This window comes from Miniopterus natalensis, chromosome 2 (assembly GCF_054644295.1).
Source record: "Miniopterus natalensis isolate mMinNat1 chromosome 2, mMinNat1.hap1, whole genome shotgun sequence".
NCBI lineage: Eukaryota > Metazoa > Chordata > Mammalia > Chiroptera > Miniopteridae > Miniopterus > Miniopterus natalensis.
This window is the reverse complement of record NC_142082.1, coordinates 90,466,258-90,536,824: the sequence shown is the minus strand read 5'-3', so window position 1 is coordinate 90,536,824 and position 70,567 is coordinate 90,466,258.

Sequence of the window (70,567 nt, the reverse complement as noted above, 5' to 3'; positions counted from 1 at the left end):
TAAGGTTAGAGATCCGGTTAGGGTTACGTTTGGACCTAGGGTTAGGGTTATGTTGAGGGCTAGGGTTAGAGATCCGGTTAGGGTTACGATTGGACCTAGGGTTAGGGTTATGTTGAGAGCTAGGGTTAGAGATCCAATTAGGGTTACGATTGTACCTAGGGTTAGGGTTATGTTGAGGGCTATGGTTAGAGATCCGGTTAAGGTTACGATTGGACCTAGGGTTAGGGTTATGTTTAGGGCTAGGTTTAGAGAGACGGTTAGGGTTACGATTGGACCTAGGGTTTGGGTTATGTTGAGGACTAGGTTTAGAGAGACGGTTAGGGTACGATTGGACCTAGGGTTAGGGTTATGTAGTGGGCTAGGGTTAGAGATCTGGTTAGGATTACGATTGGACATAGGGTTAGGGATATGTTGAGGGCTAGGGTTAGAGATCCGGTTAGGGTTACGATTGGACCTAGGGTTAGGGTTATGTTGAGGGCTAGGGTTAGAGGAACGGTTAGGGTTACGATTGGACCTAGGGTTAGGGTTATGTTGAGGACTAGGGTTAGAGATCCGGTTAGGGTTACTATTGGACCTAGGGTTAGGGTTATGTGGAGGGCTAGGGTTAAAGATCCGGTATGGGTTACGATTGGACCTAGGGTTAGGGTTATGTTGAGGGCTAGGGTTAGAGATCTGGTTAGGGTTACGATTTGACCTAGGGTTAGGGTTATGTTGAGTCCTAGCGTTAGAGATCCGGTTAGGGTTACGATTGGACCTAGGGTTAGGGTTATGTTGAGGGCTAGGGTTAGAGATCCGGTTAGGGTTACGATTGGACCTAGGGTTAGGGTTATGTTGAGGGCTAGGGTTAGAGATCCGGGTAGGGTTACGATTGGACCTAAGGTTAGGTTTATGTTGAGGGCTACGGTTAGAGATCCGGTTAGGGTTACTATTGGACCTAGGGTTAGGGCTAGGTTGAGGGTTAGGGTTAGAAGTCCGGTTAGGGTTACGATTGGACCTAGGGTTAGGGTTATGTTGAGGGCTAGAGTTAGAGATCCGGTTAGGGTTACGATTGGACCTAGGGTTAGGGTTATGTTGAGGGCTAGGGTTAGAGATCCCATTAGGGTTACGATTGTACCTAGGGTTAGGGTTATGTTGGGGGCTAGGGTTAGAGATCCGGTTAGGGTTACGATTGGACCTAGGATTAGGGTTATGTTTAGGGCTAGGGTTAGAGAGACGGTTAGGGTTACGATTGGACCTAGGGTTAGGGTTATGTTGAGGGCTATGGTTAGAGATCCGGTTAGGGTTACGATTGGACCTAGGGTTAGGGTGATGTTTAGGGCTAGGGTTAGAGAGACGGTTAGGGTTACGTTTGGACCTAGGGTTAGGGTGATGTTTAGGGCTAGGGTTAGAGAGACGGTTAGGGTTACGATTGGACCTAGGGTTTGGGTTATGTTGAGGGCTAGGTTTAAATAGACGGTTAGGGTACGATTGGACCTAGGGTTAGGGTTATGTTGTGGGCTAGGGTTAGAGATCCGGGTAGGGTTAAGATTGGACCTAGGGTTAGGGTTATGTTGAGGGCTAGGTTTCGATTTCCGGTTAGGGTTACGATTGGACCTAGGGTTAGGGTTATGTTGAGGGCTAGGTTTAGAGTTCCGGTTAGTGTTACGATTGAACCTAGGGTTAGGGTTATGCTGAGGTCTATGGTTCGAGATCCGGTTAGGGTTAAGATTGGACCTATGGTTAGTGTTATGTTGAGGGCTAGGTTTAGAGATCCGGTTAGGGTTACGATTGGACCTAGGGTTAGGGTTATGTTGAGGGCTAGGTTTAGAGATCCGGTTAGGGTTACGATTGGACCTAGGGTTAGGGTTATGTTGAGGCCTAGCATTAGAGATCCGGTTAGGGTTACGATTGGACCTAGGGTTAGGGTTATGTTGAGGGCTAGGGTTAGAGATCCTGTTAGGGTTACGATTGGACCTAGGGTTAGGGTTATGTTGAGGGCTATGGTTAGAGATCCGGTTAGGGTTAAAGTTGGACCTATGGTTAGGGTTATGTTGAGGGCTAGGGTTAGAGATCCGGTTAGGGTTACGATTGGACCTAGAGTTAGGTTTATGTTGAGGGCTAGGGTTAGAGATCCGGTTAGGGTTACGATTGGACCTAGGGTTAGGGTAATGTTGAGGGCTAGGGTTAGAGATCCGGTTAGGGTTACGATTGAACCTAGGGTTAGGGTTATGTTGAGGGCTGGGGTTAGAGGTCCGGTTAGGGTTACGATTGGACCTAGGGTTAGGGTTATGTTGAGGACTAGGGTTAGGGATCCGGTTAGGGTTACGATTGGACCTAGGGTTAGGGTTATGTTGAGGACTAGGGTTAGAGATCCTGTTAGGGTTACGATTGGACCTAGGGTTAGGGTTATGTTGAGGGCTAGGGTTAGAGATCCGGTTAGGGTTACGATTGGACCTAGGGTTAGCGTTATGTTGAGGGCTAGGGTTAGAGATCCGGTTAGGGTTACGATTGGACCTAGAGGTAGGGTTATGTTGAGAGCTAGGGTTAGAGATCCAATTAGGGTTACGATTGTACCTAGGGTTAGGGTTATGTTTAGGGCTATGGTTAGAGATCCGGTTAAGGTTACGATTGGACCTAGGGTTAGGGTTATGTTTAGGGCTAGGGTTAGAGATCCGGTAAGGGTTACGATTGGACCTAGGGTTTGGGTTATGTTGAGGGCTAGGTTTAGAGAGACGGTTAGGGTACGATTGGACCTAGGGTTAGGGTTATGTTGTGGGCTAGGGTTAGAGATCCGGGTAGGGTTACGATTGGTCCTAGGGTTAGGGTTATGTTGAGGGCTAGGGTTAGACATTCGGTTAGGGCTACGATTGGACCTAGGTTTAGGGTTATGTTGATGGCTAGTTTTAGAGATCCGGTTAGGGTTAAGATTGGACCTATGGTTAGGGTTATGTTGAGGGCTAGAGTTAGAGATCCGGTTAGGGTTACGATTGGACCTAGGGTTAGGTTTATGTTGAGGGCTAGGATTAGAGATCTGGTTAGGGTTACGATTGGACCTAGGGTTAGGGTTATGTTGAGGGCTATGGTTCGAGATCCGTTTAGGGTTAAGATTGGACCTATGGTTAGGGTTATGTTGAGGGCTAGGGTTAGAGATCCGGTTAGGGTTACGTTTGGACCTAGGGTTAGGGTTATGTTGAGGGCTAGGGTTAGAGATCCGGTTAGGGTTACGATTGGACCGAGGGTTAGGGTTATGTTGAGAGCTAGGGTTAGAGATCCAATTAGGGTTACGATTGTACCTAGGGTAAGGGTTATGTTGAGGGCTATGGTTAGAGATCCGGTTAAGGTTACGATTGGACCTAGGGTTAGGGTTATGTTTAGGGCTAGGTTTAGAGAGACGGTTAGGGTTACGATTGGACCTAGGGTTTGGGTTATGTTGAGGACTAGGTTTAGAGAGACGGTTAGGGTACGATTGGACCTAGGGTTAGGGTTATGTAGTGGGCTAGGGTTAGAGATCTGGTTAGGATTACGATTGGACATAGGGTTAGGGATATGTTGAGGGCTAGGGTTAGAGATCCGGTTAGGGTTACGATTGGACCTAGCGTTAGGGTTATGTTGAGGGCTAGGGTTAGAGGTCCGGTTAGGGTTACGATTGGACCTAGGGTTAGGGTTATGTTGAGGACTAGGGTTAGAGATCCGGTTAGGGTTACTATTGGACCTAGGGTTAGGGTTATGTGGAGGGCTAGGGTTAAAGATCCGGTATGGGTTACGATTGGACCTAGGGTTAGGGTTATGTTGAGGGCTAGGGTTAGAGATCTGGTTAGGGTTACGATTTGACCTAGGGTTAGGGTTATGTTGAGTCCTAGCGTTAGAGATCCGGTTAGGGTTACGATTGGACCTAGGGTTAGGGTTATGTTGAGGGCTAGGGTTAGAGATCCGGTTAGGGTTACGATTGGACCTAGGGTTAGGGTTATGTTGAGGCCTAGCGTTAGAGATCCGGTGAGGGTTACGATTGGACCTAAGGTTAGGTTTATGTTGAGGGCTACGGTTAGAGATCCGGTTAGGGTTACTATTGGACCTAGGGTTAGGGCTAGATTGAGGGTTAGGGTTAGAAGTCCGGTTAGGGTTACGATTGGACCTAGGGTTAGGGTTATGTTGAGGGCTAGAGTTAGAGATCCGGTTAGGGTGACGATTGGACCTAGTGTTAGGGTTATGTTCAGGGCTAGGGTTAGAGATCCCATTAGGGTTACGATTGTATCTAGAGTTAGGGTTATGTTGGGGGCTAGGGTTAGAGATCCGGTTAGGGTTACGATTGGACCTAGGATTAGGGTTATGTTTAGGGCTAGGGTTAGAGAGACGGTTAGGGTTACGATTGGACCTAGGGTTAGGGTTATGTTGAGGGCTATGGTTAGAGATCCGGTTAAGGTTACGATTGGACCTAGGGTTAGGGTGATGTTTAGGGCTAGGGTTAGAGAGACGGTTAGGGTTACGATTGGACCTAGGGTTTGGGTTATGTTGAGGGCTAGGTTTAAATAGACGGTTAGGGTACGATTGGACCTAGGGTTAGGGTTATGTTGTGGGCTAGGGTTAGAGATCCGGGTAGGGTTAAGATTGGACCTAGGGTTAGGGTTATGTTGAGGGCTAGGTTTCGATTTCCGGTTAGGGTTACGATTGGACCTAGGGTTAGGGTTATGTTGAGGGCTAGGTTTAGAGTTCCGGTTAGTGTTACGATTGGACCTAGGGTTAGGGTTATGTTGAGGGCTATGGTTCGAGATCCGGTTAGGGTTAAGATTGGACCTATGGTTAGTGTTATGTTGAGGGCTAGGGTTAGAGATCCGGTTAGGGTTACGATTGGACCTAGGGTTAGGGTTATGTTGAGGGCTAGGTTTAGAGATCCGGTTAGGGTTACGATTGGACCTAGGGTTAGGGTTATGTTGAGGCCTAGCATTAGAGATCCGGTTAGGGTTACGATTGGACCTAGGGTTACGGTTATGTTGAGGGCTAGGGTTAGAGATCCTGTTAGGGTTACGATTGGACCTAGGGTTAGGGTTATGTTGAGGGCTATGGTTAGAGATCCGGTTAGGGTTAAGATTGGACCTATGGTTAGGGTTATGTTGAGGGCTAGGGTTAGAGATCCGGTTAGGGTTACGATTGGACCTAGGGTTAGGTTTATGTTGAGGGCTAGGGTTAGAGATCCGGTTAGGGTTACGATTGGACCTAGGGTTAGGGTAATGTTGAGGGCTAGGGTTAGAGATCCGGTTAGGGTTACGATTGAACCTAGGGTTAGGGTTATGTTGAGGGCTAGGGTTAGAGGTCCGGTTAGGGTTACGATTGGACCTAGGGTTAGGGTTATGTTGAGGACTAGGGTTAGGGATCCGGTTAGGGTTACTATTGGACCTAGGTTTAGGGTTATGTTGACGGCTAGGGTTAGAGATCCGGTTAGGGTTACGATTGGACCTAGGGTTAGGGTTATGTTGAGGGCTAGGGTTAGAGATCCGGTTAGGGTTACGATTGGACCTAGGGTTAGGGTTATGTTGAGGGCTATGGTTAGAGATCCGGTTAGGGTTAAGATTGGACCTATGGTTAGGGTTATGTTGAGGGCTAGGGTTAGAGATCCGGTTAGGTTTACGATTGGAACTAGGGTTAGGTTTATGTTGAGGGCTAGGGTTAGAGATCCGGTTAGGGTTACGATTGGACATAGGGTTAGGGTTATGTTGAGGGCTAGGGTTAGAGATCCGGTTAGGGTTATGATTGGACCTAGGATTAGGGTTATGTTGAGAGCTAGGGTTAGAGATCCAATTAGGGTTACGATTGTACCTAGGGTTAGGGTTATGTTTAGGGCTATGGTTAGAGATCCGGTTAAGGTTACGATTGGACCTAGGGTTAGGGTTATGTTCAGGGCTAGGTTTAGAGAGACCATTAGTGTTACACTGGGACCTAGGGTTAGGGTTATGTTGTGGGCTAGGGTTAGAGATCCGGTTAGGGTTACGATTGGACGAGGGTTAGGGTTATGCTGAGGGCTAGGTTTAGAGATCCGTTTAGGGTTACGATTGGACCTAGGATTAGGGTTATGTTGAGGACTAGATTTAGAGATTCGGTTAGTGTTACGATTGGACCTAGGGTTAGGGTTATGTTGAGGACTAGGGTTAGATATCCGGTTAGGGTTACTATTGGACCTAGGGTTAGGGTTATGTTGAGGGGTAGGGTTAGAGATCCGGTTAGGGTTACGATTGGACCTAGGGTTAGGGTTATGTTGAGGGCAGGGTTTAGAGATCTGGTTAGGGTTACGATTGGACCTAGGGTTAGGGTTATGTTGAGGCCTAGCGTTATAGATCCGGTTAGGGTTACGATTGGACCTAGCGTTAGGGTTATGTTGAGGCCTAGCGTTATAGATCCGGTTAGGGTTACTATTGGACCTAGGGTTAGGGTTATGTTGAGGGCTAGGGTTAGAGATCCGGTTAGGGTTACGATTGGACCTAGGGTTAGGGTTATGTTGAGGGCTAGGGTTAGACATCCGGTTTGGGCTACGATTGGACCTAGGGTTAGGGTCATGTTGAGGGCTAGGGTTAGAAATCCGGTTAGGGTTACGATTGGACCTAGGGTTAGGTTTATGTTGAGGGCTAGGGTTAGAGGTCTGGTTAGGGTTACGATTGGACCTAGGGTTAGGGTTGTGTTGAGGGCTAGGGTTAGAGATCCGATTAGGGTTACGATTGGACCTAAGGTTAGGTTTATGTTGAGGGCTAGGGTTAGAGATCCGGTTAGGGTTACGATTGGACCTAGGGTTAGGGTTATGTTGAGGGCTAGGGTTAGAGATCCGGTTAGGGTTACGATTGGACCTAGGGTTAGGGTTATGTTGCGGGCTAGGGTTAGAGGTCCGGTTAGGGTTAAGATTGGACCTAGGGTTAGGGTTATGTTGAGGGCTAGGGTTAGAGATCCGGTTACGGTTACGATTGGACCTAGGGTTAGGGTTATGTTGAGGGCTAAGGTTAGAGATCCGGTTAGGGTTACGATTTGACCTAGGGTTAGGGTTATGTTGAGGACTAGGGTTAGAGATCCGGTTAGGGTTACGATTGGACCTAGGGTTAGGGTTATGTTGAGGACTAGGGTTAGAGATCCGGTTCAGCTTACGATTATACCTAGGGTTAGGGTTATGTTGAGGGCTAGGGTTAGAGATCCGGTTAGGGTTACGATTGGACCTAGCGTTAGGGTTATGTTGAGGGCTAGGGTTAGAGGTCCGGTTAGGGTTACGATTGGACCTAGGGTTAGGGTTATGTTGAGGACTAGGTTAGAGATCCGGTTAGGGTTACGATTGGACCTAGGGTTAGGGTTATGTTGAGGGCTAGGGATAGAGGTCCGGTTAGGGTTACGATTGGACCTATGGTTAGGGTTATGTTGAGGGCTAGGGTTAGAGATCCGGTTAGGGTTACGACTGGACCTAGGATTAGGGTTATGTTGAGGGCTATGTTTAGAGATCCGGTTAGGGTTACGATTGGACCTAGGGTTAGGTTTATGTTGAGGGCTAGCGTTAGAGATCTGGTTAGGGTTACGATTGAACCTAGGGTTAGGGTTATGTTGAGAGCTAGGGTTAGAGATCCGTTTGGGGTTACTATTGGACCTAGGGTTAGGGTTATGTTGAGGGCTAGGGTTAGAGATCCGGTTAGTGTTACAATTGGACCTACGGTTAGGGTATGTTGAGGGCTAGAGTCAGAGATCCGGTTAGGGTTACGATTGGACCTAGGGTTAGGGTTATGTTCAGGGCTATGGTTAGAGATCCGGTTAGGGTTACGATTGGTCCTAGGGTTAGGTTTATGTTGAGGGCTAGGGTTAGAGATCCGGTTAGGTTTACGATTGGACCTAGGGTTAGGGTTATGCTGAGGGCTAGGTTTAGAGATCCGGTTAGGGTTACAATTCCACCTACGGTTAGGGTTATGTTGAGGGCTAGGTTTAGAGGTCCGATTAGGGTTACGATTGGACCTAGGGTTAGGGTTATGTTGAGGGCTAGGGTTAGAGGTCCGGTTAGGGTTACGATAGGACCTAGAGTTAGGGTTATGTTGAGGGCTAGGGTTAGAGATCCGGTTAGGGTTACGATTGGACCTAGGGTTAGGGTTATGTTGAGGGCTAGAGTTAGAGATCCGGTTAGGGTTACGATTGGACCTACGGTTAGGGTATGTTGAGGGCTAGAGTCAGAGATCCGGTTAGGGTTACGATTGGACCTAGGGTTAGGGTTATGTTCAGGGCTATGGTTAGAGATCCGGTTAGGGTTACGATTGGACCTAGGGTTAGGTTTATGTTGAGGGCTAGGGTTAGAGATCCGGTTAGGGTTACGATTGGACCTAGGGTTAGGGTTATGTTGAGGGCTAGGGTTAGAGATCCAGTTAGGGTTACTATTGGACCTAAGGTTAGGGTTAGGTCGAGGGCTAGGGTTAGAGGTCTGGTTAGGGTTACGATTGGACCTAGGGTTAGGGTTATGTTGAGGGCTAGGGTTAGAGATCCAGTTAGGGTTACGATTGGACCTAGGGTTAGGGTTATGTTGACGGCTAGGGTAGGAGGTCCGATTAGGGTTACGATTGGACCTAGGGTTAGGTTTATGTTGAGGACTAGGGTTAGAGATCCGGTTAGGGTTACGATTGGACCTGGGTTAGGGTTATGTTGAGGGCTAGGGTTAGAGATCCGGTTAGGGTTACGATTGGACCTAGGGTTAGGGTTATGTTGAGGGCCAGGGTTAGAGATCCGGTTAGGGTTACGATTGGACCTAGGGTTAGGGTTATGTTGAGGGCTAGGGTTGGAGATCCGGTTAGGGTTACGATTGGACCTAGGGTTAGGGTTATGTTGAGGCCTAGCGTTAGAGATCCGGTTAGGGTTACGATTGGACCTAGGGTTAGGGTTATGTTGAGGGCTAGGGTTAGAGATCCGGTTAGGGTTACGATTGGACCCAGGGTTAGGGTTATGTTGAGGGCTAGGGTTAGACATCCGGTTAGGGCTACGATTGGAACTAGGGTTAGGGTTATGTTGAAGGCTAGGTTTAGAGATCCGGTTAGGGTTAAGATTGGACCTAGGGTTAGGGTTATGTTGTGGGCTAGGGTTAGAGATCCGGTTAGGGTTATGATTGGACCTAGGGTTAGGTTTATGTTGAGGGCTAGGGTTAGAGATGCGGTTAGGGTTACGATTGGACCTAGGGTTAGGGTTATGTTGAGGGCTATGGTTAGAGATCCGGTTAGGGTTACGATTGGACCTATGGTTAAGGTTATGTTGAGGGCTAGGTTTAGAGAGACGGTTAGAGTACGATTGGACCTAGGGTTAGGGTTATGTTGAGGGCTAGGGTTAGAGGTCCGGTTAGGGTTACGATTGGACCTAGGGTTAGGGTTATGTTGAGGACTAGGGTTAGAGATCCGGTTAGGGTTACGATTGGACCTAGTGTTAGGGTTATGTTGAGGACTAGGGTTAGAGATCCTGTTAGGGTTACGATTGTACCTAGGATTAGGGTTATGTTGAGGGCTAGGTTTAGAGATCCGGTTAGGGTTATTGGACCTAGGGTTAGGGTTATGTTGAGGGATAGGGTTAGCGGACCGGTTAGGGTTACGATTGGACCTAGTGTTAGGGTTATGTTGAGGACTAGGGTTAGAGATCCTGTTAGGGTTACGATTGGACCTAGGGTTAGGGTTATGTTGAGGGCTAGGGTTAGAGATCCGGTTAGGGTTACGATTAGACCTAGAGGTAGGGTTATGTTGAGAGCTAGGGTTAGAGATCCAATTAGGGTTATGATTGTACCTAGGGTTAGGGTTATGTTTAGGGCTAGGGTTAGAGATCCGGTTAGGGTTACGATTGGACCTAGTGTTTGGGTTATGTTGAGGGCTAGGTTTAGAGAGACGGTTAGGGTACGATTGGACCTAGGGTTAGGGTTATGTTGTGGGCTAGGGTTAGAGATCCGGGTAGGGTTACGATTGGACCTAGGGTTAGGTGTATGTTGAGGGCTAGGGTTAGAGATCTGGTTAGGGTTACGATTGGACCTAGGGTTAGGGTTATTTTGAGGGCTATGGTTCGAGATCCGTTTAGGGTTAAGATTGGACCTATGGTTAGGGTTATGTTGAGGGCTAGGGTTAGAGATCCGGTTAGTGTTACGATTGGACCTAGGGTTAGGGTTATGTTGAGAGCTAGGGTTAGAGATCCAATTAGGGTTACGATTGTACCTAGGGTTAGGGTTATGTTGAGGGTTATGGTTAGAGATCCGGTTAAGGTTACGATTGGACCTAGGGTTAGGGTTATGTTTAGGGCTAGGTTTAGAGAGACGGTTAGGGTTACGATTGGACCTAGGGTTTGGGTTATGTTGAGGACTAGGTTTAGAGAGACGGTTAGGGTACGATTGGACCTAGGGATAGGGTTATGTAGTGGGCTAGGGTTAGAGATCTGGTTAGGATTACGATTGGACATAGGGTTAGGGATATGTTGAGGGCTAGGGTTAGAGATCCGGTTAGGGTTACGATTGGACCTAGGGTTAGGGTTATGTTGAGGGCTAGGGTTAGAGATCCGGTTAGTGTTACGATTGGACCTAGGGTTAGGGTTATGTTGAGAGCTAGGGTTAGAGATTAGGTTAGAGTTACTATTGGACCTAGGGTTAGGGTTATGTGGAGGGCTAGGGTTAAAGATCCGGTATGGGGTACGATTGGACCTAGGGTTAGGGTTATGTTGAGGGCTAGGGTTAGAGACCCGGTTAAGGTTACGATTGGACCTAGGGTTAGGGTTATGTTGAGGGCTAGGGTTAGAGATCCGGTTAGTGTGACGATTGGACCTAGGGTTAGGGTTATGTTGAGAGCTAGGGTTAGAGATCCAATTAGGGTTACGATTGTACCTAGGGTTAGGGTTATGTTGAGGGTTATGGTTAGAGATCCGGTTAAGGTTACGATTGGACCTAGGGTTAGGGTTATGTTTAGGGCTAGGGTTAGAGATCCGGTTAGTGTTACGATTGGACCTAGGGTTAGGGTTATGTTGAGAGCTAGGGTTAGAGATCCAATTAGGGTTACGATTGTACCTAGGGTTAGGGTTATGTTGAGGGTTATGGTTAGAGATCCGGTTAAGGTTACGATTGGACCTAGGGTTAGGGTTATGTTTAGGGCTAGGTTTAGAGAGACGGTTAGGGTTACGATTGGACCTAGGGTTTGGGTTATGTTGAGGACTAGGTTTAGAGAGACGGTTAGGGTACGATTGGACCTAGGGATAGGGTTATGTAGTGGGCTAGGGTTAGAGATCTGGTTAGGATTACGATTGGACATAGGGTTAGGGATATGTTGAGGGCTAGGGTTAGAGATCCGGTTAGGGTTACGATTGGACCTAGGGTTAGGGTTATGTTGAGGGCTAGGGTTAGAGGTCCGGTTAGGGTTACGATTGGACCTAGGGTTAGGGTTATGTTGAGGACTAGGGTTAGAGATTAGGTTAGGGTTACTATTGGACCTAGGGTTAGGGTTATGTGGAGGGCTAGGGTTAAAGATCCGGTATGGGGTACGATTGGACCTAGGGTTAGGGTTATGTTGAGGGCTAGGGTTAGAGATCCGGTTAAGGTTACGATTGGACCTAGGGTTAGGGTTATGTTCAGGGCTAGGTTTAGAGAGACGGTTAGTGTTACAATGGGACCTAGGGTTTGGGTTATGTTGAGGGCTAGGTTTAGAGAGACGGTTAGGGTACGATTGGACCTAGGGTTAGGGTTATGTTGTGGGCTATGGTTAGAGATCCGGTTAGGGTTACGATTGGACCTAGGGTTAGGGTTATGCTGAGGGCTAGGTTTAGAGATCCGGTTAGGGTTACGATTGGACCTAGGATTAGGGTTATGTTGAGGGCTAGATTTAGAGATCCGGTTAGTGTTACGATTGGACCTAGGGTTAGGGTTATGTTGAGGACTAGGGTTAGATATCTGGTTAGGTTTACTATTGGACCTAGGGTTAGGGTTATGTTGAGGGCAGGGTTTAGAGATCTGGTTAGGGTTACGATTGGACCTAGGGTTAGGGTTATGTTGAGGCCTAGCGTTATAGATCCGGTTAGGGTTACGATTGGACCTAGCGTTATGGTTATGTTGAGGCCTAGCGTTATCGATCCAGTTAGGGTTACTATTGGACCTAGGGTTAGGGTTATGTTGAGAGCTAGGGTTAGAGATCCGGTTAGGGTTACGATTGGACCTAGGGTTAGGGTTATGTTGAGGGCTAGGGTTAGACATCCGGTTAGGGCTACGATTGGACCTAGGGTTAGGGTTATGTTGAGGGCTAGGTTTAGAGATCCGGTTAGGGTTAAGATTGGACCTAGGGTTAGGGTTATGTTGAGGGCTAGGGTTAGAGATCCGGTTAGGGTTACGATTGGACCTAGGGTTAGGTTTATGTTGAGGGCTAGGGTTAGAGATCTGGTTAGGGTTACTATTGGACCTAGGGTTAGGGTTATGTTGACGGCTATGGTTAGAGATCCGGTTAGGGTTAAGATTGGACCTATGGTTAGGGTTATGTTGAGGGCTAGCATTAGAGATCCGGTTAGGGTTACGATTGGACCTAGGGTTAGGGTTATGTTGAGGGCTAAGGTTAGAGATCCTGTTAGGGTTAAGATTGGACCTGGGTTAGGGTTATGTTGAGGGCTATGGTTAGAGATCCGTTTAGGGTTAAGATTGGACCTGGGTTAGGGTTATGTTGAGGGCTAGGGTTAGAGATCCGGTTAGGGTTACGATTGGACCTAGGGTTAGGGTTATGTTGAGGGCTAGGGTTAGAGATCCTGTTAGGGTTACGATTGGACCTAGGGTTAGGGTTATGTTGACGGCTATGCTTAGAGATCCGGTTAGGGTTAAGATTGTACCTATGGTTAGGGTTATGTTGAGGGCTAGCATTAGAGATCCGGTTAGGGTTACGATTGGACCTAGGGTTAGGGTTATGTTGAGGGCTAGGGTTAGAGATACTGTTAGGGTTACGATTGGACCTAGGGTTAGGGTTATGTTGAGGGCTATGGTTAGAGATCCGTTTAGGGTTAAGATTGGACCTGGGTTAGGGTTATGTTGAGGGCTAGGGTTAGAGATCCGGTTAGGGTTACGATTGGACCTAGGGTTAGGGTTATGTTGAGGGCTAGGGTTAGAGATCCTGTTAGGGTTACGATTGGACCTAGGGTTAGGTTTATGTTGAGGACTAGGGTTAGAGATCCGGTTAGGGTTACGATTGGACCTGGGTTAGGGTTATGTTGAGGGCCAGGGTTAGAGATCCGGTTAGGGTTACGATTGGACCTAGGGTTAGGGTTATGTTGAGGGCCAGGGTTAGAGATCCGGTTAGGGTTACGATTGGACCTAGGGTTAGGGTTATGTTGAGGGCTAGTGTTAGAGATCCAATTAGGGTTACGATTGTACCTAGGGTTAGGGTTATGTTGAGGGCTAGGGTTAGAGATCCGGTTAGGGTTACGATTGGACCTAGAGGTAGGGTTATGTTGAGAGCTAGGGTTAGACATCCGGTTAGGGTTACGATTGGACCTAGGGTTAGGGTTATGTTTAGGGCTAGGTTTAGAGAGACGGTTAGGGTTACGATTGGACCTAGGGTTGGGGTTATGTTGAGGGCTAGGTTTAGAGAGACGGTTAGGGTACGATTGGACCTAGGGTTAGGGTTAAGTTGTGGGCTAGGGTTAGAGATCCTGGTAGGGTTACGATTGGACCTAGGGTTAGGGTTATGTTGAGGGCTAGGGTTAGACATCCGGTTAGGGCTATGATTGGACCTAGGGTTAGGGTTATGTTGAGGGCTATGGTGAGAGATCCGTTTAGGGTTATGATTGGACCTGGGTTAGGGTTATGTTGAGGGCTAGGGTTAGAGATCCGGTTAGGGTTACGATTGGACCCAGGGTTAGGGTTATGTTGAGGGCTAGGGTTAGACATCCGGTTAGGGCTACGATTGGAACTAGGGTTAGGGTTATGTTGAAGGCTAGGTTTAGAGATCCGGTTAGGGTTAAGATTGGACCTAGGTTTAGGGTTATGTTGTGGGCTAGGGTTAGAGATCCGGTTAGGGTTATGATTGGACCTAGGGTTAGGTTTATGTTGAGGGCTAGGGTTAGAGATCCGGTAAGGGTTACGATTGGACCTAGGGTTAGGGTTATGTTGAGGGCTATGGTTAGAGATCCGGTTAGGGTTACGATTGGACCTATGGTTAAGGTTATGTTGAGGGCTAGGTTTAGAGAGACGGTTAGGGTACGATTGGACCTAGGGTTAGGGTTATGTTGAGGGCTAGGGTTAGAGGTCCGGTTAGGGTTACGATTGGACCTAGGGTTAGGGTTCTGTTGAGGACTAGTGTTAGAGATCCGGTTAGGGTTACGATTGGACCTAGTGTTAGGGTTATGTTGAGGACTAGGGTTAGAGATCCTGTTAGGGTTACGATTGTACCTAGGGTTAGGGTTATGTTGAGGGATAGGGTTAGCGGACCGGTTAGGGTTACGATTGGACCTAGTGTTAGGGTTATGTTGAGGACTAGGGTTAGAGATCCTGTTAGGGTTACGATTGGACCTAGGGTTAGGGTTATGTTGAGGGCTAGGGTTAGAGATCCGGTTAGGGTTACGATTAGACCTAGAGGTAGGGTTATGTTGAGAGCTAGGGTTAGAGATCCAATTAGGGTTATGATTGTACCTAGGGTTAGGGTTATGTTTAGGGCTAGGGTTAGAGATCCGGTTAGGGTTACGATTGGACCTAGGGTTAGGGTTATGTTCAGGGCTAGGTTTAGAGAGACGGTTAGTGTTACAATGGGACCTAGGGTTTGGGTTATGTTGAGGGCTAGGTTTAGAGAGACGGTTAGGGTACGATTGGACCTAGGGTTATGGTTATGTTGTGGGCTATGGTTAGAGATCCGGTTAGGGTTACGATTGGACCTAGGGTTAGGGTTATGCTGAGGGCTAGGTTTAGAGATCCGGTTAGGGTTACGATTGGACCTAGGATTAGGGTTATGTTGAGGGCTAGATTTAGAGATCCGGTTAGGGTTACGATTGGACCTAGGGTTAGGGTTATGTTGAGGGCAGGGTTTAGAGATCTGGTTAGGGTTACTATTGGACCTAGGGTTAGGGTTATGTTGAGGGGTAGGGTTAGAGATCCGGTTAGGGTTACGATTGGACCTAGGGTTAGGGTTATGTTGAGGGCAGGGTTTAGAGATCTGGTTAGGGTTACGATTGGACCTAGGGTTAGGGTTATGTTGAGGCCTAGCGTTATAGATCCGGTTAGGGTTACGATTGGACCTAGCGTTATGGTTATGTTGAGGCCTAGCGTTATAGATCCAGTTAGGGTTACTATTGGACCTAGGGTTAGGGTTATGTTGAGGGCTAGGGTTAGAGATCCGGTTAGGGTTACGATTGGACCTAGGGTTAGGGTTATGTTGAGGGCTAGGGTTAGACATCCGGTTAGGGCTACGATTGGACCTAGGGTTAGGGTTATGTTGAGGGCTAGGTTTAGAGATCTGGTTAGGGTTACGATTGGACCTAGGGTTAGGGTTATGTTGACGGCTATGGTTAGAGATCCGGTTAGGGTTAAGATTGGACCTATGGTTAGGGTTATGTTGAGGGCTAGGGTTAGAGATCCGGTTAGGGTTAAGATTGGACCTAGGGTTAGGGTTATGTTGAGGGCTAGGGTTAGAGATCCGGTTAGGGTTACGATTGGACCTAGGGTTAGGTTTATGTTGAGGGCTAGGGTTAGAGATCTGGTTAGGGTTACGATTGGACCTAGGGTTAGGGTTATGTTGACGGCTATGGTTAGAGATCCGGTTAGGGTTAAGATTGGACCTATGGTTAGGGTTATGTTGAGGGCTAGCATTAGAGATCCGGTTAGGGTTACGATTGGACCTATGGTTAGGGTTATGTTGAGGGCTAAGGTTAGAGATCCTGTTAGGGTTAAGATTGGACCTGGGTTAGGGTTATGTTGAGGGCTATGGTTAGAGATCCGTTTAGGGTTAAGATTGGACCTGGGTTAGGGTTATGTTGAGGGCTATGGTTAGAGATCCGGTTAGTGTTACGATTGGACCTAGGGTTAGGGTTATGTTGAGGGCTAGGTTTAGAGATCCTGTTAGGGTTACGATTGGACCTAGGGTTAGGGTTATGTTGACGGCTATGGTTAGAGATCCGGTTAGGGTTAAGATTGTACCTATGGTTAGGGTTATGTTGAGGGCTAGCATTAGAGATCCGGTTAGGGTTACGATTGGACCTAGGGTTAGGGTTATGTTGAGGGCTAGGGTTAGAGATACTGTTAGGGTTACGATTGGACCTAGGGTTAGGGTTATGTTGAGGGCTATGGTTAGAGATCCGTTTAGGGTTAAGATTGGACCTGGGTTAGGGTTATGTTGAGGGCTAGGGTTAGAGATCCGGTTAGGGTTACGATTGGACCTAGGGTTAGGGTTATGTTGAGGGCTAGGGTTAGAGATCTGGTTCGGGTTACGATTTGACCTAGGGTAAGGGTTATGTTGAGTCCTAGCGTTAGAGATCCGGTTAGGGTTACGATTGGACCTAGGGTTAGGGTTATGTTGAGGGCTAGGGTTAGAGATCCGGTTAGGGTTACGATTGGACCTAGAGTTAGGGTTATGTTGAGGCCTAGCGTTAGAGATCCGGTTAGGGTTACGATTGGACCTAAGGTTAGGTTTATGTTGAGGGCTACAGTTAGAGATCCGGTTAGGGTTACTATTGGACCTAGGGTTAGGGTTATGTTGAGGGCTAGGGTTAGAAGTCCGGTTTGGTTACGATTGGACCTAGGGTTAGGGTTATGTTGAGGGCTAGAGTTAGAGATCCGGTTAGGGTTACGATTGGACCTAGCGTTAGGGTTATGTTGAGGGCTAGGGTTAGAGATCCCATTAGGGTTACGATTGTACCTAGGGTTAGGGTTATGTTGGGGGCTAGGGTTAGAGATCCCATTAGGGTTACGATTGTACCTAGGGTTAGGGTGATGTTTAGGGCTAGGGTTAGAGAGACGGTTAGGGTTACGATTGGACCTAGGGTTTGGGTTATGTTGAGGGCTAGGTTTAAAGAGACGGTTAGGGTACGATTGGACCTAGGGTTAGGGTTATGTTGTGGGCTAGGGTTAGAGGTCCGGGTAGGGTTAAGATTGGACCTAGGGTTAGGGTTATGTTGAGGGCTAGGATTCGATTTCCGGTTAGGGTTACGATTGGACCTTGGGTTAGGGTTATGTTGAGGGCTAGGTTTAGAGTTCCGGTTAGTGTTACGATTGGACCTAGGGTTAGGGTTATGTTGAGGGCTATGCTTCGAGATCCGGTTAGGGTTAAGATTGGACCTATGGTTAGGGTTATGTTGAGGGCTAGGGTTAGAGATCCGGTTAGGGGTACGATTGGACCTAGGGTTAGGTTTATGTTGAGGGCTAGGGTTAGAGATCCGGTTAGGGTTACGATTGGACCTAGGGTTAGGGTTATGTTGAGGGCTAGGGTTAGAGGTCCGGTTAGGGTTACGATTGGACCTAGGGTTAGGGTTATGTTGAGGGCTAGGGTTAGGGATCCGGTTAGGGTTACTATTGGACCTAGGTTTAGGGTTATGTTGACGGCTAGGGTTAGAGATCCGGTTAGGGTTACGATTGGACCTAGGGTTAGGGTTATGTTGAGGGCTAGGGTTAGAGATCCGGTTAGGGTTACGATTGGACCTAGGGTTAGGGTTATGTTGAGGCCTAGCATTAGAGATCCGGTTAGGGTTACGATTGGCCCTAGGGTTAGGGTTATGTTGAGGGCTAGGGTTAGAGATCCGGTTAGGGTTACGATTGGACCTATGGTTAGGGTTATGTTGAGGGCTAGGGTTAGAGATCCGGTTAGGGTTACGATTGGACCTAGGGTTAGGGTTATGTTGAGGGCTAGAGTTAGAGATCCGGTTAGGGTTACGATTGGACCTACGGTTAGGGTATGTTGAGGGCTAGAGTCAGAGATCCGGTTAGGGTTACGATTGGACCTAGGGTTAGGGTTATGTTCAGGGCTATGGTTAGAGATCCGGTTAGGGTTACGATTGGACCTAGGTTTAGGTTTATGTTGAGGGCTAGGGTTAGAGATCCGGTTAGGGTTACGATTGGACCTAGGGTTAGGGTTATGTTGAGGGCTAGGGTTAGAGATCCAGTTAGGGTTACGATTCCACCTAGGGTAAGGGTTATGTTGAGGGCTAGGTTTACAGGTCCGGTTAGGGTTACGATTGGACCTAGGGTTAGGGATATGTTGAGGGCTAGGGTTAGAGATCCAGTTAGGGTTACTATTGGACCTAAGGTTAGGGTTATGTTGACGGCTAGGGTAGGAGGTCCGATTAGGGATACGATTGGACCTAGGGTTAGGTTTATGTTGAGGACTAGGGTTAGAGATCCGGTTAGGGTTAGGATTGGACCTGGGTTAGGGTTATGTTGAGGGCTAGGGTTAGAGATCCGGTTAGGGTTACGATTGGACCTAGGGTTAGGGTTATGTTGAGGGCCAGGGTTAGAGATCCGGTTAGGGTTACGATTGGACCTAGGGTTAGGGTTATGTTGAGGGCTAGGGTTAGAGATCCCGTTAGGGTTACGATTGGACCTAGCGTTAGGGTTATGTTGAGGCCTAGCGTTAGAGATCCGGTAAGGGTTACGATTGGACCTAGGGTTAGGGTTATGTTGAGGGCTAGGGTTAGAGATCCGGTTAGGGTTACGATTGGACCCAGGGTTAGGGTTATGTTGAGGGCTAGGGTTAGACATCCGGTTAGGGCTACAATTGGAACTAGGGTTAGGGTTATGTTGAAGGCTAGGTTTAGAGATCCGGTTAGGGTTAAGATTGGACCTAGGGTTAGGGTTATGTTGTGGGCTAGGGTTAGAGATCCGGTTAGCTTTACGATTGGACCTAGGGTGTGGTTTATGTTGAGGGCTAGGGTTAGAGATCCGGTTAGGGTTACGATTGGACCTAGGGTTAGGGTTACGTTGAGGGCTATGGTTAGAGATCCGGTTAGGGTTACGATTGGACCTATGGTTAAGGTTATGTTGAGGGCTAGGTTTAGAGAGACGGTTAGGGTACGATTGGACCTAGGGTTAGGGTTATGTTGAAGGCTAGGGTTAGAGGTCCGGTTAGGGTTACGATTGGACCTAGGGTTAGGGTTATGTTGAGGACTAGGGTTAGAAATCCGGTTAGGGTTACGATTGGACCTAGGGTTAGGGTTATGTTGAGGACTAGGGTTAGAGATCCTGTTAGGGTTACGATTGTACCTAGGGTTAGGGTTATGTTGAGGGCTAGGTTTAGAGATCCGGTTAGGGTTATTGGACCTAGGGTTAGGGTTATGTTGAGGGATAGGGTTAGCGGACCGGTTAGGGTTACGATTGGACCTAGTGTTAGGGTTATGTTGAGGACTAGGGTTAGAGATCCTGTTAGGGTTACGATTGGACCTAGGGTTAGGGTTATGTTGAGGGCTAGGGTTAGAGATCCGGTTAGGGTTACGATTGGACCTAGAGGTAGGGTTATGTTGAAAGCTAGGGTTAGAGATCCAATTAGGGTTTTGATTGTACCTAGGGTTAGGGTTATGTTTAGGGCTAGGTTTAGAGATCCGGTTAGGGTTACGATTGGACCTAGTGTTTGGGTTATGTTGAGGGCTAGGTTTAGAGAGACGGTTAGGGTACGATTGGACCTAGGGTTAGGGTAATGTTGTGGGCTAGGGTTAGAGATCTGGTTAGGATTACGATTGGACATAGGGTTAGGGATATGTTGAGGGCTAGGGTTAGAGATCCGGTTAGGGTTACGATTGGACCTAGGGTTAGGGTTATGTTGAGGGCTAGGGTTAGAGGCCCGGTTAGGGTTACGATTGGACCTAGGGTTAGGGTTATGTTGAGGACTAGGGTTAGAGATTAGGTTAGGGTTACTATTGGACCTAGGGTTAGGGTTATGTGGAGGGCTAGGGTTAAAGATCCGGTATGGGTTACGATTGGACCTAGGGTTAGGGTTATGTTGAGGCCTAGCGTTAGAGATCCGGTTAGGGTTACGATTGGACCTAAGGTTAGGTTTATGTTGAGGGCTACGGTTAGAGATCCGGTTAGGGTTACTATTGGACCTAGGGTTAGGGTTAGGTTGAGGGCTAGGGTTAGAAGTCCGGTTAGGGTTACGATTGGACCTAGGGTTAGGGTTATGTTGAGGGCTCGAGTTAGAGATCCGGTAGGGTTACGATTGGACGTAGGGTTAGGGTTATGTTCAGGGCTCGAGTTAGAGATCCGGTTAGGGTTACGATTGGACCTAGGGTTAGGGTTATGTTGAGGGCTCGAGTTAGAGATCCCATTAGGGTTACGATTGTACCTAGGGTTAGGGTTATGTTGGGGGCTAGGGTTAGAGATCCGGTTAGGGTTACGATTGGACCTAGGGTTAGGGTTATGTTGAGGGCTATGGTTAGAGATCCGGTTAAGGTTACGATTGGACCTAGGGTTAGGGTGATGTTTAGGGCTAGGGTTAGAGAGACGGTTAGGGTTACGATTGGACCTAGGGTTTGGGTTATGTTGAGGGCTAGGTTTAAAGAGACGGTTAGGGTACGATTGGACCTAGGGTTAGGGTTATGTTGTGGGCTAGGGTTAGAGATCCGGGTAGGGTTAAGATTGGACCTAGGGTTAGGGTTATGTTGAGAGCTAGGATTCGATTTCCGGTTAGGGTTACGATTGGACCTAGGGTTAGGGTTATGTTGAGGGCTAGGTTTAGAGTTCCGGTTAGTGTTACGATTGGACCTAGGGTTAGGGTTATGTTGAGGGCTATGGTTCGAGATCCGGTTAGGGTTAAGATTGGACTTATGGTTAGGGTTATGTTGAGGGCTAGGGTTAGAGATCCGGTTAGGGTTACGATTGGACCTAGGGTTAGGTTTATGTTGAGGGCTAAGGTTAGAGATCCGGTTAGGGTTACGATTGGACCTAGGGTTAGGGTTATGTTGAGGGCTAGGGTTAGAGATCCGGTTAGGGTTACGATTGGACCTAGGGTTAGGGTAATGTTGAGGGCTAGGGTTAGAGGTCCGGTTAGGGTTACGATTGGACCTAGGGTTAGGGTTATGTTGAGGACTAGGGTTAGGGATCCGGTTAGGGTTACTATTGGACCTAGGTTTAGGGTTATGTTGAGGGCTAGGGTTAGAGATCCTGTTAGGGTTACGATTAGACCTAGGGTTAGGGTTAGGTTGAGGGCTAGGGTTAGAGATCCTGTTAGGGTTACGATTGGACCTAGGGTTAGGGTTATGTTGAGGCCTAGCATTAGAGATCCGGTTAGGGTTACGATTGGACCTAGGGTTAGGGTTATGTTGAGGGCTAGGGTTAGAGATCCTGTTAGGGTTACGATTGGACCTAGGGTTAGGGTTATGTTGAGGGCTAGGGTTAGAGATCCTGTTAGGGTTACGATTGGACCTAGGGTTAGGGTTATGTTGAGGCCTAGCATTAGAGATCTGGTTAGGGTTACGATTGGACCTAGGGTTAGGGTTATGTTGTGGGCTAGGGTTAGAGATCCTGTTAGGGTTACGATTGGACCTAGGGTTAGGGTTATGTTGAGGGATATGGTTAGAGATCCGGTTAGGGTTAAGATTGGACCTATGGTTAGGGTTATGTTGAGGGCTAGGGTTAGAGATCCGGTTAGGTTTACGATTGGACCTAGGGTTAGGTTTATGTTGAGGGCTAGGGTTAGAGATCCGGTTAGGGTTACGATTGGACATAGGGTTAGGGTTATGTTGAGGGCTAGGGTTAGAGATCCGGTTAGGGTTATGATTGGACCTAGGATTAGGGTTATGTTGAGAGCTAGGGTTAGAGATCCAATTAGGGTTACGATTGTACCTAGGGTTAGGGTTATGTTTAGGGCTATGGTTAGAGATCCTGTTAGGGTTACGATTGGACCTAGGGTTAGGGTTATGTTGAGGGATATGGTTAGAGATCCGGTTAGGGTTAAGATTGGACCTATGGTTAGGGTTATGTTGAGGGCTAGCATTAGAGATCCGGTTAGGGTTACGATTGGACCTAGGGTTAGGGTTATGTTGAGGGCTAAGGTTAGAGATCCTGTTAGGGTTACGATTGGACCTAGGGTTAGGGTTATGTTGAGGGCTATGGTTAGAGATCCGTTTAGGGTTAAGATTGGACCTGGGTTAGGGTTATGTTGAGGGCTGGGGTTAGAGATCCGGTTAGGGTTACGATTGGGCCTAGGGTTAGGGTTATGTTGAGGGCTAGGGTTAGAGATCCTGTTAGGGTTACGATTGGACCTAGGGTTAGGGTTATGTTGACGGCTATGGTTAGAGATCCGGTTAGGGTTAAGATTGGACCTATGGTTAGGGTTATGTTGAGGGCTAGGGTTAGAGATCCTGTTAGGGTTACGATTGGACCTAGGGTTAGGGTTATGTTGAGGGCTATGGTTAGAGATCCGTTTAGGGTTAAGATTGGACCTGGGTTAGGGTTATGTTGAGGGCTAGGGTTAGAGATCCTGTTAGGGTTACAATTGGACCTAGGGTTAGGGTTATGTTGAGGGCCATGGTTAGAGATCCGGTTAGGGTTACGATCGGACCTAGGGTTAGGGTTATGTTGAGGGCTAGGGTTAGAGATCCGGTTAGGGTTACGATTGTACCTAGGGTTAGGGTTATGTTGAGGGCTAGGGTTAGAGATCCGGTTAGGGTTACGATTGGACCTAGAGGTAGGGTTATGTTGAGAGCTAGGGTTAGAGATCCGGTTAGGGTTACGATTGGACCTAGGGTTAGGGTTATGTTTAGGGCTAGGTTTAGAGAGACGGTTAGGGTTACGATTGGACCTAGGGTTGGGGTTATGTTGAGGGCTAGGGTTAGACATCCGGTTAGGGCTATGATTGGACCTAGGGTTAGGGTTATGTTGAGGGCTATGGTTAGAGATCCGTTTAGGGTTATGATTGGACCTGGGTTAGGGTTATGTTGAGGGCTAGGGTTAGAGATCCGGTTAGGGTTACGATTGGACCTAGGGTTAGGGTTATGTTGAGGGCTATGGTTAGAGATCCGTTTAGGGTTAAGATTGGACCTGGGTTAGGGTTATGTTGAGGGCTAGGGTTAGAGATCCGGTTAGGGTTACGATTGGACCTAGGGTTAGGGTTATGTTGAGGGCTAGGGTTAGAGATCCTGTTAGGGTTACGATTGGACCTAGGGTTAGGTTTATGTTGAGGACTAGGGTTAGAGATCCGGTTAGGGTTACGATTGGACCTGGGTTAGGGTTATGTTGAGGGCTAGGGTTAGAGATCCGGTTAGGGTTACGATTGGACCTAGGGTTAGGGTTATGTTGAGGGCCAGGGTTAGAGATCCGGTTAGGGTTACGATTGGACCTAGGGTTAGGGTTATGTTGAGGGCTAGTGTTAGAGATCCAATTAGGGTTACGATTGTACCTAGTGTTAGGGTTATGTTGAGGGCTAGGGTTAGAGATCCGGTTAGGGTTACGATTGAACCTAGAGGTAGGGTTATGTTGAGAGCTAGGGTTAGAGATCCGGTTAGGGTTACGATTGGACCTAGGGTTAGGGTTATGTTTAGGGCTAGGTTTAGAGAGACGGTTAGGGTTACGATTGGACCTAGGGTTGGGGTTATGTTGAGGGCTAGGTTTAGAGAGACGGTTAGGATACGATTGGACCTAGGGTTAGGGTTAAGTTGTGGGCTAGGGTTAGAGATCCTGGTAGGGTTACGATTGGACCTAGGGTTAGGGTTATGTTGAGGGCTAGGGTTAGACATCCGGTTAGGGCTATGATTGGACCTAGGGTTAGGGTTATGTTGAGGGCTAGGTTTAGAGATCCGGTCAGGGTTACTATTGGACCTAGGGTTAGGGTTATGTTGAGGGCTATGGTTAGAGATCCGGTTAGGGTTACGATTGGACCTAGGGTTAGGTTTATGTTGAGGTCTAGGGTTAGAGATCCAGTTAGGGATACGATTCCACCTAGGTTTAGGGTTATCTTGAGGGATAGGGTTAGAGATCCGGTTAGGGTTACGATTGGACCTAGGGTTAGGGTTATGTTGACGGCTAGGTTAGGAGGTCCGATTAGGGTTACGATTGGACCTAGGGTTAGGTTTATGTTGAGGGCTAGGGTTAGAGATCCGGTTAGGGTTACGATTGGACCTAGGGTTAGGGTTATGTTGACGGCTATGGTTAGAGGTCCGGTTAGGGTTAAGATTGGACCTATGGTTAGGGTTATGTTGAGGGCTAGCATTAGAGATCCGGTTAGGGTTACGATTGGACCTAGGGTTAGGGTTATGTTGAGGGCTAAGGTTAGAGATCCTGTTAGGGTTACGATTGGACCTAGGGTTAGGGTTATGTTGAGGGCTATGGTTAGAGATCCGTTTAGGGTTAAGATTGGACCTGGGTTAGGGTTATGTTGAGGGCTAGGTTTAGAGATCCGGTTAGGGTTACGATTGGACCTAGGGTTAGGGTTATGTTGAGGGCTAGGGTTAGAGATCCTGTTAGGGTTACGATTGGACCTAGGGTTAGGGTTATGTTGACGGCTGTGGTTAGAGATCCGGTTAGGGTTAAGATTGGACCTATGGTTAGGGTTATGTTGAGGGCTAGCATTAGAGATCCGGTTAGGGTTACGATTGGACCTAGGGTTAGGGTTATGTTGAGGGCTAGGGTTAGAGATCCTGTTAGGGTTACGATTGGAACTAGGGTTAGGGTTATGTTGAGGGCTATGGTTAGAGATCCGTTTAGGGTTAAGATTGGACCTGGGTTAGGGTTATGTTGAGGGCTAGGGTTAGAGATCCGGTTAGGGTTACGATTGGACCTAGGGTTAGGGTTATGTTGAGGGCTAGTGTTAGAGATCCTGTTAGGGTTACGATTGGACCTAGGGTTAGGTTTATGTTGAGGACTAGGGTTAGAGATCCGGTTAGGGTTACGATTGGACCTGGGTTAGGGTTATGTTGAGGGCTAGGGTTAGAGATCCGGTTAGGGTTACGATTGGACCTAGGGTTAGGGTTATGTTGAGGGCCAGGGTTAGAGATCCGGTTAGGGTTACGATCGGACCTAGGGTTAGGGTTATGTTGAGGGCTAGTGTTCGAGATCCAATTAGGGTTACGATTGTACCTAGGGTTAGGGTTATGTTGAGGGCTAGGGTTAGAGATCCGGTTAGGGTTACGATTGGACCTAGAGGTAGGGTTATGTTGAGAGCTAGGGTTAGAGATCCGGTTAGGGTTACGATTGGACCTAGGGTTAGGGTTATGTTTAGGGCTAGGTTTAGAGAGACGGTTAGGGTTACGATTGGACCTAGGGTTGGGGTTATGTTGAGGGCTAGGTTTAGAGAGACGGTTAGGGTACGATTGGACCTAGGGTTAGGGTTAAGTTGTGGGCTAGGGTTAGAGATCCTGTTAGGGTTACGATTGGACCTAGGGTTAGGGTTATGTTGAGGGCTAGGGTTAGACATCCGGTTAGGGCTATGATTGGACCTAGGGTTAGGGTTATGTTGAGGGCTATGGTTAGAGATCCGTTTAGGGTTATGATTGGACCTGGGTTAGGGTTATGTTGAGGGCTAGGGTTAGACATCCGGTTAGGGTTACGATTAGACCTAGGGTTAGTGTTATGTTGAGGGCTATGTTTAGAGATCCGGTTAGGGTTACGATTGGACCTATGGTTAGGGTTATGTTTAGGGCTAGGTTTAGAGAGACGGTTAGGGTTACGATTGGACCTAGGGTTTGGGTTATGTTGAGGACTAGGTTTAGAGAGACGGTTAGGGTACGATGGGACCTAGGGTTAGGGTTATGTAGTGGGCTAGGGTTAGAGATCTGGTTAGGATTACGATTGGACATAGGGTTAGGGATATGTTGAGGGCTAGGGTTAGAGATCCGGTTAGGGTTACGATTGGACCTAGGGTTAGGGTTATGTTGAGGGCTAGGGTTAGAGGTCCGGTTAGGGTTACGATTGAACCTAGGGTTAGGGTTATGTTGAGGACTAGGGTTAGAGATCCGGTTAGGGTTACTATTGGACCTAGGGTTAGGGTTATGTTGAGGGCTAGGGTTAAAGATCCGGTATGGGTTACGATTGGACCTAGGGTTAGGGTTATGTTGAGGGCTAGGGTTAGAGATCTGGTTAGGGTTACGATTTGACCTAGGGTAAGTGTTATGTTGAGTCCTAGCGTTAGAGATCCGGTTAGGGTTACGATTGGACCTAGGGTTAGGGTTATGTTGAGGGCTAGGGTTAGAGATCCGGTTAGGGTTACGATTGGACCTAGGGTTAGGGTTATGTTGAGGCCTAGCGTTAGAGATCCGGTTAGGGTTACGATTGGACCTAAGGTTAGGTTTATGTTGAGGGCTACGGTTAGAGATCCGGTTAGGGTTACTATTGGACCTAGGGTTAGGGTTAGGTTGAGGGCTAGGGTTAGAGATCCGGTTAGGGTTACGATTGGACCTAGGGTTAGGGTTATGTTGAGGGGTAGGGTTAGAGATCCCATTAGGGTTACGATTGTACCTAGGGTTAGGGTTATGTTGGGGGCTAGGGTTAGAGATCCGGTTAGGGTTACGATTGGACCTAGGATTAGGGTTATGTTTAGGGCTAGGGTTAGAGAGACGGTTAGGGTTACGATTGGACCTAGGGTTAGGGTTATGTTGAGGGCTAGGGTTAGAGATCCGGTTAGGGTTACGATTGGACCTAGGGTTAGGGTTATGTTGAGGGCTAGGTTTAGAGATCCGGTTAGGGTTACGATTGGACCCAGGGTTAGGGTTATGTTGAGGGCTAGGGTTAGACATCCGGTTAGGGCTACGATTGGAACTAGGGTTAGGGTTATGTTGAAGGCTAGGTTTAGAGATCCGGTTAGGGTTAAGATTGGACCTAGGGTTATGGTTATGTTGTGGGCTAGGGTTAGAGATCCGGTTAGGGTTACGATTGGACCTAGGGTTAGGTTTATGTTGAGGGCTAGGGTTAGAGATCCGGTTAGGGTTACCATTGGACCTAGGGTTAGGGTTATGTTGAGGGCTATGGTTAGAGATCCGGTTAGGGTTACGATTGGACCTATGGTTAGGGTTATGTTGAGGGCTAGGGTTAGAGATCCGGTTAGGGTTACAATTGGACCTAAGGTTAGGTTTATGTTGAGGGCTAGGGTTAGAGATTCGGTTAGGGTTACGATTGGACCTAGGGTTAGGGTTATGTTGAGGGCTAGGGTTAGAGATCCGGTTAGGGTTACGATTGGACCTAGGGTTAGGGTTATGTTGAGGGCTAGGGTTAGAGATCCGGTTAGGGTTACGATTTGACCTAGGGTAAGGGTTATGTTGAGTCCTAGCGTTAGAGATCCGGTTAGGGTTACGATTGGACCTAGGGTTAGGGTTATGTTGAGGGCTAGGGTTAGAGATCCGGTTAGGGTTACGATTGGACCTAGTGTTAGGGTTATGTTGAGGCCTAGCGTTAGAGATCCGGTTAGGGTTACGATTGGACCTAAGGTTAGGTTTATGTTGAGGGCTACGGTTAGAGATCCGGTTAGGGTTACTATTGGACCTAGGGATAGGGTTAGGTTGAGGGCTAGGGTTAGAAGTCCGGTTAGGGTTACGATTGGACCTAGGGTTAGGGTTATGTTGAGGGCTAGAGTTAGAGATCCGGTTAGGGTTACGATTGGACCTAGGGTTAGGGTTATGTTGAGGGCTAGGGTTAGAGATCCCATTAGGGTTACGATTGTACCTAGGGTTAGGGTTATGTTGGGGGCTAGGGTTAGAGATCCGATTAGGGTTACGATTGGACCTAGGATTAGGCTTATGTTTAGGGCTAGGGTTAGAGAGACGGTTAGGGTTACGATTGGACCTAGGGTTAGGGTTATGTTGAGGGCTATGGTTAGAGATCCGGTTAAGGTTACGATTGGACCTAGGGTTAGGGTGATGTTTAGGGCTAGGGTTAGAGAGACGGTTAGGGTTACGATTGGACCTAGGGTTTGGGTTATGTTGAGGGCTAGGTTTAAAGAGACGGTTAGGGTACGATTGGACCTAGGGTTAAGGTTATGTTGTGGGCTAGGGTTAGCGATCCGGGTAGGGTTAAGATTGGACCTAGGGTTAGGGTTATGTTGAGGGCTAGGATTCGATTTCCGGTTAGGGTTACGATTGGACCTAGGGTTAGGGTTATGTTGAGGGCTAGGTTTAGAGTTCCGGTTAGTGTTACGATTGGACCTAGGGTTAGGGTTATGTTGAGGGCTATGGTTCGAGATCCGGTTAGGGTTAAGATTGGACCTATGGTTAGGGTTATGTTGAGGGCTAGGGTTAGAGATCCGGTTAGGGTTACGATTGGACCTAGGGTTAGGGTTATGTTGAGGGCTAGGGTTAGAGATCCGGTTATGGTTACGATTGGACCTAGGGTTAGGGTTATGTTGAGGGCTAGGGTTAGAGGTCCGGTTAGGGTTACGATTGGACCTAGGGTTAGGGTTATGTTGAGGACTAGGGTTAGGGATCCGGTTAGGGTTACTATTGGACCTAGGTTTAGGGTTATGTTGACGGCTAGGGTTAGAGATCCGGTTAGGGTTACGATTGGACCTAGGGTTAGGGTTATGTTGAGGGCTAGGGTTAGAGATCCGGTTAGGGTTACGATTGGACCTAGGGTTAGGGTTATGTTGAGGCCTAGCATTAGAGATCCGGTTAGGGTTACGATTGGACCTAGGGTTAGGGTTATGTTGAGGGCTAGGGTTAGAGATCCTGTTAGGGTTACGATTGGACCTAGGGTTAGGGTTATGTTGAGGGCTATGGTTAGAGATCCGGTTAGGGTTAAGATTGGACCTATGGTTAGGGTTATGTTGAGGGCTAGGGTTAGAGATCCGGTTAGGTTTACGATTGGACCTAGGGTTAGGTTTATGTTGAGGGCTAGGGTTAGAGATCCGGTTAGGGTTACGATTGGACATAGGGTTAGGGTTATGTTGAGGGCTAGGGTTAGAGATCCGGCTAGGGTTATGATTGGACCTAGGATTAGGGTTATGTTGAGAGCTAGGGTTAGAGATCCAATTAGGGTTACGATTGTACCTAGGGTTAGGGTTATGTTTAGGGCTATGGTTAGAGATCCGGTTAAGGTTACGATTGGACCTAGGGTTAGGGTTATGTTCAGGGCTAGGTTTAGAGAGACGGTTAGTGTTACAATGGGACCTAGTATTTGGGTTATGTTGAGGGCTAGGTTTAGAGAGACGGTTAGGGTACGATTGGACCTAGGGTTAGGGTTATGTTGTGGGCTAGGGTTAGAGATCTGGTTAGGGTTACGATTGGACCTAGGGTTAGGGTTATGCTGAGGGCTAGATTTATAGATCCGGTTAGGGTTACGATTGGACCTAGGATTAGGGTTATGTTGAGGGCTAGATTTAGAGATCCGGTTAGTGTTACGATTGGACCTAGGGTTAGGGTTATGTTGAGGACTAGGGTTAGATATCCGGTTAGGGTTACTATTGGACCTAGGGTTAGGGTTATGTTGAGGGGTAGGGTTAGAGATCCGGTTAGTGTTACGATTGGACCTAGGGTTAGGGTTATGTTGAGGCCTAGCGTTATAGATCCGGTTAGGGTTACTATTGGACCTAGGGTTAGGGTTATGTTGAGGGCTATGGTTAGAGATCCGGTTAGGGTTACGATTGGACCTAGGGTTAGGGTTATGTTGAGGGCTAGGGTTAGAGATCCGGTTAGGGTTACGATTGGACCCAGGGTTAGGGTTATGTTGAGGGCTAGGGTTAGACATCCGGTTAGGGCTACGATTGGAACTAGGGTTAGGGTTATGTTGAAGGCTAGGTTTAGAGATCCGGTTAGGGTTAAGATTGGACCTAGGGTTATGGTTATGTTGTGGGCTAGGGTTAGAGATCCGGTTAGGGTTACGATTGGACCTAGGGTTAGGTTTATGTTGAGGGCTAGGGTTAGAGATTCGGTTAGGGTTACGATTGGACCTAGGGTTAGGGTTATGTTGAGGGCTAGGGTTAGAGATCCGGTTAGGGTTACGATTGGACCTAGGGTTAGGGTTATGTTGAGGGCTAGGGTTAGAGATCCGGTTAGGGTTACGATTTGACCTAGGGTAAGGGTTATGTTGAGTCCTAGCGTTAGAGATCCGGTTAGGGTTACGATTGGACCTAGGGTTAGGGTTATGTTGAGGGCTAGGGTTAGAGATCCGGTTAGGGTTACGATTGGACCTAAGGTTAGGGTTATGTTGAGGCCTAGCGTTAGAGATCCGGTTAGGGTTACTATTGGACCTAGGGATAGGGTTAGGTTGAGGGCTAGGGTTAGAAGTCCGGTTAGGGTTACGATTGGACCTAGGGTTAGGGTTATGTTGAGGGCTAGAGTTAGAGATCCGGTTAGGGTTACGATTGGACCTAGGGTTAGGGTTATGTTGAGGGCTAGGGTTAGAGATCCCATTAGGGTTACGATTGTACCTAGGGTTAGGGTTATGTTGGGGGCTAGGGTTAGAGATCCGATTAGGGTTACGATTGGACCTAGGATTAGGGTTATGTTTAGGGCTAGGGTTAGAGAGACGGTTAGGGTTACGATTGGACCTAGGGTTAGGGTTATGTTGAGGGCTATGGTTAGAGATCCGGTTAAGGTTACGATTGGACCTAGGGTTAGGGTGATGTTTAGGGCTAGGGTTAGAGAGACGGTTAGGGTTACGATTGGACCTAGGGTTTGGGTTATGTTGAGGGCTAGGTTTAAAGAGACGGTTAGGGTACGATTGGACCTAGGGTTAGGGTTATGTTGTGGGCTAGGGTTAGCGATCCGGGTAGGGTTAAGATTGGACCTAGGGTTAGGGTTATGTTGAGGGCTAGGATTCGATTTCCGGTTAGGGTTACGATTGGACCTAGGGTTAGGGTTATGTTGAGGGCTAGGTTTAGAGTTCCGGTTAGTGTTACGATTGGACCTAGGGTTAGGGTTATGTTGAGGGCTATGGTTCGAGATCCGGTTAGGGTTAAGATTGGACCTATGGTTAGGGTTATGTTGAGGGCTAGGGTTAGAGATCCGGTTAGGGTTACGATTGGACCTAGGGTTAAGGTTATGTTGAGGGCTAGGGTTAGAGATCCGGTTAGGGTTACGATTGGACCTAGGGTTAGGGTTATGTTTAGGGCTAGGGTTAGAGGTCCGGTTAGGGTTACGATTAGACCTAGGGTTAGGGTTATGTTGAGGACTAGGGTTAGGGATCCGGTTAGGGTTACTATTGGACCTAGGTTTAGGGTTATGTTGACGGCTAGGGTTAGAGATCCGGTTAGGGTTACGATTGGACCTAGGGTTAGGGTTATGTTGAGGGCTAGGGTTAGAGATCCGGTTAGGGTTACTATTGGACCTAGGTTTAGGGTTATGTTGACGGCTAGGGTTAGAGATCCGGTTAGGGTTACGATTGGACCTAGGGTTAGGGTTATGTTTAGGGCTAGGGTTAGAGGTCCGGTTAGGGTTACGATTGGACCTAGGGTTAGGGTTATGTTGAGGGCTAGGGTTAGAGATCCGGTTAGGTTTACGATTGGACCTAGGGTTAGGTTTATGTTGAGGGCTAGGGTTAGAGATCCGGTTAGGGTTACGATTGGACATAGGGTTAGGGTTATGTTGAGGGCTAAGGTTAGAGATCCGGTTAGGTTTACGATTGGACCTAGGGTTAGGTTTATGTTGAGGGCTAGGGTTAGAGATCCGGTTAGGGTTACGATTGGACATAGGGTTAGGGTTATGTTGAGGGCTTGGGTTAGAGATCCGGCTAGGGTTATGATTGGACCTAGGATTAGGGTTATGTTGAGAGCTAGGGTTAGAGATCCAATTAGGGTTACGATTGTACCTAGGGTTAGGGTTATGTTTAGGGCTATGGTTAGAGATCCGGTTAAGGTTACGATTGGACCTAGGGTTAGGGTTATGTTCAGGGCTAGGTTTAGAGAGACGGTTAGTGTTACAATGGGACCTAGTATTTGGGTTATGTTGAGGGCTAGGTTTAGAGAGACGGTTAGGGTACGATTGGACCTAGGATTAGGGTTATGTTGAGGGCTAGATTTAGAGATCCGGTTAGTGTTACGATTGGACCTAGGGTTAGGGTTATGTTGAGGACTAGGGTTAGATATCCGGTTAGGGTTACTATTGGACCTAGGGTTAGGGTTATGTTGAGGGGTAGGGTTAGAGATCCGGTTAGTGTTACGATTGGACCTAGGGTTAGGGTTATGTTGAGGGCTAGGGTTAGACATCCGGTTAGGGCTACGATTGGACCCAGGGTTAGGGTTATGTTGAGGGCTAGGTTTAGAGGTCCGGTTAGGGTTAAGATTGGACCTAGGGTTAGGGTTATGTTGAGGGCTAGGGTTAGAGATCCGGTTAGGGTTACGATTGGACCTAGGGTTAGGTTTATGTTGAGGGCTAGGGTTAGAGATCTGGGTAGGGTTACGATTGGACCGAGGGTTAGGGTTATGTTGACGGCTATGGTTAGAGATCCGGTTAGGGTTAAGATTGGACCTATGCTTAGGGTTATGTTGAGGGCTAGCATTAGAGATCCGGTTAGGGTTACGATTGGACCTAGGGTTAGGGTTATGTTGAGGGCTAGGGTTAGAGATCCTGTTAGGGTTACGATTGGACCTAGGGTTAGGGTTATGTTGAGGGCTATGGTTAGAGATCCGTTTAGGGTTAAGATTGGACCTGGGTTAGGGTTATGTTGAGGGCCAGGGTTAGAGATCCGGTTAGGGTTACGATTGGACCTAGGGTTAGGGTTATGTTGAGGGCTAGTGTTAGAGATCCAATTAGGGTTACGATTGTACCTAGGGTTAGGGTTATGTTGAGGGCTAGGGTTAGAGATCCGGTTAGGGTTACGATTGTACCTAGGGTTAGGGTTATGTTGAGGGCTAGGGTTAGAGATCCGGTTAGGGTTACGATTGGACCGAGAGGTAGGGTTATGTTGAGAGCTAGGGTTAGAGAGACGGTTAGGGTACGATTGGACCTAGGGTTAGGGTTAAGTTGTGGGCTAGGGTTAGAGATCCTGGTAGGGTTACGATTGGACCTAGGGTTAGGGTTATGTTGAGGGCTAGGGTTAGACATCCGGTTAGGGCTATGATTGGACCTAGGGTTAGGGTTATGTTGAGGGCTAGGTTTAGAGATCCGGTTAGGGTTAAGATTGGACTTATGTTTAGGGTTATGTTGAGGGCTAGAGTTAGAGATCTGGTTAGGGTTACGATTGGACCTAGGGTTAGGGTTATGTTGAGGGCTAGGTTTAGAGATCCGGTTAGGGTTACGATTGGACCTAGGGTTAGGGTTATGTTGAGGCCTAGCGTTAGAGATCCGGTTAGGGTTACGATTGGACCTAGGGTTAGGGTTATGTTGAGGGCTAGGGTTAGAGATCCGGTTAGGGTTACGATTGGACCTAGGGTTAGGGTTATGTTGAGGCCTAGCGTTAGAGACCGGGTTAGGGTTACGATTGGACCCAGGGTTAGGGTTATGTTGAGGGTTACGGTTAGAGATCCGGTTAGGGTTACGATTGGACCTAGGGTTAGGGTTATGTTGAGGGCTAGGGTTAGAGATCCGGTTAGGGCTACGATTGGACCTAGGGATACGGTTATGTTGAGGGCTAGGTTTAGAGATCCGGTTAGGGTTAAGATTGGACCTAGGGTTAGGGTTATGTTGAGGGCTAGGGTTAGAGATCCTGTTAGGGTTACGATTGGACCTAGGGTTAGGTTTATGTTGAGGGCTAGGGTTAGAGGTCTGGTTAGGGTTACGATTGGACCTAGGGTTAGGGTTATGTTGAGGGCTAGGGTTAGAGATCCGGTTAGGGTTACGATTGGACCTAGGGTTAGGTTTATGTTGAGGGCTAGGGTTAGAGGTCTGGTTAGGGTTACGATTGGACCTAGGGGTAGGGTTATGTTGAGGGCTAGGGTTAGAGATCCGATTAGGGTTACGATTGGACCTAAAGTTAGGTTTATGTTGAGGGCTAGGGTTAGAGATCCGGTTAGGGTTACGATTGGACCTAGGGTTAGGGTTATGTTGAGGGCTAGGGTTAGAGATCCGGTTAGGGTTACGATTGGACCTAGGGTTAGGGTTATGTTGAGGGCTAGGGTTAGAGATCCGGTTAGGGTTACGATTGGACCTATGGTTAGGGTTATGTAGAGGGCTAGGGTTAGAGGTCCGGTTAGGGTTAAGATTGGACCTAGGGTTAGGGTTATGTTGAGGGCTAGGGTTAGAGATCCGGTTACGGTTACGATTGGACCTAGGGTTAGGGTTATGTTGAGGGCTAAGGTTAGAGATCCGGTTAGGGTTACGATTGGACCTAGGGATAGGGTTATGTTGAGGACTAGGGTTAGAGATCCGGTTAGGGTTACGATTGGACCTAGGGTTAGGGTTATGTTGAGGACTAGGGTTAGAGATTCGGTTCAGCTTACGATTAGACATAGGGTTAGGGTTATGTTGAGGGCTAGGGTTAGAGATCCGGTTACGGTTACGATTTGACCTAGCGTTAGGGTTATGTTGAGGGCTAAGGTTAGAGGTCCGGTTAGGGTTACGATTGGACCTAGGGTTAGGGTTATGTTGAGGACTAGGTTAGAGATCCGGTTAGGGTTACGATTGGACCTAGGGTTAGGGTTATGTTGAGGGCTAGGGTTAGAGATCCGGTTAGGGTTACGATTGGACCTAGGGTTAGGTTTATGTTGAGGGCTAGCGTTAGAGATCTGATTAGGGTTACGATTGGACCTAGGGTTAGGGTTATGTTGAGAGCTAGGGTTAGAGATCCGTTTGGGGTTACTATTGGACCTAGGGTTAGGGTTATGTTGAGGGCTATGTTTAGAGATCCGGTTAGGGTTACGATTGGACCTAGGGTTTGGTTTATGTTGAGGGCTAGCGTTAGAGATCTGGTTAGGGTTACGATTGGACCTAGGGTTAGGGTTATGTTGAGAGCTAGGGTTAGAGATCCGTTTGGGGTTACTATTGGACCTAGGGTTAGGGTTATGTTGAGGCCTAGGGTTAGAGATCCGGTTAGGGTTACGATTGGACCTACGGTTAGGGTATGTTGAGGGCTAGAGTCAGAGATCCGGTTAGGGTTACGATTGGACCTAGGGTTAGGGTTATGTTCAGGGCTATGGTTAGAGATCCGGTTAGGGTTACGATTGGACCTAGGGTTAGGTTTATGTTGAGGGCTAGGGTTAGAGATCCGGTTAGGGTTACGATTGGACCTAGGGTTAGGGTTATGCTGAGGGCTAGGGTTAGAGATCCGGTTAGGGTTACAATTCCACCTAGGGTTAGGGTTATGTTGAGGGCTAGGTTTAGAGGTCCGGTTAGGGTTACGATTGGACCTAGGGTTAGGGTTATGTTGAGGGCTAGGGTTAGAGGTCCGGTTAGGGTTACGATAGGACCTAGAGTTAGGGTTATGTTGAGGGCTAGGGTTAGAGATCCGGTTAGGGTTACGATTGGACCTAGGGTTAGGGTTATGTTGAGGGCTAGAGTTAGAGATCCGGTTAGGGTTACGATTGGACCTACGGTTAGGGTATGTTGAGGGCTAGAGTCAGAGATCCGGTTAGGGTTACGATTGGACCTAGGGTTAGGGTTATGTTCAGGGCTATGGTTAGAGATCCGGTTAGGGTTACAATTGGACCTAGGGTTAGGGTTATGTTGAGGGCTAGGGTTAGAGATCCGGTTAGGGTTACGATTGGACCTAGGGTTAGGGTTATGTTGAGGGCTAGGTTTAGAGATCCGGTTAGGGTTACGATTGGACCTAGGGTTAGGGTTATGTTGAGGGCTAGGGTTAGAGGTCCGGTTAGGGTTACGATTGGACCTAGGGTTAGGGTTATGTTGAGGGCTAGGGTTAGAGATCTGGTTACGGTTACGATTGGACTTAGGGTTAGGGTTATGTTGAGGGCTATGTTTAGAGATCCGGTTAGGGTTACGATTGGACCTAGGGTTAGGGTTAGGTTGAGGGCTAGGGTTAGAAGTCCGGTTAGGGTTACGATTGGACCTAGGGTTAGGGTTATGTTGAGGACTAGAGTTAGAGATCCGGTTATGGTTACGATTAGACCTAAGGTTAGGGTTATGTTGAGGGCTAGGGTTAGAGATCCGGTTAGGGTTACGATTGGACCTAGGGTTAGGGTTATGTTGAGGGCTAGGATTAGAGGTCCGGTTAGGGTTACGATTGGACCTAGGCTTAGGGTTATGTTGAGGCCTAGGGTTAGAGATCCGGTTAGGGTTACGATTGGACCTAGGGTTAGGGTTATGTTGAGGGCTAGGGTTACAGATCCGGTTAGGGTTACGGTTGGACCTAGGGTTAGGGTTATGTTGAGGGCTAGGGTTAGAGATCCGGTTAGGGTTACGATTGGACCTAGGGTTAGGGTTATGTTGAGGGCTAGTGTTAGAGATCCGGTTAGGGTTACGACTGGACCTAGGGTTAGGGGTATGTTGAGGGCTATGTTTAGAGATCCGGTTAGGGTTACGATTGGACCTAGGGTTAGGGTTAGGTTGAGGGCTAGGGTTAGAGTTCCGGTTAGGGTTACGATTGTACCTAGTGTTAGGGTTATGTTGAGGGCTAGGGTTAGAGTTCCGGTTAGGGTTACGATTGGACCTACGGTTAGGATTATGTTGAGGGCTAGAGTTAGAGATCCGCTTACGGTTACGATTGGACCTAGGGTTAGGGTTATGTTGAGGGCTAGGGTTAGAGATCCAATTAGGGTTACGATTGTACCTAGGGTTAGGGTTATGTTGAGGGCTAGGGTTAGAGATCCGGTTAGGGTTACGATTGGACCTAGAGGTAGGGTTATGTTGAGAGCTAGGGTTAGAGATCCGGTTAGGGTTACGATTGGACCTAGGGTTAGGGTTATGTTTAGGGCTAGGGTTAGAGATCCGGTTAGGCTTACGATTGGACCTAGGGTTGGGGTTATGTTGAGGGCTAGGGTTACAGATCCGGTTAGGGTTACGGTTGGACCTAGGGTTAGGGTTATGTTGAGGGCTAGGGTTAGAGATCCGGTTAGGGTTACGATTGGACCTAGGGTTAGGGTTATGTTGAGGGCTAGTGTTAGAGATCCGGTTAGGGTTACGACTGGACCTAGGGTTAGGGGTATGTTGAGGGCTATGTTTAGAGATCCGGTTAGGGTTACGATTGGACCTAGGGTTAGGGTTAGGTTGAGGGCTAGGGTTAGAGGTCCAGTTAGGGTTACGATTGGACCTAGGGTTAGGGTTATGTTGAGGGCTAGGGTTAGAGATCCGGTTAGGGTTACGATTGGACCTAGGGTTAGGGTTATGTTGAGGGCTAGGGTTAGAGTTCCGGTTAGGGTTACGATTGGACCTAGGGTTAGGGTTATGTTGAGGGCTAGAGTTAGAGATCCGCTTAGGGTTACGATTGGACCTAGGGTTAGGGTTATGTTGAGGGCTAGGGTTAGAGATCCAATTAGGGTTACGATTGTACCTAGGGTTAGGGTTATGTTGAGGGCTAGGGTTAGAGATCCGGTTAGGGTTACGATTGGACCTAGAGGTAGGGTTATGTTGAGAGCTAGGGTTAGAGATCCGGTTAGGGTTACGATTGGACCTAGGGTTAGGGTTATGTTTAGGGCTAGGGTTAGAGATCCGGTTAGGCTTACGATTGGACCTAGGGTGGGGGTTATGTTGAGGGCTAGGTTTAGAGAGACGGTTAGGGTACGATTGGACCTAGGGTTAGGGTTAAGTTGTGGGCTAGGGTTAGAGATCCTGGTAGGGTTACGATTGGACCTAGGGTTAGGGTTATGTTGAGGGCTAGGGTTAGACATCCGGTTAGGGCTATGATTGGACCTAGGGTTAGGGTTATGTTGAGGGCTAGGTTTAGAGATCCCGTTAGGGTTAAGATTGGACTTATGTTTAGGGTTATGTTGAGGGCTAGAGTTAGAGATCCGGTTAGGGTTACGATTGGACCTAGGGTTAGGGTTATGTTGAGGGCTAGGTTTAGAGATCCGGTTAGGGTTACGATTGGACCTAGGGTTAGGGTTATGTTGAGGCCTAGCGTTAGAGATCTGGTTAGGGTTACGATTGGACCTAGGGTTAGGGTTATGTTGAGGGCTAGGGTTAGAGATCCGGTTAGGGTTACGATTGGACCTAGGGTTAGGGTTATGTTGAGGCCTAGCGTTAGAGATCCGGTTAGGGTTACGATTGGACCCAGGGTTAGGGTTATGTTGAGGGTTAAAGTTAGAGATCCGGTTAGGGTTACGATTGGACCTAGGGTTAGGGTTATGTTGAGGGCTAGGGTTAGACATCCGCTTAGGGCAACGATTGGACCTAGGGTTAGGGTTATGTTGAGGGCTAGGTTTAGAGATCCGGTTAGGGTTAATAATGGACCTAGGGTTAGGGTTATGTTGAGGGCTAGGGTTAGAGATCCGGTTAGGGTTACGATTGGACCTAGGGTTAGGTTTATGTTGAGGGCTAGGGTTAGAGGTCTGGTTAGGGTTACGATTGGACCTAGGGTTAGGGTTATGTTGAGGGCTAGGGTTAGAGATCCGATTAGGGTTACGATTGGACCTAGGGTTAGGGTTATGTTGAGGGCTAGGTTTAGAGATCCGGTTAGGGTTACGATTGGACCTAGGGTTAGGGTTATGTTGAGGGCTAGGGTTAGAGGTCCGGTTAGGGTTACGATTGGACCTAGGGTTAGGGTTATGTTGAGGGCTAGGGTTAGATATCTGGTTACGGTTACGATTGGACTTAGGGTTAGGGTTATGTTGAGGGCTATGTTTAGAGATCCGGTTAGGGTTACGATTGGACCTAGGGTTAGGGTTAGGTTGAGGGCTAGGGTTAGTAGTCCGGTTAGGGTTACGATTGGACCTAGGGTTAGTGTTATGTTGAGGACTAGAGTTAGAGATCCGGTTATGGTTACGATTAGACCTAAGGTTAGGGTTATGTTGAGGGCTAGGGTTAGAGATCCGGTTAGGGTTACGATTGGACCTAGGGTTAGGGTTATGTTGAGGGCTAGGGTTAGAGGTCCGGTTAGGGTTACGATTGGACCTAGGCTTAGGGTTATGTTGAGGCCTAGGGTTAGAGATCCGGTTAGGGTTACGATTGGACCTAGGGTTAGGGTTATGTTGAGGGCTAGGGTTACAGATCCGGTTAGGGTTACGGTTGGACCTAGGGTTAGGGTTATGTTGAGGGCTAGGGTTAGAGATCCGGTTAGGGTTACGATTGGACCTAGGGTTAGGGTTATATTGAGGGCTAGTGTTAGAGATCCGGTTAGGGTTACGACTGGACCTAGGGTTAGGGGTATGTTGAGGGCTATGTTTAGAGATCCGGTTAGGGTTACGATTGGACCTAGGGTTAGGGTTAGGTTGAGGGCTAGGGTTAGAGTTCCGGTTAGGGTTACGATTGGACCTAGGGTTAGGGTTATGTTGAGGGCTAGAGTTAGAGATCCGCTTACGGTTACGATTGGACCTAGGGTTAGGGTTATGTTGAGGGCTAGGGTTAGAGATCCAATTAGGGTTACGATTGTACCTAGGGTTAGGGTTATGTTGAGGGCTAGGGTTAGAGATCCGGTTAGGGTTACGATTGGACCTAGAGGTAGGGTTATGTTGAGAGCTAGGGTTAGAGATCCGGTTAGGGTTACGATTGGACCTAGGGTTAGGGTTATGTTTAGGGCTAGGGTTAGAGATCCGGTTAGGCTTACGATTGGACCTAGGGTTGGGGTTATGTTGAGGGCTAGGGTTACAGATCCGGTTAGGGTTACGGTTGGACCTAGGGTTAGGGTTATGTTGAGGGCTAGGGTTAGAGATCCGGTTAGGGTTACGATTGGACCTAGGGTTAGGGTTATGTTGAGGGCTAGTGTTAGAGATCCGGTTAGGGTTACGACTGGACCTAGGGTTAGGGGTATGTTGAGGGCTATGTTTAGAGATCCGGTTAGGGTTACGATTGGACCTAGGGTTAGGGTTAGGTTGAGGGCTAGGGTTAGAGTTCCGGTTAGGGTTACGATTGGACCTAGGGTTAGGGTTATGTTGAGGGCTAGAGTTAGAGATCCGCTTACGGTTACGATTGGACCTAGGGTTAGGGTTATGTTGAGGGCTAGGGTTAGAGATCCAATTAGGGTTACGATTGTACCTAGGGTTAGGGTTATGTTGAGGGCTAGGGTTAGAGATCCGGTTAGGGTTACGATTGGACCTAGAGGTAGGGTTATGTTGAGAGCTAGGGTTAGAGATCCGGTTAGGGTTACGATTGGACCTAGGGTTAGGGTTATGTTTAGGGCTAGGGTTAGAGATCCGGTTAGGCTTACGATTGGACCTAGGGTTGGGGTTATGTTGAGGGCTAGGGTTACAGATCCGGTTAGGGTTACGGTTGGACCTAGGGTGAGGGTTATGTTGAGGGCTAGGGTTAGAGATCCGGTTAGGGTTACGATTGGACCTAGGGTTAGGGTTATGTTGAGGGCTAGTGTTAGAGATCCGGTTAGGGTTACGACTGGACCTAGGGTTAGGGTTATGTTGAGGGCTATGTTTAGAGATCCGGTTAGGGTTACGATTGGACCTAGGGTTAGGGTTAGGTTGAGGGCTAGGGTTAGAGGTCCAGTTAGGGTTACGATTGGACCTAGGGTTAGGGTTATGTTGAGGGCTAGGGTTAGAGATCCGGTTAGGGTTACGATTGGACCTAGGGTTAGGGTTATGTTGAGGGCTAGGGTTAGAGTTCCGGTTAGGGTTACGATTGGACCTAGGGTTAGGGTTATGTTGAGGGCTAGAGTTAGAGATCCGCTTAGGGTTACGATTGGACCTAGGGTTAGGGTTATGTTGAGGGCTAGGGTTAGAGATCCAATTAGGGTTACGATTGTACCTAGGGTTAGGGTTATGTTGAGGGCTAGGGTTAGAGATCCGGTTAGGGTTACGATTGGACCTAGAGGTAGGGTTATGTTGAGAGCTAGGGTTAGAGATCCGGTTAGGGTTACGATTGGACCTAGGGTTAGGGTTATGTTTAGGGCTAGGGTTAGAGATCCGGTTAGGCTTACGATTGGACCTAGGGTGGGGGTTATGTTGAGGGCTAGGTTTAGAGAGACGGTTAGGGTACGATTGGACCTAGGGTTAGGGTTAAGTTGTGGGCTAGGGTTAGAGATCCTGGTAGGGTTACGATTGGACCTAGGGTTAGGGTTATGTTGAGGGCTAGGGTTAGACATCCGGTTAGGGCTATGATTGGACCTAGGGTTAGGGTTATGTTGAGGGCTAGGTTTAGAGATCCCGTTAGGGTTAAGATTGGACTTATGTTTAGGGTTATGTTGAGGGCTAGAGTTAGAGATCCGGTTAGGGTTACGATTGGACCTAGGGTTAGGGTTATGTTGAGGGCTAGGTTTGGAGATCCGGTTAGGGTTACGATTGGACCTAGGGTTAGGGTTATGTTGAGGCCTAGCGTTAGAGATCTGGTTAGGGTTACGATTGGACCTAGGGTTAGGGTTATGTTGAGGGCTAGGGTTAGAGATCCGGTTAGGGTTACGATTGGACCTAGGGTTAGGGTTATGTTGAGGCCTAGCGTTAGAGATCCGGTTAGGGTTACGATTGGACCCAGGGTTAGGGTTATGTTGAGGGTTAAGGTTAGAGATCCGGTTAGGGTTACGATTGGACCTAGGGTTAGGGTTATGTTGAGGGCTAGGGTTAGACATCCGCTTAGGGCAACGATTGGACCTAGGGTTAGGGTTATGTTGAGGGCTAGGTTTAGAGATCCGGTTAGGGTTAAGATTGGACCTAGGGTTAGGGTTATGTTGAGGGCTAGGGTTAGAGATCCTGTTAGGGTTACGATTGGACCTAGGGTTAGGGTTATGTTGAGGGCTAGGTTTAGAGATCCGGTTAGGGTTAAGAATGGACCTAGGGTTAGGGTTATGTTGAGGGCTAGGGTTAGAGATCCGGTTACGGTTACGATTGGACCTAGGGTTAGGTTTATGTTGAGGGCTAGGGTTAGAGGTCTGGTTAGGGTTACGATTGGACCTAGGGTTAGGGTTATGTTGAGGGCTAGGGTTAGAGATCCGATTAGGGTTACGATTGGACCTAAGGTTAGGTTTATGTTGAGGGCTAGGGTTAGAGATCCGGTTAGGGTTACGATTGGACCTAGGGTTAGGGTTATGTTGAGGGCTAGGGTTAGAGATCCGGTTAGGGTTACGATTGGACCTAGGGTTAGGGTTATGTTGAGGGCTAGGGTTAGAGATCCGGTTAGGGTTACGATTGGACCTAGGGTTAGGGTTATGTTGAGGGCTAGGGTTAGAGGTCCGTTTAGGGTTACGATTGGACCTAGGGTTAGGGTTATGTTGAGGGCTAGGGTTAGAGATCTGGTTACGGTTACGATTGGACTTAGGGTTAGGGTTATGTTGAGGGCTATGTTTAGAGATCCGGTTAGGGTTACGATTGGACCTAGGGTTAGGGTAGGGTTGAGGGCTAGGGTTAGAAGTCCGGTTAGGGTTACGATTGGACCTAGGGTTAGGGTTATGTTGAGGACTAGAGTTAGAGATCCGGTTAGGGTTACGATTAGACCTAAGGTTAGGGTTATGTTGAGGGCTAGGGTTAGAGATCCGGTTAGGGTTACGATTGGACCTAGGGTTAGGGTTATGTTGAGAGCTAGGGTTAGAGGTCCGGTTAGGGTTACTATTGGACCTAGGCTTAGGGTTATGTTGAGGCCTAGGGTTAGAGATCCGGTTAGGGTTACGATTGGACCTAGGGTTAGGGTTATGTTGAGGGCTAGGGTTAGAGAGACGGTTAGGGTACGATTGGACCTAGGGTTAGGGTTATGTTGTGGGCTAGGGCTAGAGATCCTGGTAGGGTTACGATTGGACCTAGGGTTAGGGTTATGTTGAGGGCTAGGGTTAGACATCCGGTTAGGGCTATGATTGGACCTAGGATTAGGGTTATGTTGAGGGCTAGGTTTAGAGATCCGGTTAGGGTTAAGATTGGACTTATGTTTAGGGTTATGTTGAGGGCTAGAGTTAGAGATCCGGTTAGGGTTACGATTGGACCTAGGGTTAGGGTTATGTTGAGGGCTAGGTTTAGAGATCCGGTTAGGGTTACGATTGGACCTAGGGTTAGGGTTATGTTGAGGGCTAGGGTTAGAGATCCGGTTAGGGTTACGATTGGACCTAGAGTTAGGGTTATGTTGAGGCCTAGCGTTAGAGATTCGGTTAGGGTTACGATTGGACCCAGGGTTAGGGTTATGTTGAGGGTTAGGGTTAGAGATCCGGTTAGGGTTACGATTGGACCTAGGGTTAGGGTTACGTTGAGGGCTAGGGTTAGACATCCGGTTAGGGCTACGATTGGACCTAGGGTTAGGGTTATGTTGAGGGCTAGGTTTAGAGATCCGGTTAGGGTTAAGATTGGACCTAGGGTTAGGGTTATGTTGAGGGCTAGGGCTAGAGATCCGGTTAGGGTTAAGATTGGACCTAGGGTTAGGTTTATGTTGAGGGCTAGGGTTAGAGGTCCGGTTAGGGTTAAGATTGGACCTAGGGTTAGGGTTATGTTGAGGGCTAGGGTTAGAGATCCGGTTAGGGTTACGATTGGACCTAAGGTTAGGTTTATGTTGAGGGCTAGGGTTAGAGATCCGGTTAGGTTTACGATTGGACCTAGGGTTAGGGTTATGTTGAGGGCTAGGGTTAGAGATCCGGTTAGGGTTACGATTGGACCTAGGATTAGGGTTATGTTGAGGGCTAGGTTTAGAGATCCGGTTAGGGTTACGATTGGACCTAGGGTTAGGGTCATGTTGAGGGCTAGGTTTAGAGGTCCGGTTAGGGTTACGATTGGACCTAGGGTTAGGGTTATGTTGAGGGCTAGGGTTAGAGATCCAGTTAGGGTTACGATTGGACCTAGGGTTAGGGTTATGTTGAGGCCTAGCGTTAGAGATCCGGTTAGGGTTACGGTTGGACCTAGGGTTAGGGTTATGTTGAGGGCTAGGGTTAGAGATCCGGTTAGGGTTACGATTGGACCCAGGGTTAGGGTTATGTTGAGGGCTAGGGTTAGACATCCGGTTAGGGCTACGATTGGAACTAGGGTTAGGGTTATGTTGAAGGCTAGGTTTAGAGATCCGGTTAGGGTTAAGATTGGACCTAGGGTTAGGGTTATGTAGTGGGCTAGGTTTAGAGATCCGGTTAGGGTTACGATTGGACCTAGGGTTAGGTTTATGTTGAGGGCTTGGGTTAGAGATCCGGTTAGGGTTACGATTGGACCTAGGGTTAGGGTTATGTTGAGGGCTATGGTTAGAGATCCGGTTAGGGTTACGATTGGACCTATGGTTAGGGTTATGTTGAGGGCTAGGGTTAGAGATCCGGTTAGGGTTACGATTGGACCTAAGGTTAGGTTTATGTTGAGGGCTAGGGTTAGAGATCCGGTTAGGGTTACGATTCGACCTAGGGTTAGGGTTATGTTGAGGGCTAGGGTTAGAGATCCGGTTAGGGTTACGATTGGACCTAGGGTTAGGGTTATGTTGAGGGCTAGGGTTAGAGATCCGGTTAGGGTTACGATTGGACTTAGGGTTAGGGTTATGTTGAGGGCTAGGGTTAGAGGTCCGGTTAGGGTTACGATTGGACCTAGGGTTAGGGTTATGTTGAGGGCTAGGGATAGAGGTCCGGTTAGGGTTACGATTGGACCTAGGGTTAGGGTTATGTTGAGGGCTAGTGTTAGAGATCCGGTTAGGGTTACGACTGGACCTAGGGTTAGGGGTATGTTGACGGCTATGTTTAGAGATCCGGTTAGGGTTACGATTGGACCTAGGGTTAGGGTTAGGTTGAGGGCTAGGTTTAGAGGTCCGGTTAGGGTTACGATTGGACCTAGGGTTAGGGTTATGTTGAGGGCTAGGGTTAGAGATCCGGTTAGGGTTACGATTGGACCTAGGGTTAGGGTTATGTTGAGGGCTAGGGTTAGAGTTCCGGTTAGGGTTACGATTGGACCTAGGGTTAGGGTTATGTTGAGGGCTAGAGTTAGAGATCCGCTTAGGGTACGATTGGACCTAGGGTTAGGGTTATGTTGAGGGCTAGGTTTAGAGATCCAATTAGGGTTACGATTGTACCTAGGGTTAGGGTTATGTTGAGGGCTACGGTTAGAGATCCGGTTAGGGTTACGATTGGACCTAGAGGTAGGGTTATGTTGAGAGCTAGGGTTAGAGATCCGGTTAGGGTTACGATTGGACCTAGGGTTAGGGTTATGTTTAGGGCTAGGGTTAGAGATCCGGTTAGGCTTACGATTGGACCTAGGGTTGGGGTTATGTTGAGGGCTAGGTTTAGAGAGACGGTTAGGGTACGATTGGACCTAGGGTTAGGGTTATGTTGTGGGCTAGGGTTAGAGATCCTGGTAGGGTTACGATTGGACCTAGGGTTAGGGTTATGTTGAGGGCTAGGGTTAGACATCCGGTTAGGGTTAAGACTGGACTTATGTTTAGGGTTATGTTGAGGGCTAGAGTTAGAGATCCGGTTAGGGTTACGATTGGACCTAGGGTTAGGGTTATGTTGAGGGCTATGGTTAGAGATCCGGTTAGGGTTACGATTGGACCTAGGGTTAGGGTTATGTTGAGGGCTAGGGTTAGAGATCCGGTTAGGGTTACGATTGGTCCTAGGGTTAGGGTTATGTTGAGGCCTAGCGTTAGAGATCCGGTTAGGGTTACGATTGGACCCAGGGTTAGGGTTATGTTGAGGGTTAGGGTTAGAGATCCGGTTAGGGTTACGATTGGACCTAGGGTTAGGGTTACGTTGAGGGCTAGGGTTAGACATCCGGTTAGGGCTACGATTGGACCTAGGGTTAGGGTTATGTTGAGGGCTAGGGTTAGAGATCCGGTTAGGGTTAAGATTGGACCTAGGGTTAGGTTTATGTTGAGGGCTAGGGTTAGAGGTCCGGTTAGGGTTAAGATTGGACCTAGGGTTAGGGTTATGTTGAGGGCTAGGGTTAGAGATCCGTTTAGGGTTACGATTGGACCTAAGGTTAGGTTTATGTTGAGGGCTAGGGTTAGAGATTCGGTTAGGGTTACGATTGGACCTAGGGTTAGGGTTATGTTGAGGGCTAGGGTTAGAGATCCGGTTAGGGTTACGATTGGACCTAGGGTTAGGGTTATGTTGAGGGCTAGGTTTAGAGATCCGGTTAGGGTTACGATTGGACCTAGGGTTAGGGTTATGTTGAGGGCTAGGGTTAGAGGTCCGGTTAGGGTTACGATTGGACCTAGGGTTAGGGTTATGTTGAGGGCTAGGGTTAGAGTTCCGGTTACGGTTACGATTGGACCTAGGGTTAGGGTTATGTTGAGGACTAAGGTTACAGGTCCGGTTAGGGTTACGATTGGACCTAGGGTTAGGGTTATGTTGAGGGCTAGGGTTAGAGGTCCGGTTAGGGTTACGATTGGACCTAGGGTTAGGGTTATGTTGAGGGCTAGGGTTAGAGGTCCGGTTAGGGTTACGATTGGACCTAGGGTTAGGGTTATGTTGAGGGCTAGGGTTAGAGGTCCGGTTAGGGTTACGATTGGACCTAGGGTTAGGGTTATGTTGAGGGCTAGGGTTAGAGATCCGGTTACGGTTACGATTGGAGCTAGGGTTAGGGTTATGTTGAGGGCGAGGGTTAGAGATCCGGTTAGGTTTACGATTGGACCTAGAGGTAGGGTTATGTTGAGAGCTAGGGTTAGAGATCCGGTTTGGGTTACGATTGGACCTAGGGTAAGGGTTATGTTTAGGGCTAGGGTTAGAGATCCGGTTAGGGTTACGATTGGAACTAGGGTTGGGGTTATGTTGAGGGCTAGGTTTAGAGAGACGGTTACGGTACGATTGGACCTAGGGTTAGGGTTATGTTGTGGGCTAGGGTTAGAGATCCTGGTAGGGTTACGATTGGACCTAGGGTTAGGGTTATATTGAGGGCTAGGGTTAGACATCCGGTTAGGGCTATGATTGGACCTAGGGATAGGGTTATGTTGAGGGCTAGGTTTAGAGATCCGGTTAGGGTTAAGATTGGACTTATGTTTAGGGTTATGTTGAGGGCTAGAGTTATAGATCCGGTTAGGGTTACGATTGGACCTAGGGTTAGGGTTATGTTGAGGGCTAGGGTTAGAGATCCGGTTAGGGTTACGATGGGACCTAGGGTTAGGGTTATGTTGTGGGCTAGGGTTAGAGATCCCGCTAGGGTTACGATTGGGCCTAGGGTTAGGGTTTTGTTGAGAACTAGCGTTAGAGATCCGGTTAGGGTTACGATTGGACCCAGGGTTAGGGTTATGTTGAGGGTTAGGGTTAGAGATCCGGTTAGGGTTACGATTGGACCTAGGGTTAGGGTTACGTTGAGGGCTAGGGTTAGACATCCGGTTAGGGCTACGATTGGACCTAGGGTTAGGTTTATGTTGAGGGCTAGGTTTAGAGATCCGGTTAGGGTTAAGATTGGACCTAGGGTTAGGGTTATGTTGAGGGCTAGGGTTAGAGGTCCGGTTAGGGTTACGATTGGACCTAGGGTTAGGGTTATGTTGAGGGCTAGGGTTAGAGATCCGGTTAGGGTTACGACTGGACCTAGGGTTAGGGTTATGTTGAGGGCTATGTTTAGAGATCTGGTTAGGCTTACGATTGGACCTAGGGTTAGGTTTATGTTGAGGGCTAGCGTTAGAGATCTGGTTAGGGTTACGTTTGGACCTAGGGTTAGGGTTATGTTGAGAGCTAGGGTTAGAGATCCGTTTGGGGTTACTATTGGACCTAGGGTTAGGGTTATGGTGAGGGCTATGGTTAGAGATCCGGTTAGGGTTACGATTGGACCTAGGGTTAGGGTTATGTTGAGGGCTAGGGTTAGAGGTCCGGTTAGGGTTACGATTGGACCTAGGGTTAGGGTTATGTTGAGGGCTAGGGTTAGAGATCCGGTTAGGGTTACGACTGGACCTAGGGTTAGGGTTATGTTGAGGGCTATGTTTAGAGATCCGGTTAGGCTTACGATTGGACCTAGGGTTAGGTTTATGTTGAGGGCTAGCGTTAGAGATATGGTTAGGGTTACGTTTGGACCTAGGGTTAGGGTTATGTTGAGAGCTAGGGTTAGAGATCCGTTTGGGGTTACTATTGGACCTAGGGTTAGGGTTATGGTGAGAGCTATGGTTAGAGATCCGGTTAGGGTTACGATTGGACCTAGGGTTAGGTTTATGTTGAGGGCTAGTGTTAGAGATCCGGTTAGGGTTACGATTGGACCTAGGGTTAGGGTTATGTTGAGGGCTAGGGTTAGAGATCCGGTTAGGCTTACGATTGGACCTAGGGTTGGGGTTATGTTGAGGGCTAGGTTTAGAGAGACGGTTAGGGTACGATTGGACCTAGGGTTAGGGTTATGTTGTGGGCTAGGGTTAGAGATCCTGGTAGGGTTACGATTGGACCTAGGGTTAGGGTTATGTTGAGGGCTAGGGTTAGACATCCGGTTAGGGCTATGATTGGACCTAGGGTTAGGGTTATGTTGAGGGCTAGGTTTAGAGATCCGGTTAGGGTTAAGATTGGACTTATGTTTAGGGTTATGTTGAGGGCTAGAGTTAGAGATCCGGTTAGGGTAACGACTGGACCTAGGGTTAGGGTTATGTTGAGGGCTATGTTTAGAGATCCGGTTAGGGTTACGATTGGACCTAGGGTTAGGGTTAGGTTGAGGGCTAGGTTTAGAGGTCCGGTTAGGGTTACGATTGGACCTAGGGTTAGGGTTATGTTGAGGGCTAGGGTTAGAGATCCGGTTAGGGTTACGAGTGGACCTAGGGTTAGGGTTATGTTGAGGGCTAGGGTTAGAGTTCCGGTTAGGGTTACGATTGGACCTAGGGTTAGGGTTATGTTGAGGGCTAGAGTTAGAGATCCGCTTAGGGTTACGATTGGACCTAGGGTTAGGGTTATGTTGAGGGCTAGGGTTAGAGATCCAATTAGGGTTACGATTGTACCTAGGGTTAGGGTAATGTTGAGGGCTAGGGTTAGAGATCCGGTTAGGGTTACGATTGGACCTAGAGGTAGGGTTATGTTGAGAGCTAGGGTTAGAGATCCGGTTAGGGTTACGATTGGACCTAGGGTTAGGGTTATGTTTAGGGCTAGGGTTAGAGATCCGGTTAGGCTTACGATTGGACCTAGGGTTGGGGTTATGTTGAGGGCTAGGTTTAGAGAGACGGTTAGGGTACGATTGGACCTAGGGTTAGGGTTATGTTGTGGGCTAGGGTTAGAGATCCTGGTAGGGTTACGATTGGACCTAGGGTTAGGGTTATGTTGAGGGCTAGGGTTAGAGGTCCGGTTAGGGTTACGATTGGACCTAGGGTTAGGGTTATGTTGAGGGCTAGGGTTAGAGATCCGGTTAGGATTACGACTGGACCTAGGGTTAGGGTTATGTTGAGGGCTATGTTTAGAGATCCGGTTAGGCTTACGATTGGACCTAGGGTTAGGTTTATGTTGAGGGCTAGCGTTAGAGATATGGTTAGGGTTACGTTTGGACCTAGGGTTAGGGTTATGTTGAGAGCTAGGGTTAGAGATCCGTTTGGGGTTACTATTGGACCTAGGGTTAGGGTTATGGTGAGGGCTATGGTTAGAGATCCGGTTAGGGTTACGATTGGACCTAGGGTTAGGGTTATGTTGAGGGCTAGGGTTAGAGGTCCGGTTAGGGTTACGATTGGACCTAGGGTTAGTGTTATGTTGAGGGCTAGGGTTAGAGATCCGGTTAGGGTTACGACTGGACCTAGGGTTAGGGTTATGTTGAGGGCTATGTTTAGAGATCCGGTTAGGCTTACGATTGGACCTAGGGTTAGGTTTATGTTGAGGGCTAGCGTTAGAGATATGGTTAGGGTTACGTTTGGACCTAGGGTTAGGGTTATGTTGAGAGCTAGGGTTAGAGATCCGTTTGGGGTTACTATTGGACCTAGGGTTAGGGTTATGGTGAGAGCTATGGTTAGAGATCCGGTTAGGGTTACGATTGGACCTAGGGTTAGGGTTATGTTGAGGGCTAGGGTTAGAGATCCGGTTAGGCTTACGATTGGACCTAGGGTTGGGGTTATGTTGAGGGCTAGGTTTAGAGAGACGGTTAGGGTACGATTGGACCTAGGGTTAGGGTTATGTTGTGGGCTAGGGTTAGAGATCCTGGTAGGGTTACGATTGGACCTAGGGTTAGGGTTATGTTGAGGGCTAGGGTTAGACATCCGGTTAGGGCTATGATTGGACCTAGGGTTAGGGTTATGTTGAGGGCTAGGTTTAGAGATCCGGTTAGGGTTAAGATTGGACTTATGTTTAGGGTTATGTTGAGGGCTAGAGTTAGAGATCCGGTTAGGGTAACGACTGGACCTAGGGTTAGGGTTATGTTGAGGGCTATGTTTAGAGATCCGGTTAGGGTTACGATTGGACCTAGGGTTAGGGTTAGGTTGAGGGCTAGGTTTAGAGGTCCGGTTAGGGTTACGATTGGACCTAGGGTTAGGGTTATGTTGAGGGCTAGGGTTAGAGATCCGGTTAGGGTTACGAGTGGACCTAGGGTTAGGGTTATGTTGAGGGCTAGGGTTAGAGTTCCGGTTAGGGTTACGATTGGACCTAGGGTTAGGGTTATGTTGAGGGCTAGAGTTAGAGATCCGCTTAGGGTTACGATTGGACCTAGGGTTAGGGTTATGTTGAGGGCTAGGGTTAGAGATCCAATTAGGGTTACGATTGTACCTAGGGTTAGGGTAATGTTGAGGGCTAGGGTTAGAGATCCGGTTAGGGTTACGATTGGACCTAGAGGTAGGGTTATGTTGAGAGCTAGGGTTAGAGATCCGGTTAGGGTTACGATTGGACCTAGGGTTAGGGTTATGTTTAGGGCTAGGGTTAGAGATCCGGTTAGGCTTACGATTGGACCTAGGGTTGGGGTTATGTTGAGGGCTAGGTTTAGAGAGACGGTTAGGGTACGATTGGACCTAGGGTTAGGGTTATGTTGTGGGCTAGGGTTAGAGATCCTGGTAGGGTTACGATTGGACCTAGGGTTAGGGTTATGTTGAGGGCTAGGGTTAGAGGTCCGGTTAGGGTTACGATTGGACCTAGGGTTAGGGTTATGTTGAGGGCTAGGGTTAGAGATCCGGTTAGGATTACGACTGGACCTAGGGTTAGGGTTATGTTGAGGGCTATGTTTAGAGATCCGGTTAGGCTTACGATTGGACCTAGGGTTAGGTTTATGTTGAGGGCTAGCGTTAGAGATATGGTTAGGGTTACGTTTGGACCTAGGGTTAGGGTTATGTTGAGAGCTAGGGTTAGAGATCCGTTTGGGGTTACTATTGGACCTAGGGTTAGGGTTATGGTGAGAGCTATGGTTAGAGATCCGGTTAGGGTTACGATTGGACCTAGGGTTAGGTTTATGTTGAGGGCTAGTGTTAGAGATCCGGTTAGGGTTACGATTGGACCTAGGGTTAGGGTTATGTTGAGGGCTAGGGTTAGAGATCCGGTTAGGCTTACGATTGGACCTAGGGTTGGGGTTATGTTGAGGGCTAGGTTTAGAGAGACGGTTAGGGTACGATTGGACCTAGGGTTAGGGTTATGTTGTGGGCTAGGGTTAGAGATCCTGGTAGGGTTACGATTGGACCTAGGGTTAGGGTTATGTTGAGGGCTAGGGTTAGACATCCGGTTAGGGCTATGATTGGACCTAGGGTTAGGGTTATGTTGAGGGCTAGGTTTAGAGATCCGGTTAGGGTTAAGATAGGACTTATGTTTAGGGTTATGTTGAGGGCTAGAGTTAGAGATCCGGTTAGGGTAACGATTGGACCTAGGGTTAGGGTTATGTTGAGGGCTAGTGTTAGAGATCCGGTTAGGGTTACGACTGGACCTAGGGTTAGGGGTATGTTGAGGGCTATGTTTAGAGATCCGGTTAGGGTTACGATTGGACCTAGGGTTAGGGTTAGGTTGAGGGCTAGGTTTAGAGGTCCGGTTAGGGTTACGATTGGACCTAGGGTTAGGGTTATGTTGAGGGCTAGGGTTAGAGATCCGGTTAGGGTTACGAGTGGACCTAGGGTTAGGGTTATGTTGAGGGCTAGGGTTAGAGTTCCGGTTAGGGTTACGATTGGACCTAGGGTTAGGGTTATGTTGAGGGCTAGAGTTAGAGATCCGCTTAGGGTTACGATTGGACCTAGGGTTAGGGTTATGTTGAGGGCTAGGGTTAGAGATCCAATTAGGGTTACGATTGTACCTAGGGTTAGGGTAATGTTGAGGGCTAGGGTTAGAGATCCGGTTAGGGTTACGATTGGACCTAGAGGTAGGGTTATGTTGACAGCTAGGGTTAGAGATCCGGTTAGGGTTACGATTGGACCTAGGCTTAGGGTTATGTTTAGGGCTAGGGTTAGAGATCCGGTTAGGCTTACGATTGGACCTAGGGTTGGGGTTATGTTGAGGGCTAGGTTTAGAGAGACGGTTAGGGTACGATTGGACCTAGGGTTAGGGTTATGTTGTGGGCTAGGGTTAGAGATCCTGGTAGGGTTACGATTGGACCTAGGGTTAGGGTTATGTTGAGGGCTAGGGTTAGACATCCGGTTAGGGCTATGATTGGACCTAGGGTTAGGGTTATGTTGAGGGCTAGGTTTAGAGATCCGGTTAGGGTTAAGATTGGACTTATGTTTAGGGTTATGTTGAGGGCTAGAGTTAGAGATCCGGTTAGGGTTACGATTGGACCTAGGGTTAGGGTTATGTTGAGGGCTAGGGTTAGAGATCCGGTTAGGGTTACGATTGGACCTAGGGTTAGGGTTATGTTCAGGGCTAGGGTTAGAGATCCGGTTAGGGTTACGATTGGACCTAGGGTTAGGGTTATGTTGAGGCCTAGAGTTAGAGATCCGGTTAGGGTTACGATTGGACCTAGGGTTAGGGTTATGTTGAGGGTTAGGGTTAGAGATCCGGTTAGGGTTACGATTGGACCTAGGGTTAGGGTTACGTTGAGGGCTAGGGTTAGACATCCGGTTAGGGCTACGATTGGACCTAGGGTTATGGTTATGTTGAGGGCTAGGGTTAGAGATCCGGTTAGGGTTAAGATTGGACCTAGGTTTAGGTTTATGTTGAGGGCTAGGGTTAGAGGTCCGGTTAGGGTTAAGATTGGACCTAGGGTTAGGGTTATGTTGAGGGCTAGGGTTAGAGATCCGGTTAGGGTTACGATTGGACCTAAGGTTAGGTTTATGTTGAGGGCTAGGGTTAGAGATTCGGTTAGGGTTACGATTGGACCTAGGGTTAGGGTTATGTTGAGGGCTAGGGTTAGAGATCCAGTTAGGGTTACGATTGGACCTAGGGTTAGGGTTATGTTCAGGGCTAAGTTTAGAGATCCGGTTAGGGTTACGATTGGACCTAGGGTTAGGGTTATGTTGAGGGCTAGGGTTAGAGATATGGTTAGGGTTACGTTTGGACCTAGGGTTAGGGTTATGTTGAGAGCTAGGGTTAGAGATCCGTTTGGGGTTACTTATTGGACCTAGGGTTAGGGTTATGGTGAGAGCTATGGTTAGAGATCCGGTTAGGGTTACGATTGGACCTAGGGTTAGGTTTATGTTGAGGGCTAGTGTTAGAGATCCGGTTAGGGTTACGATTGGACCTAGGGTTAGGGTTATGTTGAGGGCTAGGGTTAGAGATCCGGTTAGGCTTACGATTGGACCTAGGGTTGGGGTTATGTTGAGGGCTAGGTTTAGAGAGACGGTTAGGGTACGATTGGACCTAGGGTTAGGGTTATGTTGTGGGCTAGGGTTAGAGATCCTGGTAGGGTTACGATTGGACCTAGGGTTAGGGTTATGTTGAGGGCTAGGGTTAGACATCCGGTTAGGGCTATGATTGGACCTAGGGTTAGGGTTATGTTGAGGGCTAGGTTTAGAGATCCGGTTAGGGTTAAGATTGGACTTGTGTTTAGGGTTATGTTGAGGGCTAGAGTTAGAGATCCGGTTAGGGTTACGATTGGACCTAGGGTTAGGGTTTGTTGAGGGCTAGTGTTAGAGATCCGGTTAGGGTTACGACTGGACCTAGGGTTAGGGGTATGTTGAGGGCTATGTTTAGAGATCCGGTTAGGGTTACGATTGGACCTAGGGTTAGGGTTAGGTTGAGGGCTAGGTTTAGAGGTCCGGTTAGGGTTACGATTGGACCTAGGGTTAGGGTTATGTTGAGGGCTAGGTTAGAGATCCGGTTAGGGTTACGATTGGACCTAGGGTTAGGGTTATGTTGAGGGCTAGGGTTAGAGTTCCGGTTAGGGTTACGATTGGAACTAGGGTTAGGGTTATGTTGAGGGCTAGAGTTAGAGATCCGCTTAGGGTTACGATTGGACCTAGGGTTAGGGTTATGTTGAGGGCTAGGGTTAGAGATCCAATTAGGGTTACGATTGTACCTAGGGTTAGGGTTATGTTGAGGGCTAGGGTTAGAGATCCGGTTAGGGTTACGATTGGACCTAGAGGTAGGGTTATGATGAGAGCTAGGGTTAGAGATCCGGTTAGGGTTACGATTGGACCTAGGGTTAGGGTTATATTTAGGGCTAGGGTTAGAGATCCGGTTAGGCTTACGATTGGACCTAGAGTTGGGGTTATGTTGAGGGCTAGGTTTAGAGAGACGGTTAGGGTACGATTGGACCTAGGGTTAGGGTTATGTTGTGGGCTAGGGTTAGAGATCCTGGTAGGGTTACGATTGGACCTAGGGTTAGGGTTATGTTGAGGGCTAGGGTTAGACATCCGGTTAGGGCTATGATTGGACCTAGGGTTAGGGTTATGTTGAGGGCTAGGTTTAGAGATCCGGTTAGGGTTAAGATTGGACTTATGTTTAGGGTTATGTTGAGGGCTAGAGTTAGAGATCCGGTTAGGGTTACGATTGGACCTAGGGTTAGGGTTATGTTGAGGGCTAGGGTTAGAGATCCGGTTAGGGTTACGATTGGACCTAGGGTTAGGGTTATGTTCAGGGCTAGGGTTAGAGATCCGGTTAGGGTTACGATTGGACCTAGGGTTAGGGTTATGTTGAGGCCTAGCGTTAGAGATCCGGTTAGGGTTACGATTGGACCTAGGGTTAGGGTTATGTTGAGGGTTAGGGTTAGAGATTCGGTTAGGGTTACGATTGGACCTAGGGTTAGGGTTACGTTGAGGGCTAGGGTTAGACATCCGGTTAGGGCTACGATTGGACCTAGGGTTATGGTTATCTTGAGGGCTAGGGTTAGAGATCCGGTTAGGGTTAAGATTGGACCTAGGTTTAGGTTTATGTTGAGGGCTAGGGTTAGAGGTCCGGTTAGGGTTAAGATTGGACCTAGGGTTAGGGTTATGTTGAGGGCTAGGGTTAGAGATCCGGTTAGGGTTACCATTGGACCTAAGGTTAGGTTTATGTTGAGGGCTAGGGTTAGAGATTCGGTTAGGGTTACGATTGGACCTAGGGTTAGGGTTATGTTGAGGGCTAGGGTTAGAGATCCAGTTAGGGTTACGATTGGACCTAGGGTTAGGGTTATGTTGAGGGCTAGGTTTAGAGATCCGGTTAGGGTTACGATTGGACCTAGGGTTAGGGTTATGTTGAGGGCTAGGGTTAGAGGTCCGGTTAGGGTTACGATTGGACCTAGGGTTAGGGTTATGTTGAGGGCTAGGGTTAGAGATATGGTTAGGGTTACGTTTGGACCTAGGTTTAGGGTTATGTTGAGAGCTAGGGTTAGAGATCCGTTTGGGGTTACTATTGGACCTAGGGTTAGGGTTACGGTGAGAGCTATGGTTAGAGATCCGGTTAGGGTTACGATTGGACCTAGGGTTAGGTTTATGTTGAGGGCTAGTGTTAGAGATCCGGTTAGGGTTACGATTGGACCTAGGGTTAGGGTTATGTTGAGGGCTAGGGTTAGAGATCCGGTTAGGCTTACGATTGGACCTAGGGTTGGGGTTATGTTGAGGGCTGGGTTTAGAGAGACGGTTAGGGTACGATTGGACCTAGGGTTAGGGTTATGTTGTGGGCTAGGGTTAGAGATCCTGGTAGGGTTACGATTGGACCTAGGGTTAGGGTTATGTTGAGGGCTAGGGTTAGACATCCGGTTAGGGCTATGATTGGACCTAGGGTTAGGGTTATGTTGAGGGCTAGGTTTAGAGATCCGGTTAGGGTTAAGATTGGACTTATGTTTAGGGTTATGTTGAGGGCTAGAGTTAGAGATCCGGTTAGGGTTACGATTGGACCTAGGGTTAGGGTTATGTTGAGGGCTAGTGTTAGAGATCCGGTTAGGGTTACGACTGGACCTAGGGTTAGGGGTATGTTGAGGGCTATGTTTAGAGATCCGGTTAGGGTTACGATTGGACCTAGGGTTAGGGTTAGGTTGAGGGCTAGGTTTAGAGGTCCGGTTAGGGTTACGATTGGACCTAGGGTTAGGGTTATGTTGAGGGCTAGGGTTAGAGATCCGGTTAGGGTTACGATTGGACCTAGGGTTAGGGTTATGTTGAGGGCTAGGGTAAGAGTTCCGGTTAGGGTTACGATTGGACCTAGGGTTAGGGTTATGTTGAGGGCTAGAGTTAGAGATCCGCTTAGGGTTACGATTGGACCTAGGGTTAGGGTTATGTTGAGGGCTAGGGTTAGAGATCCAATTAGGGTTACGATTGTACCTAGGGTTAGGGTTATGTTGAGGGCTAGGGTTAGAGATCCGGTTAGGGTTACGATTGGACCTAGAGGTAGGGTTATGTTGAGAGCTAGGGTTAGAGATCCGGTTAGGGTTACGATTGGACCTAGGGTTAGGGTTATGTTTAGGGCTAGGGTTAGAGATCCGGTTAGGCTTACGATTGGACCTAGGGTTGGGGTTATGTTGAGGGCTAGGGTTAGAGATCCGGTTAGGCTTACGATTGGACCTAGGGTTGGGGTTATGTTGAGGGCTGGGTTTAGAGAGACGGTTAGGGTACGATTGGACCTAGGGTTAGGGTTATGTTGTGGGCTAGGGTTAGAGATCCTGGTAGGGTTACGATTGGACCTAGGGTTAGGGTTATGTTGAGGGCTAGGGTTAGACATCCGGTTAGGGCTATGATTGGACCTAGGGTTAGGGTTATGTTGAGGGCTAGGTTTAGAGATCCGGTTAGGCTTACGATTGGACCTAGGGTTAGGGTTATGTTGAGGGCTAGTGTTAGACATCCGGTTAGGCTTACGATTGGACCTAGGGTTAGGGTTATGTTGAGGGCTAGGGTTAGAGATCCAATTAGGGTTAAGATTGTACCTAGGGTTAGGGTTATGTTGAGGGCTAGGGTTAGAGATCCGGTTAGGGTTACGATTGGACCTAGAGGTAGGGTTATGTTGAGAGCTAGGGTTAGAGATCCGGTTAGGGTTACGATTGGACCTAGAGGTAGGGTTATGTTGAGAGCTAGGGTTAGAGATCCGGTTAGGGTTACGATTGGACCTAGGGTTAGGGTTATGTTGAGGGCTAGGGTTAGAGATCCGGTTAGGCTTACGATTGGACCTAGGGTTGGGGTTATGTTGAGGGCTGGGTTTAGAGAGACGGTTAGGGTACGATTGGACCTAGGGTTAGGGTTATGTTGTGGGCTAGGGTTAGAGATCCTGGTAGGGTTACGATTGGACCTAGGGTTAGGGTTATGTTGAGGGCTAGGGTTAGACATCCGGTTAGGGCTATGATTGGACCTAGGGTTAGGGTTATGTTGAGGGCTAGGTTTAGAGATCCGGTTAGGGTTAAGATTGGACTTATGTTTAGGGTTATGTTGAGGGCTAGAGTTAGAGATCCGGTTAGGGTTACGATTGGACCTAGGGTTAGGGTTATGTTGAGGGCTAGTGTTAGAGATCCGGTTAGGGTTACGACTGGACCTAGGGTTAGGGGTATGTTGAGGGCTATGTTTAGAGATCCGGTTAGGGTTACGATTGGACCTAGGGTTAGGGTTAGGTTGAGGGCTAGGTTTAGAGGTCCGGTTAGGGTTACGATTGGACCTAGGGTTAGGGTTATGTTGAGGGCTAGGGTTAGAGATCCGGTTAGGGTTACGATTGGACCTAGGGTTAGGGTTATGTTGAGGGCTAGGGTTAGAGTTCCGGTTAGGGTTACGATTGGACCTAGGGTTAGGGTTATGTTGAGGGCTAGAGTTAGAGATCCGGTTAGGGTTACGATTGGACCTAGAGGTAGGGTTATGTTGAGAGCTAGGGTTAGAGATCCGGTTAGGGTTACGATTGGACCTAGAGTTAGGGTTATGTTTAGGGCTAGGGTTAGAGATCCGGTTAGGCTTACGATTGGACCTAGGGTTGGGGTTATGTTGAGGGCTAGGTTTAGAGAGACGGTTAGGGTACGATTGGACCTAGGGTTAGGGTTATGTTGTGGGCTAGGGTTAGAGATCCTGGTAGGGTTACGATTGGACCTAGGGTTAGGGTTATGTTGAGGGCTAGGGTTAGACATCCGGTTAGGGCTATGATTGGACCTAGGGTTAGGGTTATGTTGAGGGCTAGGTTTAGAGATCCGGTTAGGGTTAAGATTGGACTTATGTTTAGGGTTATGTTGAGGGCTAGAGTTAGAGATCCGGTTAGGGTTACGATTGGACCTAGGGTTAGGATTATGTTGAGGGCTAGGGTTAGAGATCCGGTTAGGGTTACGATTGGACCTAGGGTTAGGGTTATGTTCAGGGCTAGTGTTAGAGATCCGGTTAGGGGTACGATTGGACCTAGGGTTAGGGTTATGTTGAGGCCTAGCGTTAGAGATCAGGTTAGGGTTACGATTGGACCTAGGGTTAGGGTTATGTTGAGGGTTAGGGTTAGAGATCCGGTTAGGGTTACGATTGGACCTAGGGTTAGGGTTACGTTGAGGGCTAGGGTTAGACATCCGGTTAGGGCTACGATTGGACCTAGGGTTATGGTTATGTTGAGGGCTAGGGTTAGAGATCCGGTTAGGGTTAAGATTGGACCTAGGTTTAGGTTTATGTTGAGGGCTAGGGTTAGAGGTCCGGTTAGGGTTAAGATTGGACCTAGGGTTAGGGTTATGTTGAGGGCTAGGGTTAGAGATTCGGTTAGGGTTACGACTGGACCTAGGGTTAGGGTTATGTTGAGGGCTAGGGTTAGAGATCCAGTTAGGGTTACGATTGGACCTAGAGATAGGGTTATGTTGAGGGCTAGGTTTAGAGATCCGGTTAGGGTTACGATTGGACCTAGGGTTAGGGTTATGTTGAGGGCTAGGGTTAGAGGTCCGGTTAGGGTTACGATTGGACCTAGGGTTAGGGTTATGTTGAGGGCTAGGGTTAGAGTTCTGGTTACGGTTACGATTGGACCTAGGGTTAGGATTATGTTGAGGACTAAGGTTACAGGTCCGGTTAGGGTTACGATTGGACCTAGGGTTAGGGTTATGTTGAGGGCTAGGGTTAGAGGTCCGGTTAGGGTTACGATTGGACCTAGGGTTAGGGTTATGTTGAGGGCTAGGGTTAGAGATCCGGTTAGGCTTACGATTGGACCTAGGGTTGGGGTTATGTTGAGGGCTAGGTTTAGAGAGACGGTTAGGGTACGATTGGACCTAGGGTTAGGGTTATGTTGTGGGCTAGGGTTAGAGATCCTGGTAGGGTTACGATTGGACCTAGGGTTAGGGTTATGTTGAGGGCTAGGGTTAGACATCCGGTTAGGGCTATGATTGGACCTAGGGTTAGGGTTATGTTGAGGGCTAGGTTTAGAGATCCGGTTAGGGTTAAGATTGGACTTATGTTTAGGGTTATGTTGAGGGCTAGAGTTAGAGATCCGGTTAGGGTTACGATTGGACCTAGGGTTAGGGTTATGTTGAGGGCTAGTGTTAGAGATCCGGTTAGGTATACGACTGGACCTAGGGTTAGGGGTATGTTGAGGGCTATGTTTAGAGATCCGGTTAGGGTTACGATTGGACCTAGGGTTAGGGTTAGGTTGAGGGCTAGGTTTAGAGGTCCGGTTAGGGTTACGATTGGACCTAGGGTTAGGGTTATGTTGAGGGCTAGGGTTAGAGATCCGGTTAGGGTTACGATTGGACCTAGGGTTATGGTTATGTTGAGGGCTAGGGTTAGAGTTCCGGTTAGGGTTACGATTGGACCTAGGGTTAGGGTTATGTTGAGGGCTAGAGTTAGAGATCCGCTTAGGGTTACGATTGGACCTAGGGTTAGGGTTATGTTGAGGGCTAGGGTTAGAGATCCAATTAGGGTTACGATTGTACCTAGGGTTAGGGTTATGTTGAGGGCTAGGGTTAGAGATCCGGTTAGGGTTACGATTGGACCTAGAGGTAGGGTTATGTTGAGAGCTAGGGTTAGAGATCCGGTTAGGGTTACGATTGGACCTAGGGTTAGGGTTATGTTTAGGGCTAGGGTTAGAGATCCGGTTAGCCTTACGATTGGACCTAGGGTTGGGGTTATGTTGAGGGCTAGGTTTAGAGAGACGGTTAGGGTACGATTGGACCTAGGGTTAGGGTTATGTTGTGGGCTAGGGTTAGAGATCCTGGTAGGGTTACGATTGGACCTAGGGTTAGGGTTATGTTGAGGGCTAGGGTTAGACATCCGGTTAGGGCTATGATTGGACCTAGGGTTAGGGTTATGTTGAGGGCTAGGTTTAGAGATCCGGTTAGGGTTAAGATTGGACTTATGTTTAGGGTTATGTTGAGGGCTAGAGTTAGAGATCCGGTTAGGGTTACGATTGTACCTAGGGTTAGGGTTATGTTGAGGGCTAGGGTTAGAGATCCGGTTAGGGTTACGATTGGACCTAGGGTTAGGGTTATGTTGAGGGCTAGGGTTAGAGATCCGGTTAGGGTTACGATTGGACCTAGGGTTAGGGTTATGTTGAGGCCTAGCGTTAGAGATCCGGTTAGGGTTACGATTGGACCTAGGGTTAGGGTTATGTTGAGGGTTAGGGTTAGAGATCCGGTTAGGGTTACGATTGGACCTAGGGTTAGGGTTACGTTGAGGGCTAGGGTTAGACATCCGGTTAGGGCTACGATTGGACCTAGGGTTATGGTTATGTTGAGGGCTAGGGTTAGAGATCCGGTTAGGGTTAAGATTGGACCTAGGGTTAGGTTTATGTTGAGGGCTAGGGTTAGAGGTCCGGTTAGGGTTAAGATTGGACCTAGGGTTAGGGTTATGTTGAGGGCTAGGGTTAGAGATCCGGTTAGGGTTACGATTGGACCTAAGGTTAGGTTTATGTTGAGGGCTAGGGTTAGAGATTCGGTTAGGGTTACGATTGGACCTAGGGTTAGGGTTATGTTGAGGGCTAGGGTTAGAGATCCAGTTAGGGTTACGATTGGACCTAGGGTTAGGGTTATGTTGAGGGCTAGGTTTAGAGATCCGGTTAGGGTTACGATTGGACCTAGGGTTAGGGTTATGTTGAGGGCTAGGGTTAGAGGTCCGGTTAGGGTTACGATTGGACCTAGGGTTAGGGTTATGTTGAGGGCTAGGGTTAGAGTTCCGGTTACGGATACGATTGGATCTAGGGTTAGGGTTATGTTGAGGACTAAGGTTACAGGTCCGGTTAGGGTTACGATTGGACCTAGGGTTAGGGTTATGTTGACGGCTAGGGTTAGAGGTCCGGTTAGGGTTACGATTGGACCTAGGGTTAGGGTTATGTTGAGGGCTAGGGTTAGAGATCCGGTTAGGCTTACGATTGGACCTAGGGTTGGGGTTATGTTGAGGGCTAGGTTTAGAGAGACGGTTATGGTACGATTGGACCTAGGGTTAGGGTTATGTTGTGGGCTAGGGTTAGAGATCCTGGTAGGGTTACGATTGGACCTAGGGTTAGGGTTATGTTGAGGGCTAGGGTTAGACATCCGGTTAGGGCTATGATTGGACCTAGGGTTAGGGTTATGTTGAGGGCTAGGTTTAGAGATCCGGTTAGGGTTAAGATTGGACTTATTTTTAGGGTTATGTTGAGGGCTAGAGTTAGAGATCCGGTTAGGGTTACGATTGGACCTAGGGTTAGGGTTATGTTGAGGGCTAGTGTTAGAGATCCGGTTAGGGTTACGACTGAACCTAGGGTTAGGGGTATGTTGAGGGCTATGTTTAGAGATCCGGTTAGGGTTAAGATTGGACCTAGGGTTAGGGTTAGGTTGAGGGCTAGGTTTAGAGGTCCGGTTAGCGTTACGATTGGACCTAGGGTTAGGGTTATGTTGAGGGCTAGGGTTAGAGATCCGGTTAGGGTTACGATTGGACCTAGGGTTAGGGTTATGTTGAGGGCTAGGGTTAGAGTTCCGGTTAGGGTTACGATTGGACCTAGGGTTAGGGTTATGTTGAGGGCTAGAGTTAGAGATCCGCTTAGGGTTACGATTGGACCTAGGGTTAGGGTTATGTTGAGGGCTAGGGTTAGAGATCCAATTAGGGTTACGATTGTACCTAGGGTTAGGGTTATGTTGAGGGCTAGGGTTAGAGATCCGGTTAGGGTTACGATTGGACCTAGAGGTAGGGTTATGTTGAGAGCTAGGGTTAGAGATCCGGTTAGGGTTAAGATTGGACCTAGGGTTAGGGTTATGTTTAGGGCTAGGGTTAGAGATCCGGTTAGGCTTACGATTGGACCTAGGGTTGGGGTTATGTTGAGGGCTAGGTTTAGAGAGACGGTTAGGGTACGATTGGACCTAGGGTTAGGGTTATGTTGTGGGCTAGGGTTAGAGATCCTGGTAGGGTTACGATTGGACCTAGGGTTAGGGTTATGTTGAGGGCTAGGGTTAGACATCCGGTTAGGGCTATGATTGGACCTAGGGTTAGGGTTATGTTGAGGGCTAGGTTTAGAGATCCGGTTAGGGTTAAGATTGGACTTATGTTTAGGGTTATGTTGAGGGCTAGAGTTAGAGATCCGGTTAGGGTTACGATTGGACCTAGGGTTAGGGTTATGTTGAGGGCTAGGGTTAGAGATCCGGTTAGGGTTACGATTGGACCTAGGGTTAGGGTTATGTTCAGGGCTAGGGTTAGAGATCCGGTTAGGGTTACGATTGGACCTAGGGTTAGGGTTATGTTGAGGCCTAGCGTTAGAGATCCGGTTAGGGTTACGATTGGACCTAGGGTTAGGGTTATGTTGAGGGTTAGGGTTAGAGATCCGGTTAGGGTTACGATTGGACCTAGGGTTAGGGTTACGTTGAGGGCTAGGGTTAGACATCCGGTTAGGGCTACGATTGGACCTAGGGTTATGGTTATGTTGAGGGCTAGGGTTAGAGATCCGGTTAGGGTTAAGATTGGACCTAGGTTTAGGTTTATGTTGAGGGCTAGGGTTAGAGGTCCGGTTAGGGTTAAGATTGGACCTAGGGTTAGGGTTATGTTGAGGGCTAGGGTTAGAGATCCGGTTAGGGTTACGATTGGACCTAAGGTTAGGTTTATGTTGAGGGCTAGGGTTAGAGATTCGGTTAGGGTTACGATTGGACCTAGGGTTAGGGTTATGTTGAGGGCTAGGGTTAGAGGTCCGGTTAGGGTTACGTTTGGACCTAGGGTTAGGGTTATGTTGAGGGCTAGGTTTAGAGATCCGTTTAGGGTTACGATTGGACCTAGGGTTAGGGTTATGTTGAGGGCTAGGGTTAGAGGTCCGGTTAGGGTTACGATTGGACCTAGGGTTAGGGTTATGTTGAGGGCTATTGTTAGAGATATGGTTAGGGTTACGTTTGGACCTAGGGTTAGGGTTATGTTGAGAGCTAGGGTTAGAGATCCGTTTGGGGTTACTATTGGACCTAGGGTTAGGGTTATGGTGAGAGCTATGGTTAGAGATCCGGTTAGGGTTACGATTGGACCTAGGGTTAGGTTTATGTTGAGGGCTAGTGTTAGAGATCCGGTTAGGGTTACGATTGGACCTAGGGTTAGGGTTATGTTGAGGGCTAGGGTTAGAGATCCGGTTAGGCTTACGATTGGACCTAGGGTTGGGGTTATGTTGAGGGCTAGGTTTAGAGAGACGGTTAGGGTACGATTGGACCTAGGGTTAGGGTTATGTTGTGGGCTAGGGTTAGAGATCCGGTTAGGGTTACGATTGGACCTAGGGTTAGGGTTATGTTCAGGGCTAGGGTTAGAGATCCGGTTAGGGTTACGATTGGACCTAGGGTTAGGGTTATGTTGAGGCCTAGCGTTAGAGATCCGGTTAGGGTTACGATTGGACCTAGGGTTAGGGTTATGTTGAGGCCTAGCGTTAGAGATCCGGTTAGGGTTACGATTTTACCTAGGGTTAGGGTTATGTTGAGGGTTAGGGTTAGAGATCCGGTTAGGGTTACGATTGGACCGAGGGTTAGGGTTACGTTGAGGGCTAGGGTTAGACATCCGGTTAGGGCTACGATTGGACCTAGGGTTATGGTTATGTTGAGGGCTAGGGTTAGAGATCCGGTTAGGGTTAAGATTGGACCTAGGTTTAGGTTTATGTTGAGGGCTAGGGTTAGAGGTCCGGTTAGGGTTAAGATTGGACCTAGGGTTAGGGTTATGTTGAGGGCTAGGGTTAGAGATCCGGTTAGGGTTACGATTGGACCTAAGGTTAGGTTTATGTTGAGGGCTAGGGTTAGAGATTCGGTTAGGGTTACGATTGGACCTAGGGTTAGGGTTATGTTGAGGGCTAGGGTTAGAGATCCAGTTAGGGTTACGATTGGACCTAGGGTTAGGGTTATGTTGAGGGCTAGGGTTAGAGATCCGGTTAGGCTTACGATTGGACCTAGGGTTGGGGTTATGTTGAGGGCTAGGTTTTGAGAGACGGTTAGGGTACGATTGGACCTAGGGTTAGGGTTATGTTGTGGGCTAGGGTTAGAGATCCTGGTAGGGTTACGATTGGACCTAGGGTTAGGGTTATGTTGAGGGCTAGGGTTAGAGATCCGGTTAGGGTTACGATTGGACCTAGGGTTAGGGTTATGTTTAGGGCTAGGGTTAGAGATCCGGTTAGGGTTACGATTGGAACTAGGGTTAGGGTTATGTTGAGGGCTAGGTTTAGAGAGACGGTTATGGTACGATTGGACCTAGGGTTAGGGTTATGTTGTGGGCTAGGGTTAGAGATCCTGGTAGGGTTACGATTGGACCTAGGGTTAGGGTTATGTTGAGGGCTAGGGTTAGACATCCGGTTAGGGCTATGATTGGACCTAGGGTTAGGGTTATGTTGAGGGCTAGGTTTAGAGATCCGGTTAGGGTTAAGATTGGACTTATGTTTAGGGTTATGTTGAGGGCTAGAGTTAGAGATCCGGTTAGGGTTACGATTGGACCTAGGGTTAGGGTTATGTTGAGGGCTAGGGTTAGAGATCCGGTTAGGGTTACGATTGGACTTAGGGTTAGGGTTATGTTGAGGGTAGGGTTAGAGATCCGGTTAGGATTAAGATTGGACCTAGGGTTAGGTTTATGTTGAGGGCTAGGGTTAGAGGTCCGGTTAGGGTTAAGATTGGACCTAGGGTTAGGGTTATGTTGAGGGCTAGGGTTAGAGATCCGGTTAGGGTTACGATTGGACCTAAGGTTAGGTTTATGTTGAGGGCTAGGGTTAGAGATCCGGTTAGGGTTAAGATTGGACCTAGGGTTAGGGTTATGTTGAGGGCTAGGGTTAGAGATCCGGTTAGGGTTACGATTGGACCTAGGGTTAGGGTTATGTTGAGGGCTAGGGTTAGAGATCCGGTTAGGGTTACGATTGGACCTAGGGTTAGGGTTATGTTGAGGGCTAGGGTTAGAGGTCCGGTTAGGGTTACGATTGGACCTAGGGTTAGGGTTATGTTGAGGGCTAGGGTTAGAGGTCCGGTTAGGGTTACGATTGGACCTAGGGTTAGGGTTATGTTGAGGGCTCTGTTTAGAGATCTGGTTAGGCTTACGATTGGACCTAGGGTTAGGTTTATGTTGAGGGCTAGCGTTAGAGATCTGGTTAGGGTTACGTTTGGACCTAGGGTTAGGGTTATGTTGAGAGCTAGGGTTAGAGATCCGTTTGGGGTTACTATTGGACCTAGGGTTAGGGTTATGGTGAGGGCTATGATTAAAGATCCGGTTAGGGTTACTATTGGACCTAGGGTTAGGGTTATGTTGAGGGCTAGGGTTAGAGGTCCGGTTAGGGTTACGATTGGACCTAGGGTTAGGGTTATGTTGAGGGCTAGGGTTAGAGATCCGGTTAGGGTTACGACTGGACCTAGGGTTAGGGTTATGTTGAGGGCTATGTTTAGAAATCCGGTTAGGCTTACGATTGGACCTAGGGTTAGGTTTATGTTGAGGGCTAGCGTTAGAGATATGGTTAGGGTTACGTTTGGACCTAGGGTTAGGGTTATGTTGAGAGCTAGGGTTAGAGATCCGGTTAGGCTTACGATTGGACCTAGGGTTGGGGTTATGTTGAGGGCTAGGTTTAGAGAGACGGTTAGGGTACGATTGGACCTAGGGTTAGGGTTATGTTGTGGGCTAGGGTTAGAGATCCTGGTAGGGTTACGATTGGACCTAGGGTTAGGGTTATGTTGAGGGCTAGGGTTAGACATCCGGTTAGGGCTATGATTGGACCTAGGGTTAGGGTTATGTTGAGGGCTAGGTTTAGAGATGCGGTTAGGGTTAAGATTGGACTTATGTTTAGGGTTATGTTGAGGGCTAGAGTTAGAGATCCGTTTAGGGTTACGATTGGACCTAGGGTTAGGGTTATGTTGAGGGCTAGGTTTAGAGATGCGGTTAGGGTTAAGATTGGACTTATGTTTAGGGTTATGTTGAGGGCTAGAGTTAGAGATCCGTTTAGGGTTAAGATTGGACCTAGGGTTAGGGTTATGTTGAGGGCTAGGGTTAGAGATCCGGTTAGGGTTACGATTGGACCTAAGGTTAGGTTTATGTTGAGGGCTAGGTTTAGAGATTCGGTTAGGGTTACGATTGGACCTAGGGTTAGGGTTATGTTGAGGGCTAGGGTTAGAGATCCAGTTAGGGTTACGATTGGACCTAGGGTTAGGGTTATGTTGAGGGCTAGGTTTAGAGATCCGTTTAGGGTTACGATTGGACCTAGGGTTAGGGTTATGTTGAGGGCTAGGGTTAGAGGTCCGGTTAGGGTTACGATTGGACCTAGGGTTAGGGTTATGTTGAGGGCTAGGGTTAGAGGTCCGGTTAGGGTTAAGATTGGACCTAGGGTTAGGGTTATGTTGAGGGCTAGGGTTAGAGATCCGGTTAGGGTTACGATTGGACCTAAGGTTAGGTTTATGTTGAGGGCTAGGGTTAGAGATTCGGTTAGGGTTACGATTGGACCTAGGGTTAGGGTTATGTTGAGGGCTAGGGTTAGAGATCCAGTTAGGGTTACGATTGGACCTAGGGTTAGGGTTATGTTGAGGGCTAGGGTTAGAGATCCGGTTAGGCTTACGATTGGACCTAGGGTTGGGGTTATGTTGAGGGCTAGGTTTAGAGAGACGGTTAGGGTACGATTGGACCTAGGGTTAGGGTTATGTTGTGGGCTAGGGTTAGAGATCCTGGTAGGGTTACGATTGGACCTAGGGTTAGGGTTATGTTGAGGGCTAGGGTTAGAGATCCGGTTAGGGTTACGATTGGACCTAGGGTTAGGGTTATGTTTAGGGCTAGGGTTAGAGATCCGGTTAGGGTTACGATTGGAACTAGGGTTGGGGTTATGTTGAGGGCTAGGTTTAGAGAGACGGTTATGGTACGATTGGACCTAGGGTTAGGGTTATGTTGTGGGCTAGGGTTAGAGATCCTGGTAGGGTTACGATTGGACCTAGGGTTAGGGTTATGTTGAGGGCTAGGGTTAGACATCCGGTTAGGGCTATGATTGGACCTAGGGTTAGGGTTATGTTGAGGGCTAGGTTTAGAGATCCGGTAAGGGTTAAGATTGGACTTATGTTTAGGGTTATGTTCAGGGCTAGAGTTAGAGATCCGGTTAGGGTTACGATTGGACCTAGGGTTAGGGTTATGTTGAGGGCTAGGGTTAGAGATCCGGTTAGGGTTACGATTGGACTTAGGGTTAGGGTTATGTTGAGGGTAGGGTTAGAGATCCGGTTAGGGTTAAGATTGGACCTAGGGTTAGGTTTATGTTGAGGGCTAGGGTTAGAGGTCCGGTTAGGGTTAAGATTGGACCTAGGGTTAGGGTTATGTTGAGGGCTAGGGTTAGAGATCCGGTTAGGGTTACGATTGGACCTAAGGTTAGGTTTATGTTGAGGGCTAGGGTTAGAGATCCGGTTAGGGTTAAGATTGGACCTAGGGTTAGGGTTATGTTGAGGGCTAGGGTTAGAGATCCGGTTAGGGTTACGATTGGACCTAGGGTTAGGGTTATGTTGAGGGCTAGGGTTAGAGATCCGGTTAGGGTTACGATTGGACCTAGGGTTAGGGTTATGTTGAGGGCTAGGGTTAGAGGTCCGGTTAGGGTTACGATTGGACCTAGGGTTAGGGTTATGTTGAGGGCTAGGGTTAGAGGTCCGGTTAGGGTTACGATTGGACCTAGGGTTAGGGTTATGTTGAGGGCTATGTTTAGAGATCTGGTTAGGCTTACGATTGGACCTAGGGTTAGGTTTATGTTGAGGGCTAGCGTTAGAGATCTGGTTAGGGTTACGTTTGGACCTAGGGTTAGGGTTATGTTGAGAGCTAGGGTTAGAGATCCGTTTGGGGTTACTATTGGACCTAGGGTTAGGGTTATGGTGAGGGCTATGATTAGAGATCCGGTTAGGGTTACTATTGGACCTAGGGTTAGGGTTATGTTGAGGGCTAGGGTTAGAGGTCCGGTTAGGGTTACGATTGGACCTAGGGTTAGGGTTATGTTGAGGGCTAGGGTTAGAGATCCGGTTAGGGTTACGACTGGACCTAGGGTTAGGGTTATGTTGAGGGCTATGTTTAGAAATCCGGTTAGGCTTACGATTGGACCTAGGGTTAGGTTTATGTTGAGGGCTAGCGTTAGAGATATGGTTAGGGTTACGTTTGGACCTAGGGTTAGGGTTATGTTGAGAGCTAGGGTTAGAGATCCGGTTAGGCTTACGATTGGACCTAGGGTTGGGGTTATGTTGAGGGCTAGGTTTAGAGAGACGGTTAGGGTACGATTGGACCTAGGGTTAGGGTTATGTTGTGGGCTAGGGTTAGAGATCCTGGTAGGGTTACGATTGGACCTAGGGTTAGGGTTATGTTGAGGGCTAGGGTTAGACATCCGGTTAGGGCTATGATTGGACCTAGGGTTAGGGTTATGTTGAGGGCTAGGTTTAGAGATGCGGTTAGGGTTAAGATTGGACTTATGTTTAGGGTTATGTTGAGGGCTAGAGTTAGAGATCCGTTTAGGGTTACGATTGGACCTAGGGTTAGGGTTATGTTGAGGGCTAGGTTTAGAGATCCGGTTAGGGTTAAGATTGGACTTATGTTTAGGGTTATGTTGAGGGCTAGAGTTAGAGATCCGTTTAGGGTTACGATTGGACCTAGGGTTAGGGTTATGTTGAGGGCTAGGGTTAGAGATCCGGTTAGGTTTACGATTGGACCTAGGGTTAGGTTTATGTTGAGGGCTAGGGTTAGATATCCGGTTAGGGTTACTATTGGACATAGGGTTAGGGTTATGTTGAGGGCTAGGGTTAGAGTTCCGGTTAGGGTTACGATTGGACCTAGGGTTAGGGTTATGTTGAGGGCTAGAGTTAGAGATCCGCTTAGGGTTACGATTGAACCTAGGGTTAGGGTTATGTTGAGGGCTACGGTTAGAGATCCGGTTAGGGTTACGATTGGACCTAGAGGTAGGGTTATGTTGAGAGCTAGGGTTAGAGATCCGGTTAGGGTTACGATTGGACCTAGGGTTAGGGTTATGTTTAGGGCTAGGGTTAGAGATCCGGTTAGGCTTACGATTGGACCTAGGGTTGGGGTTATGTTGAGGGCTAGGTTTAGAGAGACGGTTAGGGTACGATTGGAACTAGGGTTAGGGTTATGTTGTGGGCTAGGGTTAGAGATCCTGGTAGGGTTACGATTGGACCTAGGGTTAGGGTTATGTTGAGGGCTAGGGTTAGACATCCGGTTAGGGATATGATTGGACCTAGGGTTAGGGTTATGTTGAGGGCTAGGTTTAGAGATCCGGTTAGGGTTAAGATTGGACTTATGTTTAGGGTTATGTTGAGGGCTAGAGTTAGAGATCCGGTTAGGGTTACGATTGGACCTAGGGTTAGGGTTATGTTGAGGGCTAGGGTTAGAGATCCGGTTAGGGTTACGATTGGACCTAGGGTTAGGGTTATGTTGAGGGCTAGGGTTAGAGATCCGGTTAGGGTTATGATTGGACCTAGGGTTAGGGTTATGTTGAGGCCTAGCGTTAGAGATCCGGTTACGGTTACGATTGGACCCAGGGTTAGGGTTATGTTGAGGGTTAGGGTTAGAGATCCGGTTAGGGTTACGATTGGACCTAGGGTTAGGGTTACGTTGAGGGCTAGGGTTAGACATCCGGTTAGGGCTACGATTGGACCTAGGGTTAGGGTTATGTTGAGGGCTAGGGTTAGAGATCCGGTTAGGGTTAAGATTGGACCTAGGGTTAGGTTTATGTTGAGGGCTAGGGTTAGAGGTCCGGTTAGGGTTAAGATTGGACCTAGGGTTAGGGTTATGTTGAGGGCTAGGGTTAGAGATCCGGTTAGGGTTACGATTGGACCTAAGGTTAGGTTTATGTTGAGGGCTAGGATTAGAGATTCGGTTAGGGTTACGATTGGACCTAGGGTTAGGGTTATGTTGAGGGCTAGGGTTAGAGATCCGGTTAGGGTTACGATTGGACCTAGGGTTAGGGTTATGTTGAGGGCTAGGTTTAGAGATCCGGTTAGGGTTAAGATTGGACCTAGGGTTAGGGTTATGTTGAGGGCTAGGGTTAGAGGTCCGGTTAGGGTTACGATTGGACCTAGGGTTAGGGTTATGTTGAGGACTAAGGTTACAGGTCCGGTTAGGGTTACGATTGGACCTAGGGTTAGGGTTATGTTGAGGGCTAGGGTTAGAGGTCCGGTTAGGGTTACGATTGGACCTAGGGTTAGGGTTATGTTGAGGGCTAGGGTTAGAGATCCGGTTAGGGTTACGATTGGACCTAGAGGTAGGGTTATGTTGAGAGCTAGGGTTAGAGATCCGGTTAGGGTTACGATTGGACCTAGGGTTAGGGTTATGTTTAGGGCTAGGGTTAGAGATCCGGTTAGGCTTACGATTGGACCTAGGG